Source organism: Oculina patagonica, chromosome 13 (assembly GCF_052425735.1).
Source record: "Oculina patagonica isolate OP01 chromosome 13, crgOcupat, whole genome shotgun sequence".
Lineage (NCBI taxonomy): Eukaryota > Metazoa > Cnidaria > Anthozoa > Scleractinia > Oculinidae > Oculina > Oculina patagonica.
In genome coordinates this window covers 2,812,836-2,873,783 of record NC_135770.1, presented here as the reverse complement: position 1 = coordinate 2,873,783, position 60,948 = coordinate 2,812,836, and the positions used below count along the sequence as shown (strand labels likewise).

The following is a 60,948-nucleotide window of genomic DNA, read 5'->3' as shown; positions in this document are numbered from 1 at the left end:
CCAGCCAAAGTAACTATGGAGCTACGACAAAAGGGCAAAATGTACTGGCTAATATTTCAACTACCAGAGCTAGCCTTCTTCAGCCGGGACAGTATTCAACCTTCGGGTTGCAAAGTTATATAAATAAAGCATCTATCTCTCTCTATATATATATAATGTCAGTAACATAAATTTTTAAAGAGCCATTATTTTCCTTACATTATAGTACTGGACAGTACTGGCCCTGAAAAGACTATTTCTTGGCCAATAAATTTTGTCCTTTTGCCGCAGAAGCCTTGCAATCAATTTGGTTTTCTTTTCGATTCTTTACACTTAGAATGACGTCTGGTATGAGCATTTCTTGAGCAAGACGGGTCCGGCAACAGACTAGCTAAGTTGTTTTATTCTTCGTTGCGCGGTTCTCTGCACCAAAACGTGTTTTGGAAAAAAAAAAAAAAAAAAAAAAAGAAAAGAAAAACCGGCATATCAAAGTCCCATTATGACAAACGCATTTTTCCAGTCCCTCAGTCGTGTGTTCAAGACTCAGACAAACAAACCTAAATGGTGGACGATTTTCCTAAAACACTTTCATAAAACGAAAAATTCGCCTAGATTCCTTCTATTTTCCTCAGAACACGCTGATGTTTTCTGAGCCTCGTGAAGGTTATATTCATTTGCATTCTACTTTTATCAAGTTCCACTGTTTTGCTCTCTATACATCGTTCGCGTTTCCGAAGCTTGGGAACTCCAGCGGATTTATAAGCGGCCGAACTCTGCAATCACCAATTGTTTATCCTCTAACTAAGAGGGCTTCCAACTTCTTTTTAAAAATACAAGACTGATCAGATAGCCGAAAACTTAAAATTGTTCTATAATTTAATATGCCCGATATTTCGGCTAGACAGACTAACCCTTCATCAGGGGCTAAGCACCTCCTCTCGCGTTCAGTTGTTGGAGATGTGCTATGAGAAAATGATTTGGGGGAGAGAAGTGAACAATAAATACAACAAAATAAAAATATTTAATGGAAGCATGAGCAAAGCTCTTTTCTTTTCTTTTCCTTTATATTTCTTGGTGTCCAAATTCCTTCCCAACCTTCTCCCGGCCGTACCAGTACGGTCTGGGTATCCAAGCGTGACTTCTGAAAAGCGTGACATACAGTATTTCGCAACTGGCCCGCCATTTGCACTAGAAGTAATCGTAGTAGAGTACAGTATGGCGCTTAAAAGCAAACACCCAGACATTTTTATCCCTGATAACGTGTCCTGGCCTCAGTATGTTTATCAGACCTTTGATAAATACGGCGACAAGACTGCAATTGTGAGTATACCATTCGATTTCGAATCACTGATCGGCGACAAATTGATTTTAAGTGGGCCACCGAAGTTCTATTCTTGTTTCTTCGCTTTAATGATCACAAGAAAGATTACCCACGTTAACAACGACACTGTAAGAAAATACATAAAAGAGTGTGAATATTTGGCTTTTTTCGGAAATAAGAGTGGATTTTATTTGCCGGAATCAGGGATATTATAAGCGACAATTAAATACGAGTGAAGTCAAACTTAAAATAATTTTAATACCGTTTTTAATATCATTCGACCTATTTCACGCTTGATTTTTTTTGTAGCAGTAGCTAAGGCTTCCAAAGTAATTTTCTATAACAATCTACGGGGTAACCAAAAGAAACAACCTCTTTTGCAAACCGAAAGACCATGTGTTCAAATTCAACTTGCATTATGCAAATTTGCGCAATCATGCCAACACAATTAGCATTTAACATCACACAAGTGAAAACCTTTTACTTTTCGCTTTCGATTCTTATTGTTTTTTTTTTTTCAACTGACATGCTTTTAACTAGTCGACTGTAGATTTTAGTATGTCATTATTAGCTATTATTTTTACTTCTTTTTTACTTGTCACGCAATTGCGAAATGCCGCGTGACGTCTAAGAAGAACATTGTCACTGCTGTTCTTAAAATCGATAGAAACTTGTTTGAAAATATTAAAAAAATAGTAGAAGAACGATAGATTTACTGAGCCATAGGCGTACGGATGGTCAAACGTGTTTCATGACTGTAAAAAAATTGTCCTAAAGCTCTTTATAGCTTTAGGTCCTTCACCCGGGGAACTTGTAGTCAAGCTCATTTGAAGGTGGAGGGGTGAATGGGGAAGGGGATGGCTTAAAAGTTTATTTTTGTCTGAAATTAAGGGAAGATCAGTTTATATCAGAACTTAGATATCGTAAGGTTATCTTTTACACTCAGTGTTGTTTGAGTTATATGCACATATGCGAAGTCACGGCGCCTATTGGCATGATGGCCATTTCCGTGACAGCCGGTACATGATTGCTATTTCCATTGTGGCATGCCCTTTTGCTTATTTTATTGCGTAACATCTATTTGCGCGGTGCTTTTTTGCATGATCGTATTTCGTATTGTGTGATGTGTTTTGTTCTTTCGTGTCATCAGTCCTATTGAGTGTTGCCAATTTTTGTTCCATGCCTAATGATGTTTTAAGCGTTTTTCTTTTCTTGCATGACTCCAAGATACTAGGCCGACTACAGATCGGAGTACAAGTACCAGGTTGAATTCGAGGACGACTTTTCAAACCTGACGCTTATGCTTTCGATTATCACATTACACCACAATACTAGTTTTACCTTCACAGCGGTCAAACGCAAAAATTGACGTCACATCCGGTCTTCGCCGCCTCGAACTTTTGACACGAAAATGGGCAAACTTTTGTAAGAAATTGTTAAAGAAATAGTGCGGTGAAAGAACATTTCAAGCTGGGACACTCAGTGAAGATGAATTATCAAATTTCCAATCCATAAGCGGAATATAAACCTTAACTTTCTAGGGGCGGCGTTAACTTTTGGGTTTAAAGCGAAAGTTTGCGGAAAATTTAAGACTTTGTATGGAGAATTTTGGCGGGAATTGCACAGAAACTGCGCACGCGCGCTGCGTTTGACCGCTGTGTGAGTTTTACCAATAGTCTGCACTGGTCAGCAGCAGGGAGGAGTGAGGGCTCTGGAAACGTAACTGAATTGAAAGTTGTGCTCGACTTTGTACTCGTACTCCGATCTGGAGGTCCTTATTATCACAAATTTTCCACAACAAATATTATAAATAAATGATTTACGATTTGCATGGAGAATAATACTTCGACCCTGTTGGAAATGACGAAGTTAATTCTCTCCACTTTTTATTTCTTTCTGTTTACAGGTCGACGCTATTACTGGCCGTTCCTACAGTTATAACCAGCTAATAAATCTGACGCAAAGATTTGGTTCAGCTTTGGTCAAACGAGGCTTCAAGAAAGATGACGTCCTTGCGATCTATCTCCCTAATGTCATCGAATACCCGATCATATTCTATGGCGTGGCATTTCTGGGTGGTACAGTGTCAACCGTCAATCCTTTGTACTCGTCCCAGGAACTGGCGCGTCAGCTGCAAATCTCAGGAGCAAAATACGTTGTCACCATTCCCCAACTCGCAGAAAACGCAAAAGACGCTGCCGCGTTAGCAGGAGTTCGCTCTGTGATTGTACTTGGGGAAGCGCGGGGCTGTGAGTCGCTGTCAGCGCTTCTATCAGACGATGGCACCGCGTTTCCCGAGCAAGCGCAGATTAATCCAAAGGAAGACGTGGTTGCGCTGCCGTTCTCGAGCGGAACTACAGGGCTGTCAAAAGGAGTTATGATGACTCATTACAATCTGATAGCAGGACTGGCCCTTCTTTTCGACAACAACATCGTCCCTGACGACGCAATCGTTTTAAATATACTGCCTTTTTACCACATCTATGCACTTCTTGTCATGATGGGAGGATGTCTACAGGCTGGTTCCAAGCTTGTGGTTTTGTCTCGCTTTGAGCCCGTCTCTTTTCTGAAAGCAATGCAGGACTACAAGGTTTGATTTTACTTAGGTTGCTAAAAACGCAGTACTGCGTAGCGACTAGATAAATATAGAGAAAATGTTTTATTGTTGTCTCCTGCGCTACATCGTCAGGAAAAGTACCGGCGATTCCGCAGTACTGCATTCTTTAGGGTTCAAATAAAGAGAACGAGCTTAAAACCCTAAATAAGGCAGTAATGCCTAAACGTCAGAATTTTTTTGGCAATATAGCGCCGAAAAAATATTTTCTCTACTTTTATCTTGATTTTAATTTATTTAGACTACATCATTGATGTAGGTTCGATTTCCAGCTGCTTTTTAGGAAAATGAGCCCGCGCTAAAGACCGGACTCGAGAAGGCGGTGGAAATCGAACCTAATGTTAGCTTGATGCTACAGAAACTATTGTTGCCTATTGTGCCATGGTTTGGGAAGTAATCACGCCATTCGCAACACCAAAACTCTCCTGGCCTCTTTCTCTCGATCATCTCTTCCCCCCTTCCGGGGAAACTCCCGAGATTCGCCCAGAGCTGAGTGCTGTAGTCATGACATAGAGAAAATTGTTTGATTTCAGTTTGGTTGTTTCTTCTCGAATTGCACTCAAAAAGTTTATAACCGTAAGCACGCCATTTGAGACACGGATCTGTTCAGACTGATCTACGTCAACAGGATATAAATGGCGTATTTACTTGCAACATACGCGTGAAGCCGTCGCATTTGCCCGTTGGACTTTTTGTATTGTTTTCGAGCTAAAAAACAAAAAATCCCATGAGCAAATACAACGGCTATACGCGTATGTTGCAAATAACTCCAACCAAAATGAGGACGCGAATATAAACGATTGTTTATTCGGGAAAAGGTTAGAGTACTTTTTCATCTATAGCAATCCATAAAACCTCTCTTATTACTGTGTATTTTATTTAATTGTAACAGGTCACGGACGCTCCACTCGTCCCTCCCCTGATTTTGTTTTTGGCAAAGCACCCCCTGGTGGACAAATTTGATTTGTCAAGCCTCATGCGTGTGAACTCGGGGGCCGCGCCACTTGGCAAGGAGTTGGAGACAGCAATGTTGAACCGGCTCACTCAAGTGGAGAGGATAAGACAAGGTGGGCAACATGACAAATTGGCCTAGTTTTGTTGTTGTTGTCGGTTTTGTTTTTTATCAGGCTGAAAAAGGAGCTCATACAAATGGCTTCCATGTATACGTTTTGCGTCATCTGTACTCCACGTGCGGGGAGTTCGAACTCACGGCATTGACCTGCTCTTAACGTATCAAGGCTTGATAGCTCCGTTGGTACAACAACGGACTGGTATCACAAAGGCATGGGTTCAAATCTCGTAGCCATGAAATTTAGTTTATATTATGTCTTTCATGAATATCATTCTTCAAAGTCATTAATGATTCATCTAGTTAAAACAAAGGAAATCAGAACTGTGCTGTTGGTTTGGAAATCCTATCCTAATAAGCATAGATTTTAACGATTTTTTTCTTCCTTTTTTCTTAGTTTTAGCTTCGATTGGGGAGATAAAACAATCACTCGAGAGATTGTTTCATCCCATTTCTAAACAACTCGAAGTTCGTCAAAAATATTCTGCTGCGCGTCGTATTTTTAACTCTCTCCTCAGTGTTTGGAATGTCATATAAAACACCCTCTCTCGCGTTTGACATATTACATCACGTTATGATAAACTGTGTTAGGTAAAGTTAAGTCGGTGGTCGAAATACGTAAAGAAAATGATACTGTTTCTGTTGTTGTTGTTATTGCAGGGTTGTAACCAGGTATATTTTTCATCGCTGATCCCAAATTTTAGCTCTAAATTTTGATTCCTGATCCCCCAAATTTGGCAACATTTGATCCCTGATTCCATTCTGATCCCATCTGATTGGCCGATCCGGATCCCATGACATGTCATGACTCGTGACCCATGATTCCAGGTCCATGATCCCGATCCCGAGGCTGTGATCCCTGATCCCATATACCTGGTTACGACCCTGTTATTGTTATTGTTGCTGTTGTTGTTATGTTTTCTGTGCGTTGTGGAGATGAACAGTATAAAATACAATTATTTAATTTCAAGTGTGTTCAATTCTCTCATTCAGGCTTCGGAATGACTGAGCTGTCTGGAGCATCTCATTGCACACCATTCGAAGGAAAAACAAAATTTGGCTCAGTTGGGCTTCTTCTACCAAACCTGGAATGTAAGGTAAGCTCGGCTGTCTGAAATGCATCGACATGTCGTTTGTGACGTTATGTGTGGATTAATGAGACCTTCACAATAGAGGTGTGACATAACCTATTTATTGCTGTAGGTTGTTAATACCGATACTGGAGAAATCCTCGGACCAAACCAGGACGGAGAAATCTGTGTGAAAGGACCGATTGTTATGAAGGGTGAGAGTATACCAATCATATACAGTTGATATTTATTTCATACTACAAATTCCCGAAAACTATTGGATCGTTTTGTATAATTGTACACATGTATTCTCTCCGTATGTCCCAACCCAGCACCCCAGCCTCCCTTCCTCCCCCTCCCCACGTGTGTACCTGCCTCTGTACGCGATTTATTGTGGTGGTTATTCTCTGCAGGTTACACAAACAACCCAGAAGCGACCGCTAAGACAATTGACAGTGATGGCTGGCTTCACACTGGAGACATTGGACATTATGATGAAGATGAATATTTCTTTATTGTTGATCGACTGAAAGAACTGATCAAGTATAAAGGATTTCAGGTACATTACAGGCATTATAAACGCAGGGTACTGTTGCCATTTGTTTCGCGTGTTTGTTTGTTAAATGCAAGGTGGCTAGAAATTTGACTCTTTCTTGCTTCTACACCTTAGGTTCCGCCGGCCGAGCTGGAAGCGTTATTGATTTCCCACCCGAACATCGACGACGTGGCAGTGATCGGCGTTCCCGATCTCGAAGCTGGCGAACTTCCGAAAGCTTTTGTGGTGCGTCGTGGAGATGTGACGTCAGAAGAGATTATGAAATTCGTGGCCAAGAAAGTTTTACCACAGAAAAAGCTGAGGGGTGGTGTGGAGTTCATTGACCAGATACCAAAATCACCAAGTGGAAAGATCTTGCGGCGTGAACTTAGAAATAGAGAGAAAGAACGGCTTAGAAAGGCGAAATTGTGAGGACGCGCTCGAATTTGTATGAACGTTGAATTTAAGAGCGTATTAAGACTTTGTCGACAGTCGTCTATCTTGTCGCCCTTAATTCTTTCCCCGCTTGAAAAGCGTGTGTGATTCGATATGAAAAATGCCATACTGATGATGGTGTCTCTGATTGGTTTGGTTTTGCTCTTGAGTTTTTCGCGCGATCAATCTCTTTTGAGCTACGTAATCAGAATGGAACTTTGGGGTCACATCATTCATACATCTCTCGAGTAAGGAAAAACTGAGCGCACGAGGAAAAGGCTGTTCATCGGTGACCAAAGCATGATTTCTCATCAATAAACTAATACGAAGTCAAGAATGTACTTCGTAAGATTAAATGAACTGATTTTGATAGAGAAATTCTCTTGATTTACAATTTAAATTCTCTTAGCTCGTTCTTAACAAAATGAAAAAAAAAAAAAAACAGCAAGGGGAATTTGCAGGGGAGGATATAAGGGGAGAGTGCAGGGGTGCGCAACCCTACTGAGATGACCTGCAGCTTTCTAATGCAACTGGTATTCGGTAAAAATAAAAATAAAAAAGTCATTTACACCATTCCTAGGTGGTGCACCCTCTTCTTAGAACAATTCTGGATTCGCCCCTAATTTGTATGTTAAACAAAACGCTTACACGATTAAAACAATAAACAGACGGATTCCGTCAAACATTCGCGTTTTTTCACTCCCTTGTTAGTTGTTAAAACTTCTTTTGGGGCCACAAGTAACTTGATCTGAGTAGTTAAAGTCTTAATTCTGACACGTTCAGTTGGGTTTAGTTGTCTTTATCGTCGTTATTCAACAATTTAAGCACCTTTCGCTAAATCAAACTTCTTTGTATCCGGCCGTCCAGTTCGTAGTTAAACAAGAACTTCAAGTAGTTTATAACCGGGCGGTTAATGTTGGACCACTTCTTTCAGCTTTTTGGCTAGAAAGGCACGGAGCCGCTTTGTAAAAAAAACTTTAGAAAAGCAGTCACTTGAGAAACACACAAGCCGTGTTTGCGTCAGTCACGGAGTGTGCGTGACATGAATTTTCTTTATCACGTCATCTCTTGTTTTAAACCACATGCCTTGCCGGATAAATTTCTGCTTACGCATGCAGTATTTATTTTGTTCCGGATGTTGAATAAAATTAACCCAAACCAGTTGAATGACATTAAAAAGAAGTCCATTTCACGCCAAAATAAAGACTAGACTAAGGCCATCCCGTTGTATTTCTTCGTTTAGCGTCGTCTGACGACTTAAGTCCGCGGTTTGCAAGAGTCACGGGGTTTGCGTGAACTGTAGCAGTGAGCGAAAATTCTCTTACTCACGTCCCGGCTCACGTCATCCCTTTTTGCATCAACAAATTCCTGCCTAGGCTTGCAAATTTTTATATTGTTCCGAATCTCAAACAAACTACACTCAAACCACTTGAATGGCATAAATTGATTTCGGTTAAAATTAAAGAAGCTTTAAAATCAAGTTTTTGAAGTTTAACTGCTATTTTCCCCCCAAAAAACAGCTTTCAGAAGCATTTGGGAAGTCGCGTGATTCGAAGCACGTAATTCTAACTGCGAGATTCGCTAGGTAATTCCCCTTTTCGTGATGACGTGTGTCCTGTGCCTTGACAAATTTTTGCTGGGTTTGCAATTTTCGTTTCGATTCCAAAAATAAACTCAAAAACACTTGCAAAACACACGAAAAATAATTCATATTTTCATTTAAAAATAGTTTGGACATGTCAAATCGCAACGTGAATGTTCAAGCCCTGAGCCAAACGCTTGAATATCAATTTAATGAACGATCGCCAGAAACATCAAAATTTGCGTGACCGTGACCTCCTTCTGGAACGATTTACCGACAAAAAAACGAAAACAAAACCCCAGGCAGATTATGAACCGGGCCCAGGCCCCGCCCGGTTAATAAATCGTTATACATGAATGGAATGGTATATTGAATGTATTGCCGAATACCTTGTTGCAACGGGTTTAAGGTGGCTCGTACCAGTTTTTCGTGCGTGGGAAGTCTGGTGACTAGCGCGCGCGGCACGCTTCATACTCACGAGTCACGCGCGAGATTTGAAAAGGAAAACAAACATGGCGGCCCAGCGCGAGGTTGCTTTTCTTCAATTTTAGAAAAAATTCCGCGTTCAACTGAAGTTGTTTCAACAAGAACATTTTAAGTAAACTTAATGTTCGTCGGTCAAAATGTTTTCGGATCTCACTGCTCGAGTTACAAAAGCAAATTCGCATGTGCTACGATCGATCTTGTCGGAGACCGGCGGAGATCGTGAGTCAATTCCACTTTTTCGTTTTAGCTTATTTGAGTTCGCTGTCAAACACATGATTATTCAGACAAAGAAATACTTAAAAGTAAGACCTAAGAGGCACAACTGGTGCCAACTGAAACGGGCTAAATCCCATGAAACTCCTAAGCCGAAAAGCTTCGCAGACAAAGCGAGGGGAAGTCCACGCGTGCTGCGCGCGTATGTGCCCGCAAAGATCAGCGGTAGTCAGAACTGAGCATAAGTAAATGCCAAACTTTTACAATCGAAATTTTGAAGTGCGCGGAAACGCGCGTGGGAATTATTGAGTTCGCGAAGGCTTTAGCAAGAAAACTAACCCGATGACCCCTGTTTTTTATTGCCCTAATATTTTCCTTTTATGTAAAGGAAACGTCAGAAAAAATTTAAAAAAATTCTACGAAAGGAATTTTTAATTACTTACAAATTGCCCTTTTTTGCATTTGCAAAAAATCCGCTTCGTAGAATTTTTTTAAAACAATTATACAGTTTCTTTATCAGATGCTAAAAGTTATCATGAGAAAAAAAATGGGGGTCATCGAGTTAGTTTTCAAGATATAAGCACCGGAAGCTGAAAAAGGGTCCGAAAAATCATTGGCTATCGTTGCCATGGGAACCTCTGATGACGTAATTATTGGTGTTTTGGATCAAAAACACAATGGGTAATGTAATCATACAAAAATTTTGTTACGATCTTTAATTGATTTTTTGGCCATTTTCTTCCAAACGTCGCACAGTTAAAAACCTGAAAACTGGTACGAGCCACCTTAAAGCACCTGGAGAAAAGTAATACACAAAATAAGATAGGAATATAAGACAGTAAAAAACAAAAGATTCCGTATCTTAAACTACTTGGGACAGGCCGAAAAACGCCTGGGGATCCTTCTAGGTCAGAATTATTTCGTAGCGCGCGCATGTTTCCCCAATGTTTGCCAGTTTTGCTCACGGAAAGCATTTTATATTGTTTCCAGCTTTTTTTTTGTCTCCTAAAAGCATGCAAATTTGCTTCTGCTTCACCGCAGGAACATTCCGTGTTTCCGCGCGGCATCGAACCATGACAAAACGAGAATTATGGAAACACCGTTTCCAGAAACATTCGTAGCGCGCGCATGTTTCCCCCAATGTCTCCCTGTTTTGTCACACGGAAAGCTTTGTTTCCAGCGTCAATGTTTGTCTCCAAGAAGCAAAATTTGCTTCTACTTCACCGCAGAAACAATTCCGTGTTTCCGCGCGGCATTGAACCATGGCAAAACGAGGAAACAATTATGGAAACATGTTTCCTCGTTTTGCCGGGCCGTTACAGTGGCGGATCCAGACCTTCTAGATAAGGAGGGGGGCATTGATCCAGACCCTAGAATAAGGGGGGGGGGGGGTGGGGGCTCTCGAAAAAATTTTCTCGGCCCCTTGGGCCTCTTTTTGCTCTAAAAATAAGGAGAGGCCGCCCCCCCCCCCCCGGGGGCCCCTCCCCTTAGCTCCGCCACTGCCTTAGGCATCATTTACAGGTTATTTGGAGGTCAAGATCGTTGCGCGTGATATCGCGTGACCTTTAATTTAATATGCAACAATCTGGAACAATCTGTAAAAATATTCAATCGTCACGAAAGCTGTTGTATGCTGTGCCGGCTTCGACTGAACACTGAACAACGACGTAAAACCTCGATTCCTTTTTACTTCGTTAAACCGAAATTTGGTTGGGGCTAAGAAGAATACTAAACGTCGTTAACTTAACTTGTCTGAATTGTGATTGTACAAGAGAGTTGGTGTTCCTTGTTCCAAAATGGCGATCTTACGAAGCAAGCATCCTGATGATGCCATCCCTGAGAATTTATCATGCACGGAGTTCATTTTCCAGAACTTTGGCAAATATGGAGACAGGACAGCTATTGTAAGATGCATTTTTTTCTTTTCTCTTACGGTACAGATTTAACTCTGTAGTTTTACTTCAAATATCGCGTGAGATAAATATTCTATTGAAAGTTGAATATTGAATATAAATATGGTAATTCTTGGGATGTTTCTGGCTTTTAAAAGTGGTAAGAGGAGTATTTCCTTCCGTCGAAATAAACAGAATCACACAATCTTTCGTTCTAGATTAATTCGGTTTAATATATTTACCCAAACACAGCCGACAAACCGTACGTATTAACATTTTCATGGAACATTTTCTCTGGGAAGGCAAGATTGCGTGACCATTGAAAAGAACATCTTCGTACCGTTTCTGTGGATGACTGAGCCAACACGGTGCCTCGTTCCCTGGATATCCGAAGCGTCGCGGGAGGGGGGGGGGGCGTGGATATAGTACTGTTTTGCACTCAGTTGCTGTGGAACGCAGTATTCGTCGATTTTCGCTAATATTAAAACGTGTATGATCTCAACAGAGATCTATGTGACGATTGTTTGACTACACAGAAGATTTATGCTAGGTTTTTCTCAAAATTGTAGTTTTTGAGACGATTTAAAAACTGGTGATATATTCTTATTATCTTTGAATTTAATTCTCGTAGACTTCTCGTATCGTATTGTGTTCTTTGATGAAACACTGCACTCTCATAGGACCCGACAACTTAGGTGTAAATTATTGGTACAACCTGACAAAATGCCCGAGGGGTAATACTTGCGTCCAGTCCAGGGGGTACTAGCTAGTCATCCCCCCGTTGATGATGCCCAAAAAACTAGCTTGTAATACAGTTTATACTCCCGGGTGAAAAGAGGCACTATGGAAATAAAGGTTCTTTCCCAAGAACACAACACAACGACCCAGCCAGGGGGGGGGGGGGGGGGGGGGGGGGGGGGGCCCCCCCGCAGTGCTCGAATCCGGTCTGCTTTTGATCGGAAAGCCAACGCACTGACTGTTACCTCACCAAACAGCAATACATAGTTTATTTGTTTATTTATTTGTTTTTCCCTTTACATCACAGATTGACGCCATTTCTGGACGATCGTTCTCTTTTAACCAAATAATAGACCTGACTCGTCGATTCAGTTCTGCCTTGAACAAAAGAGGATTTCAAAAGGGAGACGTCCTTGCCATGTATCTTCCAAATGTCATAGAATACCCGATCATTTTCCATGGCGTGGCATGTCTTGGTGGCGTCATCACCACTGTCAATCCACAATACTCGCCCCAGGACCTCGCACGTCAGCTAAGAACCTCGCGAGCAAAATATCTCGTCACCATTCCTTCTCTTGCAGTGCAGGCTTTCCGCGCTGGCGTGCTGAACGGAATTCGCTCCGTGTTTGTCTTTGGTGAGGCTAAAGGCTGCGAGTCTATTTCGTCTCTTCTATCAGACGATGGAATTGCATTTCCTAGAAATGTGAAAATCAACCCCAAAAATGATGTAGTAGCTTTACCTTTTTCAAGTGGAACGACGGGTGTTTCCAAAGGCGTTATGATTACACATTACAATTTTATAGCGCAAATACGTCTTCCCTTCAAAGATGGTCCTCCGCTAGAAGACATGACAACAGTTTTAAATGTGTTACCCTTCTACCATATCTATGGCTTGGCGATAATATTGGGGGGACGCCTTTATGTTGGAAGCAAGTTGGTCGTCCTCCAACGCTTTGAGCCGCACACTTTTCTTCAAGCCATTCAACACTACAAGGTTCGTCCATGCTCAAGTTTAAAACAGCAAGCGATTCGCTCCGGAAATTTCCAAAATCAACACGCGCTCACGAAATTTTACCGCTCTTGTATGCAAAACCGGGCTCCAGTAAGTAATTACGAGTTTTTGTTGTCCTTCCGATGATGATGATGATGATGATGATAATTATGATGACGACATTGATGATAATGATGATGATGATGATGATGATGATGATGATGATGATAATGATGATGACTAACTCTGGGATCGAGGTTGGATAAAACCTCCATTAAAGTGCCAAGGTATTTAGCCCGAGTGTAGGGTAATTGGGGACACTAGGACTTAGTTCATGTTTCATGTTTCTGTTTTTGACTTTGTGGTAATTGGATTCCATTAATTGATCGGTTTAACTTCATCTCCGGGGAGGGGGGAGGGGGCGGGATCTCCGAAGATTTCGGTGAAGGTGTGCGGCCTGCTTCTTGACACCCTTACTCTATTTCAGACCAAAATATGCAATTTTCCCTACCCTATTTCAGATCTAGCTGACCCAAACATCGAAGCTCTATTTAGGATCAGACCCTTCCCAGAAGATAGGCTTCAAACTCCCGACGTTATTAAACCGCACTTCTTTACGGATGAGTAATAATGATCACAATGTAGTATTTTCCCAAGAATCATACCTAATTTCTAACCAGAGTGCATAAATCATACCCTCTAATCTTCATCTCTCGCAACGCGCTTATTAAATTAAACGAAGGCGTCTCTCTTCACCAGCGCGCGCGCTGGTGACCAATCATATGCCAATGCATCTAAAATAGAATGACTCACCACGGTTGCACGTTTTCCCGCGCTGCTATCAGTTACACATTTTCCCGCGCATAGCAACGGTTACATGGTTTTCCCGCGATTGTCCGCGTTGGTTATAAGCTTTCCCGCGCTTACCACGGTTTCTACTTGACTTTCTGTGCTTTCCATTGGCTACATGTTTTCTACATTACGTCGCATTTTCCACAAGTACATATGTTCCTCCCGCTTTATACCGACGGTTACATGTCTTTTCTTATTGAATTTCAGTTGCAATTTTTGCAGTGGTTTTATTCTTTTTTTACTACAGGTGACAAACGCTCCTCTGGTCCCTCCCCTGGTGCTGTTTTTGGCCAAGCATCCCATGGTGGACAAATATGACTTGTCAAGTCTAAAGTCCCTCTCCTCAAGAGCTGCTGCTCTCGCTAAGGACCTGGAAATAGGTGTTTCAAAGAGGTTACCTTATTTGGAGTCTGTCCGTCAAGGTCTGTAATTCTTCTTTGATAAGTACTGACAAGCCAGAAATGTTTTTAAAGGCGTTTATCAAATTATAAATTCGAATTACATTCGACTGACTTGTAAAAAACGAAGTGCTTGCATTGGTTTTGTGTTTCCGCGTAATACCTCCTCGGAAACCAAAAAGACAAAGTGAACCTGGCAAAATCGACGCGACGATAGTTTACACACTCCGCCACCAGTCGCATAGGGATTTCATTGACTCAGTATAGCTTTTACACAATCTCCAGACTCCTTTTGACAGCCCGATGTTATAAACTCGTACGCGAAAGGATTATAAGCTGCTGCCAAAAATTAAAAAAAAATTGAAACGCATTAATCATAACAGTCGGCCTTGAACATAGCCTCCGGTATAGCTACCCTGATCACGCCACGAACCATTATGATGAGAATTAACGAATGTGGTTTAGTTTTTTTTATGACGAATTCATTTCAACATATACATTGTATATATATCTATAAATGTTTAATAGCTATAGTTCATAGTTTAATGCTTATTAAATGAAAACAGTACATGTTATTTGCTCTCGTAGGTTTTGGAATGACTGAATTGTGTGGTGCATCTCACAATATAGCACCTGATCGAAAAATGAAGCCTGGCTCTGTTGGAGTGCTGCTGCCAAACTTGGAGTGTAAGGTATAAAGCAATAGATGTCCAATTAATAAGATTCCCCTCCACGAATAAGCGGCCACACAAGCAGGAAATTGTAAATGTAAACACACTCTTATCCTAAAATGCAGTCAGATTGAATGTTTGAATAAAGAGAAGGCGGAAATTAATCCATGTTTTTCACCCAAAATAAAATTGTATAAAAATAAAGCCGGTTTATTCAAGGAGACTTACAAAGGGAAACTTCTACTGATTTGAAATAAATAAGTGACCTAGGCGCTGTCCTTAAGGCGGCGGTATACCCGAATTTGAATGGAATTTTAGGAGGTTTAGAGAAGGGGTTGAAGAAAGAAAAAAAAATTGAAACACCACCAGACAGTTGACCCCCACGCAAGAGCACTCGAGGTTGTCAGGGGGACTGTCTGGTATCCGTCTACCAATTTTTAACTTCAAATCCTAATTTTAAAATCACGTTAAATCTCCAATTTTTCTTATTTCTCTAAATTTTACTAATCCTTTGAGAAAATCTTTCTCCTCCCAAACATCTCCAAAAATCACCCAAAAATTTACAAAACATCGCAAAACATAGATTCGTGTTTTGAGCGTGGAGTTTTTGAATTGCTTGAAACGCGAACAAAATCTTCGCATAAAACCCAAGTCAAGCGGTGATTAAACGGCTTTCAGGTGTACCCTCACCTTAATCAACGAAATACGTACTGGTATCAGGCACAAGGTGAAAACACAAGCGTCGTCATTAGTAAAAGATGAAATGTTACACTAACAAAGCTACAATAGTTTTCCAGTTGACACAGCAAGTACGTTTTAAGGCCAGATCGCTATAAAGTTAAATGTATTTCGTAATTTTTGAGCAAAGCAAAAGAAGACAAAAATTGGTAATGACAGTGACATTACATGTTACATTTCCTTAGATCATTGATCCTGAGACTGGCAAGGTTCTTGGACCAAACCAGGACGGTGAGATGTGTATCAGGGGACCAATTGTCATGAAAGGTGAGAACGGCAAAGATAATAGTCCACGAAACATTGTCTTTTGTCGGCTGACGTTTCGTTTGGTTAGCACGCTGTCTCGGGATCGAGCGGTCTGGGTTCAAGCCGTGGCTGGGGTCATTTGGGCTGTGTTCTTGGGCAAGAGTAAATTGTAACTAAGTATTTTTATATTTTATTTATATATATATATTTTTTTTTTGTTATTTTTTACTCTTATAGTTGATGTGATGTCTTAAACGATGTTATCAACTCAATAAATGTTAATGTAGAAGAGACTTAAATAAAAATGTATGCTGGAGGCCTCTGTGATGGACTAGCATTCCATCCAGGGTGAAGTAGGAATACTCCTAGTTGCTTCATGCTACGGAAACCGGGATAAGCTCCCGCCTGATGGACCACAAGGCTCGAACGCAAACTCAACCTCACCTTACCTTATAATTTTATTAATTTCCAATCGTTGGTTGGTTGGCGGGAGAGGGGGGAAGGGGTTCAACGCGGAGAACGTCTAGTGAGAAAAATGGCCCGTTCAACCCTCGGCCTAACCCCATCCTTCCCCCCTTCCGTCCGCCGCCGCTTTGGCTTCCACTCGCCGTTCTTTGGGCTGCTCTACAACTAGCCGAACACCTAGAACAGGCTACGTGTGTTTTTTTCTTGTTGTTGTTGTTATTTTTCAGAGATCGAGCACTTTAGCGTGGGCATTAAAAAGTAACAAATATCAGACGTTTTTGGTTGACAACAAAACAATCACTTGCTCCTTTCCAGGTTACCTTGGCAACCCAGAAGCGACCGCGCGGACAATTGACAGTGATGGCTGGCTTCACACAGGAGACATTGGATATTATGATGAAGATGAATATTTCTTTATTGTTGATCGACTGAAGGAACTTATTAAATATAAAGGATATCAGGTAAACATTAATGCTGAAAGGACGCCTTAAATTCTTGGACGTCTTTAATTTTGCCACACTGTATAAAATTGTGCCCAGCATTGCATATCTTGTACTTTTTTTGCTAACTGTACGTATACGCGATACGTCGCTCGAATACGCCTTCTTCCTTTTTCTACATTTTCACATTCGGTCGTTCTTTCATTTTATCGTTCTTTCCGAGTGTGTCCAGCTTTAAGTAAAACATTTCCTTTCCCTATAAGTCGATATTTACTCGAGTTTCTTTCTCTCTTTTCCAGGTTCCTCCGGCCGAGCTCGAAGCGATATTGATTACCCATCCGAACATCGACGACGTAGCAGTTATCGGTGTTCCCGATCGTAAAGCCGGGGAGCTTCCGAAAGCTTTCGTGGTTCGTCAAGGCGACGTGACGTCAGAGGCAATCATGGAATTCGTGGCCGAGAGAGTTGCACCACAGAAAAAGCTGAGGGGTGGTGTGGAGTTTGTTGACAATATTCCAAAATCGTCCAGTGGAAAAATACTTCGCCGCTTGCTTAGAAAACAGGAAAAACAAAAAAGTCATCTTTGATAATAACCTATGATTTGTTGAATTAAAGTCGGTGATAAAAAAAAATATTGTAAACAAACCTAATTCTACGATTATCAACCAATGGTAGGGCCTAAAAGCAAGCTGACACAGCGGCGAAGCCGGCTGGCCCATTTTTCCCAAGCAGTCGACCGGTTAGTTCAGTTGGTAGAGCGCCGAAATACTGTGAGAGAGGTCTCGGGTTCGAGTCCCAGACCGGACCAACACTCAGGGTCTTAAAAATAACTGATATGCTGCCTTTGCAATGACATCTGCAAATGGTTAGATATTCCAATGGTTAGGCCCCGTCTCCTGCATCTTCAGCGTTATGGTCAGCAGGGGACGTAAAAGAACCCACACACTTATCGTAAAGACTAGGGCATGGAGTTCCCGGTGTTGTGGTCTGGTCTTTGACCATCGTGCTGTGTACTGTTGAAATGCTCGGAGATATTAGCTGTACAAGCAATTCTAAAAACCGAGGGTAAATAAACATGATGTGATGTGATCGATGTGATGTGATGTGAGGTGTATTCTCTTAAAGTGGGTCACGTAAAGACAAAAATAACAGCTCAGCAAAAATTCACCTGATAGCAGGTTATTTCTGTTACAACAGTCTCCCAAAGTATATTTATTCACTTTTTTCACCGAGTTGTAGAAATTAATCGGAGGGTAATTAAAGAAATAAACCCCTTTAGGTGGCTGGTATAATGGAGGATAAAGCATAATGCCTGAGGCTGAATGATTATGCGAAAAATGAACAGTTGGCTGAGAAGTGAAGCTTCGGGCAACTGTGAAATTTTAAGGACAATTTTTCCGCCAAGAGCATTATCCTCCACAAACACAGATAAACATACTAGCGAGGTCAAGTAACATCATTTTCCCCCAGAAAAAGTGTACATATTAAAGTGAAAGGCAGCGCTTAAAATATAAAATACGCTTTGAAAAACACAATAAAATTCTCAAGTTGCGTGATCAGACCTCCCGTTTGCGTGACGCGTTATATTGCATGATTTTTCTTGCCAACACACACGTCACGCGATCACTCAATCCGAATGTTCGGGCTCGCATCATTGAACGGCGAACTTTGGAATTTCGAACTCTCAAGTTCATTTTTCCTGAAACGTTCTGGACTTAGAAGTAGACCTTATAAGGTTGTTCTTAATTCGCCTGAACTGTTCTAGTACAAGAGCGTTTGTTTTGAGTTCTCCAATATGGCGATCATACGAAGTAAACGTCCCGATGTCGACATCCCTGAGAATTTATCATGGACGGAGTTCGTTTTCCAGAACTTTGACAAATATGGAGACAGGACAGCTATTGTAAGAAATGTTTCTTTTCTTAATTCTTTCTTCTTTAGTTAAAGTTTGTATAGTTTTGCTTCAAACTGCACCAATTAGTACTGAACGTCGAATATTTATCAGTAATTGCCATTGTGTACAGAGCTTACATTGCGAAATATCGTAACTAAAGACCTTTGAGAGGGCATATACAGCTGACACAAATGCCATTCTTAAATGTTGTGTACACTTGTGCAGTCTGAACCGTTTATGTGCCACCCTTCAAAGATTTCAAATTACATTTCACCTGCAATCGTGTCCTTTAATGTATTCAATCTATGCAAGTTTTGGTGCCTCCAGCTAGAGGAGAAACGAATACAACGGCAGGCTGAACATGTTTCTCAAATGAATTGTAACAAAGGCTTAATCATTAAGAAGTTAACCGGTAAATTAAAATTTTACTTTTAAGGCAAAATTTTGATGACTGCTTCATGATTACACTTCAATGCGCTTGCTGATGAATTCATGGGTTTTCAACCTCGCCGTGGTTATTCATCCTTGAAATTCCCAGTTTTTGAGGGGGGATTGAGGGCATATACTAAAACCGAACAGACGCACGGCACCGACCACCGCGGCCGCCCGGCGACCCCACCGCCGCCCACTGCCTCTCCCGCCACTCCCTCCACACTCGCCGCCGGCCCCCCGTCCGTCGTCCTCCCGTCCTCCCGCGTGTCGGCCGTGTCTCGGCGGTCGGGGTACGGATTGAGAGGGGGGGGGAGGAGGGGCGGACAGGGAGGGTGCCATTCAGTTCTTGAGTGGATGATGAAAAGGACTTTCTCAGCTCAGTAATTTTGTTTTCGATAAGTTATTGTCATCATCATTATCATAATCAGTATTAATTTTATTAATAATGTATTATTATTGTTATTATTATTATTATTATTATTATTGTTGCTATTATTATTATTATAATTATTTATTTATTTGTGGTTATTTCTGGTTTACACCTCCCTGTTTTCTTAAGCCTGTTTTCCACTATAGGGCCGTAGCTAGCAAGAGGCAAGAAGAGGCACTTGCCTCTTCTCAGTGCCGTAGCAAGGTAAAATAAGTGAGGGGGCAGGAGGTCTGGGGGCATGCCCCCCAGAAAATTTTGAAATCTAGAGGCTTGGAAATGCTATTTCCAGCGTTCTCCAAGAGCTATTTAGTTGTGATTTATGCATATCCCAAATTATTTACTTCCTATACACCGTCTCAGCAAACCAATGCACATTGAAGAGAGTATAACACTTGCAACGTCAATTACAAAATAGAAAACTGACTGTCTCTGTATCTTGAAACCAGCAAATGTTTCACCTTTCAGAGGCATCATAGTAAGTCTGTAGTTATTTTCGTAGTTTGTTTTAGTTTTTGGCTGTTTAATTATTGTTGTGCATCACCCTACGTACGTTAAAAAATGATAAGAAGTTATACAAATGTTATTGTTTCAAACCTCTCGGGAGATAAAATTTTATTTTCAACATTTTATACAGGTCTGTTTTTACTTTTTGGAAAAAAACTGGGGGGGGGGGGGGGAATGGGCCCCTCGGCCCCTCCTCTTGCTATGGCACTGCTTCTAGATTTTAACCCAATTAAAGAAAAAAAATACGTAAAGAGGTGGGAAAATAATCCCCAGTTGAACGTGATTGTTATCTCACAAAAAATTCTGAAAATAGTGTCTTAGAGCTTTTAGATTTCAAAATTGTCTTTCCAGACCCGTACTCCGCTAGCGGCTTGTGCCTTCCACACTCACAACTTTTGCCTCGTCTATGTCAAAAGTCTGGTTATGGCCCTGCACTAGCGACGCAAGCATAAACATAATCATAATTAGTGGCATAAGGTGCTAATTAATATGCACTAGTTATGTGCTAGTGGGGGCCGCCACAACACATGTACAAGCATAAGAATATCAAACCTTACGTTCTTCTTATGCTTGTGCTTATGTCACAATACAATACACAATACAGTAAACACCCGCATATAAGAACAAATGGATTTTAAGAACACCAGGCTGAAATTTGGCCAATAAAGCCCCATTTTTATAAGAACAAGATCAGCCTGAAATATTCAGCATGTTCTTATAAAATGGAAAAGGTGTCATAATTACATAAAAAACAAGTGATTTTATTCATCATTACCTATATTGAAGGACAGCCAGTCATCTCATCTATAGGCTCAATGATACAGTATTGATTGTGATCATTAAAATCAAAGAATATTTATTAATGTATGCTAATTTTACATCAAGGGGAATTTTTTGGGTAGTATTACCAATATAGAAATTTACGAACATTTTAAGAACACTTTGAGGCTGATTTGTCACTTAGCACCCATTAAATAAGAACCCGATCAGCCTGACCTCCAAAATCATGTGTTCTTATATTGCGGGTGTTTACTGTAATACAATAAACTTTATTTAAATTTGGACTTACCGAGTAGCAATAAAATACTAATTTTTTTTGAATGAAAACAAAAACAACAAGAAAAAAAAAATTAAAAAAGATATGCTAAAACTACTATTTACATCAATTATAATAATAATAAAAAAAATTAAAAACTATATATACATGAATCAGAAGTTATACAATTATTTAAAATAAATTACAATATTTACAATACAATATTGTAATATTTCCTAAGAATAAAATTAAAACTATTTACATTAAGGGCACTTCTGGCTTTGTTTGGGATAGAATTCCACTTATTTGAGGCAAAATAAGTAAACAAGTCAAGTCCATATATGGAGGTGCTTGGTTTCAGAAGGGCGAGCTTTCTGGCTCCCTTTAGAGCATATAGCTTGAACTTCTTTCAATAAGCCGCAAACCCAGGTAAGAGGGGCGCAAGTCATGGCCATCGATCCCCACTAGCACATAAGCACCATATGCCTCTTAATGCTTAACGTATTTACTCGAATAAGCGCCGCGGCGCTTATTACATTTTTCGCGCCTCAAGTGCGGCGCTTATTCGAGGGCGGCGCTTATTTGAGGGCGGCGCTTATTTAAAACTTGGACGCCACAAAGAATCTTATCTTTTACAGTAATCGGAAAGAGCGTCTTTTGATTGTCAGTATTCGTCATTTGTTGAGACAGAAGTGGCGCTAGCTGCCCTGGCAAAGTTTGCGGCGTTTACAACATTTACAGAACTACTACACAACATCGCTCTTGATGAAAAGAAATGTTCAAGCTTGTTTTAGAGTTGCTTTGTAGTGCCATTTTTAGTTAAACGAAATTCATCAAATAAGCGCCGCATCGGGACTGCGGCGCTTATTCGGGGGCGGCGCTTATTAACTTTTTTGTCCTAAATGCGGCGCTTATTCGAGGGCGGCGCTTATTCGGGGGCGGCGCTTATTCGAGTAAATACGGTATGCTCATACTTGCATCGCTTGTGGGGACCGGGGTTAAAGGACAAACCCTCTCCCAAGAGGGAGAGGGAGGAGCAGTGGCCTAATGGTTAGTACACTGGACTCCGGATAAAGCGGTCCGAGTTTGAGCCCTGGCCGGGGTCACTTGTGTTGTGTTCTTGGGCAAGACACTTTGCTCTCATAGTGCCTCTCTCCACCCAGGTGTATAAATGGGTAACGGCAAATTTAATGCTGGGGGTAACCCTGCAATGGACTAGCATCCCATCCAGGGAGGAGTAGAAATACTCCTAGTCGCTTTATTCTCTGAAAACTGGGATAAGCTCTGGCCTGATGGGCCACTAGCCCCGAGCGCTGACTATCACCTTCAAAGAGAGGGGTTAAAAGCTTTGGAGAGAGTGTCATAGAACTTATTTTTTATTTGTTTGTCTTTGACAGGTTGACGCCATTTCTGGACGATCCATTTCTTTCAATCAGATCAAAGACCAGACTCGTCGACTCAGTTCTGCCTTGAACAAAAGAGGATTTCAAAAGGGAGACGTCCTTGCCATGTATCTTCCAAATGTCATAGAATACCCGATCATTTTCCATGGCGTGGCATGTCTTGGTGGCGTCATCACCACTGTCAATCCACAATACTCCCCCCAGGACCTCGCTCGTCAGTTGAACACCTCTGGAGCAAAATATCTCGTCACCATCCCTTCCCTTGCAGTGCAAGCTTTCCGCGCTGGCGTGTTGAATGGAATTCGCTCGGTGTTTGTCTTTGGTGAAGCTCGAGGCTGTGAATCTATTTCATCTCTTCTATCAGATGATGGAACTGCATTTCCTAGACATGTGAAAATCAACCCAAAAGAAGACCTGGTTCTATTACCTTTCTCAAGTGGAACAACGGGTGTTTCCAAAGGCGTTATGCAAACTCATTATAATCTAATAGCGCAAACATGCCTTCTTGCTAGAGATGGTGTCCCTCCAGTGGAGCCGACAGTATTAAACGTGCTACCCTTCTATCATGCGTACGGCTTAACTTTAATAAGTGGAGCTAATCTTTATCTTGGATACAAGGTGGTTGTCCTCCAACGCTTTGAGCCGCACACTTTTCTCAAAGCCATTCAAGACTACAAGGTTTGTTTCGTGTTAAGTTAGAAAGTCAAACATTAAGACGTACAAATTCCACTGAGCGTTTTAGCATTGAGTGCAAAAATTAATTACCAAAAATTTACTAATAGCACGGTAACATTTTATATTCTAGTTGAAACATCTCACTGAAAGTCATTAGTCTTTTTTTACCCCGCGATTAAATTCTAAACCATTTCCGAGAAAGTTATACAGTCAACCCTCTCTAAGACGGACACCTTCGGGACCGGCCGCAACTGTCCGTCTTAGAGAGGTGTCCGCTTTGTAGAGAGTCGAGGTTACATGACACCAGTAATTCTGAGATAATTGAGCTACACCTTTGCATAATGCAACAAACATTTGTAAACTGCACAAGACTAAAATAATAAAACGAGCGTATTTGCTTGGTAACGCAAAAGTTAAGAGCTTCTACAAACTGTAGTACTGTATGTAGAAAGCGACCTCTTTAGTGACCATACACTTAAGCAGAGAAGTAATTCGTTTAAGCGTCATTGTTTTTGGTTAGTAAGCTTGGTATACACGTATCCATTCGCCTCTGACTAACTTTGCTTAAGGTCGATACGAAGTTTGGAAGTATTTTCGATAATAAAACATGATAAAAAAAACACTTCTCAAGTGTCCGTTAATAATTTCAAAGTGTCCGTTGTCCGTCTTAGAGAGGTGTCCTTCTTATAGAGAGTTTGGTTACAGTAAAATGACTGAAAAACGGCAGGGACCATCACCATTTTTTTAAAAAAAAAAAAAAAAAAAAAAAAAAAAAAAAAAAAAAAATTTTTTATATTAAAAAAAAAAAAAAAAAAAGGCCATATTTTTTTTTATCTTCTCCAAAATTTAAAATTTTTTTTTATAAAAAATTAAAAAAAAAAAAAAAAAAAAAAAAAAAAATTTTTACAGGAATAAAAAAAAAAAAAAAAATAAAAAAAAAAACCCTTTTCTTGGAGATATATCAAAAAATTGAAAAATATTTTATTAATAGTGATAAAAAGAGAAAATAAAAAACCCTCTCTCTTTGAGACGGACACCAGGTGTCCGTCTTATGGAGGTGTCCTTCCTATATAGGTGTCCGTTAAGAGAGAGTTGACAGTATGCGATTTTCATCGGTTACATGCATGTTTTCCCGGGCTCATCACTCGCTACATGTTTTTCTTACTAAATTTTAGATAAATCTATGTTTTTTTATTTTTCGTTTTTCGCGTTCCATCAAAACGCTTGTTTTCTTGTTACAATTTTAATTGTATGTTGTTTATTCCTCTTTTTTTATATTCTGCTCTCTCTACAGGTGATGATGGCTCCCTTGGTCCCTCCCCTGGTGCTGTTTTTGGCCAAACATCCCATGGTAGACAAATATGACTTGTCAAGTCTGATGATCCTCTCCTCTGGTGCTGCTCCTCTCGCTCGGGACCTGGAAATAGGTGTTGGCAAGAGGCTACCAAGTTTGGTCTTAGTTCGTCAAGGTCTTTGTCATTTTACCTTCGATTCATTACTCCAAATTTATCTGTTTGTCTATTTTTGGCGTTTGATGTGTTTTCTGATATAAAGCTCCGTTTTGCAAATAAACTTATGGCATGGTGCTCTATCCAATCAGAGCCAGCGTGCTGTTTTTTTCAACCAATCAGGACTTGGCTCACACTGCTTTCGCACTGCTCGGTGCCGGTTGCACGTTTTCCCGCGCTTGTCACTGGTTGCATGTTTTCCCGCGCTTGGCACTGGTTATCTGTTTTCCCGCGCTTGGCGCTGGTTATCTGTTTTCCCGCGCTTGGCACCGATTATCTGTTTTCCTGCGCTTGGCGCCGGTTATCTGTTTTCCCGCGCTTGGCGCCAGTTATCTGTTTTCCCGCGCTTGGGGCCGGTTATCTGTTTTCCCGCGCTTGGCGCCAGTTATCTGTTTTCCCGCGCTTGGCGCCGGTTGTCTGTTTTGCAGCTTTGGGCACCGGTTGCATATTTTTGCTTCAAGTTCTATTAAGTTTGGTAATACGTGAGCATTACGTGTGATCACTTTTGGTTGTAAATTTCTGGCGGTCGTTAGAATATTAAATATTCGATCGCGGCGGCAAAAAAAAGTCTTTCATATTGTCATAAAATGCTGTGAGACGTTTTGGCGGTACACGAACTATTTTGGAAAGTATATCACTTACCTTTGCTCGTCTTCATTGCTTTTTAGCTTATATCAGGAGTCGACTGACTTCTGCATACAGAATTTGACGGCAAACTGATCCTGACGGCGTAAGCGGTAAACAATAAACAAAATGGATAAAACAACTGGTTTATCCATTTTTTCAATACATTTTAGAAAATGTATTGGAAAAACTTGGCCTTATATTTCGGTTTGCAATACAAACCTTCCTCAGGGGCTTATGACCGCTTATACAGTCAGGATCAGTTTGCGTCTATATTTTCCGTTTTAACTAATTTACTGATCAAGAGATCCGGCACCACTCATGATGTCATCGGTTTCAGTGTCGCTGTGATATTGCAGATTTTTATTATATTTGTTTCTGCATACACTTTCTTTTGGTATAGGTTATGGGATGACTGAAATGACTATTTCATCTCACGGATTTGGAATGTCGGACAAAGTGAAACCTGGGTCCGTTGGATTACTGCTCCCAAATTTGGAGTGTAAGGTAAGTGGCGATTGTAAAGTACAGCGCATGGCAGAATATAAAAGAACTGGTGATTGGTGAAAATTATGCGAAGTGGGTATTGATCGGCATAATGTAAGCTGATTGGTTAATCAGCAACGCAGCTATAAAAGTTGGATGATTTTTGGATATTTGTTTTCTGCATTACTAGAGCGGTTTTATCTTGACTGTTTAAAATAAGTCACGTTTGCTTTGGTTTTGCATTACTATGCTTTTGATTGGTTTATAAAACTCGCGCCACTTTTTCAGCCAACCTAAAGTAAAACCACAACCAATTGTGAGTTGCTCACGTTGGTTTTCCCTCGCTTCGTGACGACAACATGTCTTTACTTCGAGTTTTGACAAAGTTCATTGGATTGTCTATTTTGTTTGTGATGGCCAGAGTGATTACTTTGGTTTTGGTTTTACGACACTCAATTGAAAACTGCTCTATTATTTACATTAACGTAATATTACATTGAAACAGATCATTGATCCTGACACTGGTAAAATTCTTGGACCAAACCAGGATGGCGAGGTTTGTGTCAGGGGACCAATTGTAATGAAAGGTAAGGCGATAGAGGTAACGGATTGTTTTATTCCACTACCAGAAACAAGCCCTTAGAAACGAGAGTATATTATGTTTTTCTCTTAGCAATCACGACTCAAGGAATTTTGAAGGTCTTTAAGCTCTTTCACCCCCAGTGTCAAACCTTCAGTCAGTAAACCCTTTTAAGAGGCCCTGCCAGGGTAAATTGCGACAAGCGACACGGCCCAAAAAGTAGTGACAGCACATAAATAAAATCGCGACAAACGACAACCCTTATGAAAAGAAATAAATTTCGACAAGGACAAGCAATTTTCCTTCAATTTAATTACCGACAGCGACACGAAGATCAATAAAACAGCGACATGGGCCATTTTTAAATAGACAAGCGACACAGGAACCCCCCTGGCAGGGCCTCTTTTAATCTTTTTTTCAGGTGGTCCCTGATAAAACCCTTTGTTCGTTTTCATAAGATTCAATTCCTCTGTCACTTCTTAAATATACTTCCGTCCACGTTCATTTATTTTACAGAATTTTGATTTCTTAGTTTCAACTAACCTTAATAAAAACGCTTTGATACAAAATGAATGAAATTGCTCAGCGAGTCTTGAAGTGAAATAACCGCGAAATTGTTTTCTTACACGCAGTGATCACAGGGGGCCCATACAAGCGGCGTGACTGTTTGTATGTTCGAAATATAAAGAAATGTATGGGGATTTTGAAAGCGTCTTATTATCGTTAACTTATTTCGAATAATGTATATGTTTAAGTTCAAAATAAACGTAAACCTACCTCAACTGTTGTATTTTGTTGTTTCTGCGGCTCAAAATGGCGAATTTGGGCGATTTGGAGGGTTTTGCATTGACTGTTGCTTCACGTAATAAGAAAATCCCCATACATTTCTTTATATTTCGAACATACAAACAGTCACGCCGCTTGTATGGGCGCCCTGTGCAGTGATTTGGACAGAACCGACTGTCTTTTAATTAAAAAGTCGACGTTTTCAATTAAAACATTCAGCGTTTTTTTTTCATCGTTTCGGTATGAAAAAGACAGGCCAAAACGCAGCACGAAAAAAGTAAGCGTTTTCAAACAAAACTTCATTTTCTTTCCATTTTTTACTTTATTTTCTCATTACCTTGTCTGCTTGACTTTGTATTGATATATAATCGCTGTTGGAAATTCCAGGTTACATAAACAACCCAGAAGCCACCGCGCAGACAATTGACAGTGATGGCTGGCTTCACACAGGAGACATTGGACATTATGATGAAGATGAATATTTCTTTATTGTTGATCGACTGAAAGAACTAATCAAGTATAAAGGATTTCAGGTAGTAAATAGAAGAAAGATTTTTTAAACGGAACTGTTGATGAAACATGTCTTCCTTAGACTTTTCCCATTTTCAGGATCGGCCAGGGTGGTAAGTGGTATACCAATATACATAAAAAACGTACCCAGAATACCCAAACTTTCCCCTCGAAATCATGCAAATACCAAAATTTTGAAAAAAAAAACCTGTATACTTTATACCCATGAAAGGCCAAATTTTCGAGTCAAAATACTGGCTACTCTACTGAAAATCCCCCTGTACACCGTATATCTAAAAACCCTGGCCGACCCTGCATTTTGACAGTGTTACAGTGTGTACGACTTCACTCGATTTTCTTCCACCCTTTTTAGGTTCCGCCGGCCGAGCTCGAAGCGATATTGATTTCCCACCCGAACATTGACGACGTGGCAGTGATCGGCGTCCCCGATCGTAAAGCCGGCGAGCTTCCGAAAGCTTTCGTGGTTCGTCGTGGCAACGTGACGTCAGAAGCAATCATGGAATTCGTGGCCAAGAGAGTCGCACCACAGAAAAAGCTGAGGGGTGGTGTGGAGTTTGTTGACAAGATACCAAAATCGGCCAGCGGGAAAATACTTCGCCGATTCCTTAGAAAAAAGGAAAAACAAAAACAAAAAAGTCATCTGTGATAATGATTGTTGTTCAGGAAAATTAGGAAAAGTGGGTTGGTGGAGTAGACCAGATAACCATGAAACATGAGTTTAAGACGGAATCCGCCAGGGCTTCGAGTATTAATTGGACAAAATTATGTACTAAAATTATTTACATCTTATTACAAACTTCTGTGTCACTGTTTCAAATGTCTTATCAAAAGAAATGATTTCTAACAACACAAAACATCGAAAACAAATTTCGAATTATGTTCCACTGAATTCTACCGAATCGCTTAAAGGACAATTTTACAAAATAGCTTCACGTGAGATATTAGGGGATAAAAATATGCCTATATCTACCGTTTAAATACTAAAATACGTTCAACGGTGCTATCTTTAAGTGGTTTTGAACTATATTCTCGATGGGTGCCGCTGATTCGTACTGTCGTTATTCCAGGCTGTCCAAGGTTAATGTCATTAAAGTTAGAATATTCAATAGTCCTACAATTTAATGTCAGTATTACCATTTAAGCCAGTATCCAATATTATCACACGACAAGGTAGTGAGGGGGCCAGTAAATAAAATCAACCGATCAGTTGGCTCCATTTCCAGTCCAATATTTTCTAAGTAGATTGGGCGTAAGTAAACAATAAACTTGACTCGTACGAAAATCCCTCTCTTTATTGGTTTGAAAACAACATTAGGGAATTCTGCAGTCGCTTTCCGTCTTGAAGGTTCCAGACAGACCTTCACGGACCCCCCCCCCCCCCCCACCTCGGCTCCCTCTTCACGCTACCCTAGCGTTCCCCTACTTTGGAGCGTTGTCCAGGATACACCAGGACATGGAGTTGGAGTTTGCACCCCTACTGTACTACAAGCTATACAACCGTAATTTATGTTGCCGTTAAAAGCCTTTTCGCGCGAGATTTTTTAAACCAATCACCGACCTTAGAAAAGCAAAGCCGGATTACTTTCGACATCAAACTACATGAAAACCACTCTATTTTTCAACATTTTTACAGTAAAGCGTCAAGCCAGGAGTAATTAACAAGCACTTCCCGTTATTTATCTAGTCTTTACTTCGAGAATCAATTACCCCAACCCTTTTGATTTTACTGTGCAACAAAAGCTCCCTTGACTCTCTCTTCGCCCTCTAACGCCATGCCAACGCTCTTTCAGTTGAGTTAGTCACGCAATCTCGCAGATTGCATGACGAGAGCTGGAAAGGGACTGGAAACTACGAGCAAGTCGGCCATCTTTGCAGGTCTTTTCGGGTTTCTTGTGGCGTGGATTTTTCTTGCTAGCTTGCGTTGCAGTTAGGTGATGGCTTTCAGAAGCAAGTACTATGTTCCAATACCAGATAACATTTCGTGGCCACAGTATGTGTTTCAGAACTTTGATAAATACGGAGACAGCAAGGCAGTGGTAAGCTACAAAATTTGCATAACACAACACGCCATCGCCCCCTTAATTATTTTGTGTCTTGTGTTGATGACTTTAATAATAGCAACAATCAAAGTTCCCTCGTGTCTCATTCGGTCTTATATTTTGCCTTGTTCCGTAAATATAATTACAGTGTAAGGCTGCTTTTTCAGAGGCTTTGAACTAAATTGCTCTAGACAGTGGTCATTTGATGATGAATTATACCACACAGTATGACCATGATTGTAGTTTAGCCTATATAACCTAAATAGTACTCCTGTTAGCCTAAGATAGCTTAGGTAACTTGCATTTGGAGTTCGGGGCTGGCATTGGTTATCTACTGAGAATTATTCCAATGTGAACTCTCCTGGGTTATTTTCAGGGGTCTCCCAGCCTCGTTCCCAGGCCAATTATTATTTTTGCACTATGCCACAGGCAGCCCAAGCGCACTATGTGAATTATTCATAAAGTATAAGCGAACGTGACCCTTACCTTTGAGCACTGGCTGGTGGTGTTCCACTTCGTTTATAGTGGAACACCACCAGCCAGCGCTAACTCACCGAAAACGCTTCAAAATGGCCTAAGAAGCGGGCGAACGACAAAGAATACAACAAGGCAATAAGGTTAGTCGATTTTATTAGCAGAACATTACATATTATTCCTTTTAAAACAAAATCGTTGAGTTCCCATACAAACCCTTATAAATCGCATCTTTGTAACACAACACCGCTCAAAGGTAAGGGTCACGTTCGCTTATACTTTATGAATAATTCACATAGTGCGCTTGGGCCGCCTGTGACTATGCTAGTAAGTCAGTAAGTAAGTAAGTAGGACTTTATTTAACGAGGGTGACACCTGACAGTAATCAAACTGATAAACTTGTGGCCCTCACAAAAATATAACAATAACGGAAATATAACAATGTTAAAAACTTTAAAAATAGATTGAGATGAAACTATGTACAACATTAAATACATTAAGACAATTAAGAATTTAAATTACATGAATGATTGCATATGGATTTGATTATTTAAAATTTGTTTAAAAAGAGAACGCTTAAAATAATTAACACTTGGGCTCCGTTTTAAGTCCGCGCTAAGTGAGTTCCATTCTTTGATTGTCCTTACACTAAATGTCTTGCCACCTTCAGTATTCCTCTTATATCCTCCGCTAGTGAGCGGAGGAGGCTTGAAACTGACTACGATAGTGCTCAGATCCAAGCAAATGAGTTCTATTCAGGGGACCTCGTTCTATTGAACTCAAGCTCAAGCAAACTCGAGTTCTAGGCGAATACTCCCGACAAGCTTGGGTGGGTAACGTCATATCCAAACCTCCCAGGGACAGCTAGGGATGAGACTGGGGGGTCTCCCAGATGTAGATCGAAACTCCTAGTCTCCTGTATGGTTTACTGAATCTCCCGGGTATAAAGGAAAGTGCTTGAAATACATTTTTTTCAGAATTTTTTTGGCCAATTTTGGGAAAATCTGTTGACACTTTTTTGTGGTTGAATAGGTGAAGGCTGTGAAGCTCTTTTTTTTTTTACTCCAGTTTTTGGGGCCAAGGAGAGGCATGTTGTCATTAAATTTCCTGTCATCTGCCAGATATCAAATTTTTTAGGCTTGCATCTCTGTAATGGGTTGAACCAGGTTGACTTTTCTATAAAAAGGGTACCTCTCAAACAGGAAAACCCAATGTAACCTTTTCTGATCAGTCTGATATTCTGCAAATTTATTTTGTGTTTTTCAGAGTGACCCATCTACTGGAAGTTTTTACTCCTTTAAACAGCTCAAAATACTGACCAGAAACTTTGCTTCTGCCTTGGTCAAACAAGGATTAAGGAAAGGTGATGTTCTAGCTATCTATCTTCCTAATGGTATCCAATATCCTGTTGTATACTACGGAGCCTTGTTTCTTGGAATTACCATCACGACAATCAACCCTCAGTATGGAGTAGAAGAGCTTGCATATCAGCTTCGGGATGCTGGGGCTAAGTACTTGATCACAGACAGGGAACATCTTGCTAATGCACAAAGGGCAGCGTTACAAGTTGGTATTGTTGCTACATTCACTGTTGGAAAAGTGAAAGGTTTTGTGTCAGTTGAGGAGTTGGTTCAAGATGATGGTTCAAGATTTCCAAATGATGCGAATATCAGTCCCAAGGAAGACGTTGCTGTTTTGCTTTATTCCAGTGGTACGACAGGGTTACCTAAGGGTTGTATGCTCACACACTACAACCTGATTGCACTGGCGTGTATTATCGGACATGACAGTTTCTTTAATTTGAGTTTGCACTCTGTAGTATTAACAGTTTTACCACTATTTCATGGCTATGGGCAAACTGTTATGATGGGGATGGCTTTGTGCAAGGGTGCAGAACTTGTCATTTTACGGCAATTTGAGCCAAACATATTTCTACAAACATTGGAAGATTACAAGGTATATCTTTGTCAATAGTTAAGGGGGTTATATGTAAATTTAAAGCCAGTCAAACTTAATGTGACTTATCCTAGGGATTGCACCTAAACCAAGGGACCTAAACCAAGGGAGGAGGGGGGAGTCTCCTATGTAAAGCTTTTGGTGATCATCAGAAATTTAAGAGGCTGAAATGCCTAAATGGGGCCTAAAATGCTTATATCAGTTCAAGTCTACCAGGTGCATTGTTCTGCTTGGTTTCTGCAGCATATTACAGTAAGAAGTAAACCTATGTAAGTATAATATTTATTGTTTGCAGTTTTTAAGTTAACCTTGTTCTGCCATGGCTTTTTGTTTGGAGCTTGCAGTTTAAGTGAGGGGAGGTGGTGGTGGGCCATTATCCCCCCCCCCCCACACCCCCGTACTTACACACTCATCACTGCCACAACTGCTGCCGTAATCTTCAAAAGTATTTATGCTGTGGCAGTGAAACTTGCATGGTCATTTATCCAAAGTTGTTTATTTTTAGTGGCGATCACATGCCCTTTATGGCACATTACAACGAAGGTTGTTTTGAATTTCATTCAGGTGACAGTTGCCCCAGTTGTTCCTCCAGTAATTCTGTTCCTGGCAAAGCACCCAATGGTCAATGATTATAAATTAAGCTCCTTGATGGATGTGATTACTGGCGGAGCCCCAGTAGGAGAAGAGCTACTGACAGCTTTGAAAAAACGGTTACCTCACATCAAATATGTCAGGCAAGGTAATGCAGAGCTAATGGTCTTTAGAGAATCTTATGTCATGTTGAAAATTTAATTTCCCAGTTTGTTGTTTTCCTGATTTTTCAAATCCCATTCTCCCAATTTTATTGTTTATGTGTTTGTGATTCCCAGTCCCAGTGACCCGATTCCCATTCTCCCAGTAAAAACTTGCCCAAATCCAAGTCCTCATTTTACTCATTCAGGACCCTCCTCAGAATAATAATTCTTTAAGGTAAATTGGGTATTAATGGAAGAAAAATAAACAAGGATGGCAAGCCTGGGGAAGTTTAAGACAGTTTGCAAACGACAACCTTGAAAAATTGGAAATGATCCTGGGTTCTTTTGCATGAAGCGACTAGGAGTATCTCACTGGATGGGATGCTAGTCCATGCCAGTCCTTTGTTGGGTTACCCTCCCCCATCATTACTTTGCTTGTACGCATTTATACACCTGGGTGGAGAGAGGCTCTATGAGAGTAAAGTGTTTTGCCCAAGAACACAACAAAGGGCTTGAGCCCGGACGGCTCACTGAATCCGGAGTCCAGTGCGCTTACCATTAGGCCACATTAATGTCTCCCATAACCTCACATAAAACATAAACATAAAAACTTTATTTATCCTCGAATGTTCCATTTCCTCATTGTTGTCCACTTATTACCAGTTTGACTGAATGCTGTTTCCTTTAAAATTTGCAGGATATGGTTTGACAGAGTGTGTGTCTGGAGCCCATGTGACTCCACTTGATGGAAACAAACCAAACTCTTGTGGTGTCCTTCTTCCAAATTTGGAATGCAAGGTATTTCATTGATGCAAAAGGTACTTCATTCTTGACTAATGAAACAGTTTATCTGTCTTCTGTCACTATCTGATACCTCTAACATATCCATTAATCCTCTACACATTATTATCCATGATGGGAATCGTAAATGTCTGATTGGCAGGTTGTCCATCAAGAGACCTTGGTACCATTAGGACCGCATGAAGACGGAGAGATCTGCATCCGAGGACCCACGGTCATGAAAGGTATCGTGTGTGTGTTGTGTGGGTGGTGGGGGGGGGGGGAGCTGCGTAGAAGGGGCAGGAACTTGGAAGTAAAGTGGTCAGGAATTGTATGGAAGTCAGGAGAAGAGAAGGCAGTAAGCGAGTTTCCTATTTTGGGGGGAACTAGGAGGAAGGGGCAGGGAGCTGGAAGTTAGGACCCCCGCCCCCCTGTAAAGGGACTTGCGGGGGAATTGAGAGTAACCACTACGAGAATGAACTGTAAACACAACTTTATACACACTTTAACTGTAAATGAGGAAATGCTGACAAAAACTGAAGAAGAAGGAAGACTCTCGTTCGCTCGACTGTTGCTCGCTCCATGTGCTGTCACGTGACTAATGTTTATCAGTCCCATAATTCCACTACACCCCTCATATTATTAACAATCATTTAGCAATTGGAGGTCAGTGATCATAAAATTATTGTACAAACATTAACTTTAATTACCTGAGCCTGCAGTTTTGGTCAGTGGTGTTGCTAAGCAACATGGCTTATCATATAGACTCTTGGTTTTTGTGTTTGTGTTATATTTTTAAACATGGCTTATACTCATGACGTCACACTGACTTGACATCTTTATTTTGATAGGAGAAACGTCTACAAGGGTTTCCAGAAAAATGCAGTAGACATGCTAAAAATCCTCCCATAACAAATTGCAATTCATCAACTGAGCTTGTTCACATTTATCATCAGACTTGGTCAAGTAACACGTTTTTCAACAAGCACACAGTCGAACCTCTACGTAGGGACACCTCTCTATTACGGACAATCTCTGATGTCCCAACAAAATTCTCATATATTTTCATTAGAAAAAATCTCCGTAATATGGACAACGGACACTACACTTCTGCCCTAAAAAAGCTTATAACGGAAACTTAAAACTTATTACGGACACTCCGGTGATCAGGCGACGATATTTTGTGTTCATAATTCAAAACCAACAACGTAACGCTTTATTCATCTTAGACGTTTTAAGATTTGTGCGTGGTGTTAATTTTCTACCTGCAGCATTACATTCCAGAACATTTCAAGTTACTAAATACTTTAAGCTGTCAATGAAGTCAAAAGTGATGTTATAGTGGTGACCTCTATAATACGGACACCTCTCTATTGCGGAAACTTTGCTCTGTCCCTTTAGTGTCAGTATTAGAGAGGATCAAGGATCAACTGTACTTTGAATCTCATATTTGATGGATATTTTCCTTTCCGATTTCATGCACGCAGGTTATCTAAACAATCCCAAGGCGACAGCTCAAACGATTGACCAGGAAGGCTGGGTACACACGGGAGACGCTGGACATTATGATGAAGAGGGATATCTTTACATTGTGGATCGCATAAAAGAGTTGATCAAATACAAAGGATTTCAGGTGGAAATAGCACTTAGCTTCTTACAGTGAAATACAAATGCAGGGCTGCAAATAATTTTTTTTCACTTGAAAGGACATACCGGTATGTCCCACAAAGACACCATCTTGGTTGGACAAAACAAAATTTTGGTTGGACATCACCAAAAACAGAAGGTTGAATTTTATTCATTGTTTCCGAAAAATGGTCTAGGATCAAAAAATTGTCCGGAGTGGACAACATGTCTGACCACACTTGGGATTTCGTCGGACATGAGCAAATTTTGGTCGGCCAATGTCCGATGACCTACTGTTATTTGCAGCCCTGCAGTTGTTAGCGATTTTGTACAGTGACCTCTCTCTAACGGACACCTATGTAAATGGTCCCTGTCGTTTTTTAGCCATTTTACTGTACTAAGGGACCGGTCATTATTTATGTAGAGGGGGGAGGGAAAAAAAGAAGGGGGGGTCAAGGCTATTTCAGAGTGGCAAGAGGGGGGGCTAAAATTTTTTATAAAGAAGTTTAGGGGGGGATAAGCAGTTTGAGGTGGGTAAAACAGTTAAATAGAACAGTGCAAACACCATATGTGAAACAGTGAGATGCTAAATTGTACAATTTTATGCTATTTCTATTGTTTTCTTTTGTTTAAACTCCACTATTATGTACAACTTTAGTGATTTGTATTTTACAGAAATACTGTTTTCACTCTAAACTCCATTGTTATCTTAAAATTAATTTTAGTTAATAAAGAAACCAGACCTTTATAATCTGCTTTAATATCTGGTTTGACTGAAATTATTTTCTTTTTACAAAATGATTATCACTGCAATAGCCCAAGAAGTAATAAAACATGATATTTATGACAACAAGAATTCAAAGTAATCCCTTTACAACTTTAGGAAAATCATTGGAAAGGAATTATATTTTGCATGGATATTACATTTGTGTTCACCATGAGAGCATAATTTGTAAAAACTACCACTTTTCCAAAGTTAAGGAGTTAATAATAGAGGTATGTTTACTATACACATAACTCATCCAAAAATTTGCCGTATTGCTGGACAAGTATCCATAGCAAAGAAGCCTTGTATTGGTTGACTAAGTGTTGATCCAGCCTTTTTGCATTAGAACAAGTGTACGTGCAATTAAGATTGTATGTAACATGCATTTAATAATAAATTACTTGAGGCATATAAAGGGAGATATGAGGTGGGGGGGGGGGTCATCACGTAAATATTGAATAAAGAAGGGGGGGTCACTTGCTACTTACATGGCCTGGAGGGGGGCCTTAGAGAAATTTTGATCTTTCCAACATATTTTTCCCTCCCCCCTCTACATAAATAATGACCGGTCCCTAAACTTCCTAGAAGACGGAGAACTCTCTAAGATGGAAAGCTGGGGAGAGAGTTGACTGTGTTGCATTGTAAATGTAAGATTGGGACCCATCAGTTTCTCTTCATCTTTTATAAGAAATTTTGTGTTGTGAATCAACACAAAATCATCCACAGAAGCTAGAATAATTTACTGAACATGATGAAAACAGGGGGGGGGGGGTCCAAATCCACTAAGGAGGGGGGTGGGGTCCAAATCCGAGGTGAAATCGGTGCTGATGTCGGGTTTTCGTAGCATGAAGGGACTAGAAGTATCTCTTTTCCCCTGGATGGGATGCTAGTCCATCGCAGGGTTACCCCAGCATTAATTTCCTCGATACCCATTTATACCCATTTATTTTGGAAGAAGGGCACTATGAAACTAAAGTGCCTTCACGAAGAACATGCACAACACAATGACTGGAAATGAACAGAAACAGTTGTATTTATCATGCGTTCTTTATTTTCTTACCAATAACCATCTCTGACAATAGCCGACTTATCATCGGTTCTTCGTACTTTTCAGGTTCCTCCGGCCGAGCTTGAAGCGCTATTGATTACCCACCCGAACATCGATGACGTGGCGGTGATCGGCGTCCCCGATCTTAAAGCCGGAGAACTGCCGAAGGCTTTCGTGGTAAGTCGTGGAGACGTTACACCCGACGATATCATTAAATTCGTGGCTGGACGAGTTGCTCCTCACAAAAGGCTCAGGGGTGGTGTGGAGTTTATTGACCAGATTCCAAAGTCACCCAGCGGGAAAATCTTACGACGCCATCTTCGAAACAGAGAGAAAGAAAGTCAGATGCGATCCAAGTTATGAGTGATCTACTGAACTCGTTTTCTTCTTTTGAAGGAAATAACTACTTCATTATCATCATCATCATTATAATCATCATCACCATCATCATCATCATCTTTTAGACTGAAATATTACAGCAATAATTATGATAAGGCGAGGAGACCTCCAAGAAACCACCAGGGTTATAGAGAAGGCCACCTCGGTTAGCAATATGTTAGTAATTTAATTGTGGATGTGCGGCTAAGTCAATTTAAACTCAATTCATTATTAATTCAGTCATTTTTTGTGTTTTGCTGCAGCCGCAATGGCTGCAAGCAAAACACATTGAGAGCTGAAGTTTGTGCCGTAAGTGCCGTAAGGTGTAAGTGCCGTAACAGAGGAGAAATCTGAACTACCGATGTCAATCAAATCCATGAACAAACAAAATCGAAACCAATGAACCGTAGCGCTGATCGCATTCGAAGTTACGGGCCAAAGTATTCGAACGCAAACCACGTTGGACACGTTGGAAAACAGAAAACCGATTTAAAAGTATATCGCATTGGGAAAGAAAACAAACTGTGGCGCGACCACTCCAGTTTTATGAGAAAATTATTCTGCAGTTTTCATCATTTACGAAAAGAGCGAAGACTTGGAACCTCGCCGAAGGTCATAAATATTTTCTCCAAAGGACCGGTTAGTGCACAGTTTGTAAACTTTCGCTTTGAAAATAAACTTTATACCCTCACCTTGTCTACACCGTCTACAGCATACTAGTACTGTATTAACTCTGAACTTCATATTTTAAAATAAAATGTATAAACGTGTAACTTGTCACGCAAAGACAGCTGGAAAGGAATATACCATGCTGGTAGGCTGCACCGCTAATTGTAGCTGTATTCGAGCTATATAAAAGACAGCTAGAAACGAATTAATACTAGTAACCAGGGGCGTAGCCAGCTTTCTGAAGAGTTGTAGGCCTGGCCGCTTCTAAAGGGAGGGCCGTAGGAGGGAGGGTTCGGGATTATGCTCCAGATAAAGGCCCTCAAAAGTGCAATTCGGCAGCACCTAAATTTTGGCATTTCATCGCCGAGAATAGGCCGGAAATTTTCATTCATTGTTAAATATATATAATGTTAAATATATATAAACGCACTTAATTAACGTCACTTACCTATCACTTGGCGAAATAAAGTTCTCGTGTTCGAGTATTAAGAGCACAGGTTTCCTACGGTCAAACATGTGTCGGTAAGAGTCCTTAAATGGATTTCGCTCATACTCTTACCATGGGTAGGCCTTAATATAAAATAAATCACAGTATACTTTGTTTGGCTAAATATCGATTTGTTTTCGAGAAAATCGATAATTCTAAAATCCAGCAAAATTGACGCTTTCGGAGCTCAAAATTTATGCCGAGTTTGTTAGCTTCGCGTCGAAAAATAAAGCACTCTGGAAGAAAAGTACCTATTTAATATCGAAGAATAACATCAAATTAGTACGTCGAAAGCAATTTCTGCTCTTAAAGTCCTTTTATTTACAAAATATAATTAAGTTTATTCGACACACTTTTGATTTAATTCAAAATAGGTCAAACTTATCGCTTTATTTAAGTATGAGCGAAGCGAAATAAATGGCCGAAAATTTGGTATTAGACAGATAAATGATTGTTCTTTTCGATACTAAAAGGATTTCCTGGAGAAATGATTTAGTGCGATGCTTTCAGATCTCAAAGTTGCTTAAAATTCGTTAATTTAACCGACCGTGACATTGTTGATCTTATCAACATTATGTAAACATTCCACGCAAAGGTTAATTTTCCCCATGTGAACTTCAACTGAGTAAAATAAAAACATAGACTTGCTTACCGTGGTGTTCGCTGATATGTTGTAAATCCTGTTTTCCTCATTTACGACAAAACCTAAGCCCTCGGCGAAGCTGTTATCCAATTTTCTTGACGCGCCATTTGTAACTGATTTCCACGTATTGAAGTGACAGTTCTTTTCCATGCATTCTTGAAAACAGTCCTGAGTCTTAACTGATCAGTGTAAACAGGAATACGAAGTACTTTGCTTTAAATCAACTTAAAGCTTAGCAGCAGTGGTAGATAAATCGATACGGTCGGCGAATCTTCGTTTCGAAAACCGCCATTTGAGATTTGTCACCCCTTTGTCCTGCGGTATGCAGATAATTAATTCACACTTGAGTAACTTCCGGCACATGAAATTGACAACCACCGTGACCAGATAGCACCCTCCTTTTCGAAATATTGGTCGAGGCACTATTTTTATCATTTTAACATAAGCTCTCAATGAAGAACTTTTGGGCTGAACTTGTAATAAAGTTCCACTTCAGTTAGCCACCGTTCGAGAGAGTTGTTAAATGGTTGCATGAAATCCGGGTGGAAAGTTCTTCTGCTGCGTTGCTTCGCTTTGTTTCATATTTTTTATCCAGTTCTTACCCTTGTTCAAATTCTTGTCCCTTCTTCAGTGGAAAATTTGAAACGACGTTAAAATCCCTATAAGACGGAGATCTCTTTTAGACGAACTGAGTTGGAGCCGGTCCCGAAGGTACCCGTTTCAGAGAGAGTTGGCTGTACACAAAGCCTTAGATGGCGTCGTTGGATCCGTCTCCCGTGAATGTCAGTTAAAAATATATATTCCGCTGTGTAGTCTAGCCTGTAAACAAGCTCTCCTTCTTTCTCCTGTGGAGGATTGGGCGAAATAAAAGCGGGAAGGAAAGGTGGGGAAGGGGTGGGGAAAAAAGGGACCATATATCATGTATATGCAGTTGTAATACCAGTCACGGTAAACAATTTATAATAAAACGCTGAACATTTATGACTGTATAAAAAATTATTGGTGTAAAAATTAAGGAAAGGGTGCTTTTCACTTCATTAGATTAAGCTAGGTGAAGAAAAGTACACGTAATCAGAAGTTTGTTATGGACTTCTGACGTGATGCCATATTTTGTATTTATTTCTGCAAAGTACAACAAAGCATTTATACCAAAGTAGCATTATTAAAAAAAAATGAGCATAATTACAGTTGAGCATTATATCGGACAAAAACCAAGCATTGTTAGAAGCATATATAACATTCCCTTTTTACCAGCGTAATTGGAAGGGCCTCTGGTATTCAGTTAGAAAGAACTTGCATTCAAAAGATACCGCGTTCTAGAAACAAGTCACCCCGTTTTGGCTGCTGATATTTTGGAACTTTTGTGTGTTCAAAATACCATATCTCGTTCTAGATATCGTCTGATATTGAAAATCCCGTTCTAGATCGGGAACCCAAAACCACGACCTCATTGGACGGCATAGAGCCGTTTTTGGGGAATACCCCAGCTTCGACAACTCCTTCCTAATAAAGTTCGCCTATTGAATTGAGAATTAAGGTGATTATAAAGTTATTACTTTATATCTCTTGTTGTTTGGAAACTTGAGTCGTATTATAATTATAACCGTCTTATTGCGGGCCCAAGAGAGGCCCGCAACCCTAATCTTGACAGTGACCAGCGGATTGCGTTTTACGCGTGCGCGCCACGTTAATAAAAAGCGAACAGAAAACGGAAGTTGAAAATTTTGTTCTTCCACTAAGAACGATCGGAATGCGAAAAATGTGTCAATCACGACAGTTTGTCGTAACACCGGAAGAGAAAATCTGTTCTCCAAAAACGATTGTCACATAAGATCTAGGCTTCTGTTACATGGAAGATTGCAAACATTACGGGTGTTGCTTTTGCGAAAATTTGCTCTGATTGTATCACGCATAAACCACGGCAAAGCGAATGATTCCAACAACGGTTATTCTCGAGAAATTCGTTATAACACTGAAAACATAGCGAGTTTATCGACCGAGGAAAATCACATCTCAATTCACACCGCGTGCTCGACTACAGTTCACTAAACTGTCAATCCGACAAAAAACAACTCTGACTGGTTCGCGGCCGGTTAGCGGCAATTAAGCGTGATTTATCATTAATCGCGCCACGTTAATAAAAGGCGAGCACAACATAGCGAGTTTACCGACTGAGAAAAATCACATCTCAATTCACACCGCGTGCTCGATTACACTTCCGCCAAAACGATAAAAACATGCATTCCTTGCGTGACGCGTTACTCGGGATAATTGTCTTTTGTCCATTTACGCACTCTCGTACCAGTACCTTTTCTAAGTGCGTCAAGGCCCGCACTTTCTAACCTGTGGTTACCACTAGTTTATGAAGGAATAGACTGCGGATAATATTTGAAACTTAAACCGTTTTCCCCTAATAGCTTCCAAATCAACTCAAAAACACACCGGAAAACAGGTTTAAAAACAAAATATTTATATAATGACTATGATATTTTTAAAACATTTGGGTTCCCTGACGGCGAGGCGCTTGTCCCTCCCCGCAAGCTCTGGCGGGGGGCACCTTCCCTTGTTTACGCCGGACCCCAACAGAATATATACATGGTCATATTTTTTAACATTCACGGAAGACGGATCCAACGATAACATCTTAGATTTTGCTTTCACCTGTTTTGCCTTGACCTAATCAGGAACTTGGACAAAGGTAAGAACAAAAAAAAACTATAAAGCGAAGCAACGCAACAGAAGAACCTTAGACCCGGGAGTTAAAAGCGCTGTCATGCAACTATTTAGCAACTTTCACAAACGGTAGCTACCTAAAGTGAAACTTAATTACATGTTCAGCCCAAAAGTTTTTCATTTAGAGCTTATATTAATATAGCAATAATATGGTGCCTCAACCAATACTATACCAAAACGCAGGGTGCTATCTGGGATCTGGTCACGGCGGTTGTCGATTTCATGTGCCGGAAGTTACGCAAGTGTGAAATACATTATCTGCACACCGCATGACAAAGGGCCGACAAATCTCAGTTTGCGAAAAGAAGATTTGCCGGCCGAATCGATTTATCAACCACTGCTACTGTCCGGAACGTTTCGGTCCGATTTTCGGATAGGATATGCCTTCTAATTACACGGATAGGATAGGCCTTCTGTTTACACGGGGCCGTTCTGGAACCGGTGCGGGACGGAACCAAAACTGGACCTGCTATTTTGCAGGTCAAGTTATGGAACCGTTCCGGACCGGTTCCAGAACCGTCCTGTGTAAACACATGGATCGGTGCCAAACGCTTCCGTGTAAACAGAGGCCGATCCGGTCCGGTCCAGTTCGGAACGGCTCCGGTCCGGTCCCGTGTAAACGTGGCCTAGCTGGTTAGAGTATAAAAATGACTGAAAAAAGGCAAGGACAGGACTAACACCAGGTGTCCGTCTTATAGAGATCTTCAATAAGGGAGAGTTGACTCTACAACTGTTTTGCCTTAGCCTAATCAAGAATTTGAACAAGGGTAAGAACTGGATAAAAAATATGCAGCAAAGCGAAGCAACGCAACAGAAGAACTTTCGACCCGGAAGTTAAAAGCGCTTTCATGCAACCATTTAACAACCATTTAACAACTCTCTCAGCCCAAAAGTTTTTCATTGAGAGCTTATGTTAAAATGATAAAAATAGTGCCTCAACCAATCACCAAAAAGCAGGGTGCTTTCTGGTCACGGTGGTTGTCGATTTCATGTGCCGGAAGTTACTCAAGTGTGAATTAATTATCTGCATACCGCAGGACAAAGGGCCGACAAATCTCAAATGGCGGTTTTCGAAACGAAGATTCGCCGGCCGTATCGATTTATCTACCACTGCTGCTAAGCTTTAAGTTGATTTAAAGCAAAGTACTTCGTATCCCTGTTTACACTGATCAGTTAAGACTTAGGACTGTTTTCAAGAATGCATGGAAAAGAACTGTCACTTCAAGACGTGGAAATCAGTTACAAATGGCGCGTCAAGAAAATTGGATAACAGCTTCGCCGAGGGCTTAGGTTTTGTCGTAAATGAGGAAAACAGGATTTACAATGTATCAGCGAACACCACGGTAAGCAAGTCTATGTTTTTATTTTACTCAGTTGAAGTTCACATGGGGAAAATTAACCTTTGCGTGGAATGTTTACATAATGTTGATAAGATCAACAATGTCACGGTCGGTTAAATTAACGAATTTTAAGCAACTTTGAGATCTGAAAGCATCGCACTAAATCATTTCTCCAGGAAATCCTTTTAGTATCGAAAAGAACAATCATTTATCTGTCTAATACCAAATTTTCGGCCATTTATTTCGCTTCGCTCATACTTAAATAAAGCGATAAGTTTGACCTATTTTGAATTAAATCAAAAGTGTGTCGAATAAACTTAATTATATTTTGTAAATAAAAGGACTTTAAGAGCAGAAATTGCTTTCGACGTACTAATTTGATGTTATTCTTCGATATTAAATAGGTATTTTTCTTCCAGAGTGCTTTATTTTTCGACGCGAAGCTAACAAACTCGGCATAAATTTTGAGCTCCGAAAGCGTCAATTTTGCTGGATTTTAGAATTATCGATTTTCTCGAAAACAAATCGATATTTAGCCAAACAAAGTATACTGTGATTTATTTTATATTAAGGCCTACCCATGGTAAGAGAATGAGCGAAATCCATTACAGGGCTCTTGCCAAGAATTTTCATTTTTGTTTGAAATTTGTGCATATGTCCTCTTAAGTGCCAATTTAACAATATGTCGTTCCAGACGTTTCGTTGAGAGCTGCTGCTGCTGTCGTTGAGAGCTGATGCTGGTGCACGCGCAATGAGCGCGCGGCGACTTTCATGTAGTCGCTTTTCCTGACGTTTTCGTTGTTTGTTCCCATCGCAGAACATGATGGGCGCGATCCATTGGACCAAATTTTTCGGAAATTCCGGTACAAAATCAAATGGAACAGAAAGTTTCCGGAAACTCGTTTCGAAAATTTTGGTCAACTTCTGGAGGTTGTCCTCAAATTCCGGAAAATCGGAATTCTCGGAAAATCCTGTTCCATTCGCCAATTTATGCTCGGGCCCAGTTTTTCCCAACCCGGAAATCGACAAAATTCGACATGGCGGTCATTCCAGCTGCTCGACACTGATCAGTGTTCGTCTTGTCTTCTTGCGGCAGACAGCTTATAAACTGCGTTATTGGAACACGTGTGCTTAGCAAGCTTTGGTAAGCAGTTTGAAAATACGTGCACACCACGTATAATTGTCTTAAACGAATGCGATAAGAGCACATCTTGTGCATCCAAATGTTTCCGTAGATGTCATAAAAGCAGACGTATGTGTTTCCAGTGTAAACTTTTCGCATTCTTTACGTTTAAAAAAGCGTGGAGCTACGTTTTTGAGCAAAGTGAAAGGATAGATGGCTTCAGAATTTATCAAGAGGGAGTAATATCTTCAGTTTTCTTTACTGTGTGCGGGAATGGAACTAGCCTGGCCGATTCAAGTGGAAAATACCGTTCCATTTGACAGATGAAAATTTCGAAAATTCAAACCGAAAATTTTGGTCCAATGGATCGCGCCCGATGACACGGACTTGTGCATCTTGAATAGCGTGGCCATTTGTATTGCTCAATGCTGCGGAGGTGCGAAGCGTTGCCGTCGTATGTTTCGGCGATGTAGATCGCAGAAAAACGGAGGCAAGAGATGCCATACACTGAGCCGGTTGTTTCTTAGGTGAAAGCATCCTTGATAACCATAAGGCATTTGAGATCCTGCAGGGCGAGGTCAAGAGAACGCGATCACAAGTGCGGCAGCGAGCGTGCGTGCATGGAAAAGTTCCAACGTGAAGACCAGGCTATTAAAAAAAGCCCAAAACGTCTGGAATGCTATTTTGTTAAATTGGCACTTTATACTCGAACACATGAAGTTTTTTATCTTTTTATGCTTTAAAGTACAAGTGTCACGCAGCCAAGGAATTGTACTTGCTAGAGTCTTGATCAATTGAGAAAGGGAAGTTGCGATATTTATAACGCATATTGCTTTCTATTTCGTCTGGAAAGTGCTTCAGCCACAATTACTCTCTTGATAGCACATTTTAAAAATACGAGTGGGCTAAAAAAATTTGTAGGCCCGGGCCTACGGGCCTATAGGCTAGATACGCCCCTGGTAACATCACAATGGGAAAGAACCTTATTCAGTGGTGCACACCGTCGAAAACAAAGAAATATTAAAGGAAGTTCTCATTCACCAGATTCACTGCATCAGATGCAACATTCGTCAGTTCGTGTTTAAATGCGTGGCGACCACAGGGCACAGAGGAGTCAAGTTGTCCGCAATTCAAAATCTCTACCGTGCAAAACGACCTTCAAAAGCTTTTCAAAGTAAGCCGTACGTGATACAACGCCGTCATGCTATACTTGTTTACAGATCGTCTGGTCTGGTGATATCGTATTCGTACCGTCATGCGACATCCGCAGACAGCAATGTTTGTGGGCGTTACCAGAGAGACCAGCAGTAAGGTCAGTAAGGTCTTCTCGGCACTTCGTGCCTCGTCGGAAAGCTTCGCTTTCCGAAAAAAATCGTCGCCCTTCGGGCGACGATTTTTTCGCCCCAGGCGACCATTGTCAGAATACGATATCACCAGAAGATCTGCAAACAAGTATCGCATGACGGCGCTGCATCACGTACGCTTACACGATCGCTTTGAAGGTCGTTTTGCACGGTAGAGATTTTGAATTGCGGACAAACTTGACTCCTCTGTGCCCTGTGTGGCGACCAGTTTGTTTACTAGTTATTAAAAAATAATACGGTCTTCATTTAATAAACAGTTCATCCTTAAATTTCAGCTTTTCTACGACTGACAGGTAGGTACTATAGTATAAGCCCCGCTAAAATAGCTGGAAAGGGAAAGTTTTTTGAAAAATGAATTTTTGACTGCCAGACGCGCTGGCGCCACATGTTTATTTTGTGAAGATTAATTAAACGCCGTGAAAAATAGAATTTGATGTCCAGCGAGCCACTGCATCTTCGGCTACGCAGTCCTCAGTGAATCCTCCAACTTCACAAATTTCTAAAACTTTAAGAAAACGAACTTTCGCAGAATCAAAAATTGGTCCTTATCGATCTTCCGATCTTGTTGTGAAGACACTGAAATTCGACGAGTGTTCATGCGTGAAGGGATGACTGACGAATGATAATAATTATTTGTAAACTTTCGCTTTCAAAATGAACTTTGCGTTACGTTCAATGCCGTCTTTCTGTTGTTGTACGCCGGTGCGCGTGCGATTATTTATAATTTCTGAATTTTGCATATTTAACTCAGGGTGACACAACAAGTTTGTTAAGAGTCAGTTGTTCCAGTGTTTAATTTGGGTGAAAGTGGTTAAAGAACCACTGTCTTGTCACTAATAAATATATCACATTGAGTTCTTATAAGGTCAATAGATTCTGTCTTTTTCGTTGTTGTTAAAACGCTACCATTGTGACAATGATTCCAAATACAACTAACGGTAACCAGTGAGATAACGCCACTAAAAGAATCACATTGAGTTCATTGAGATTTTTTTATAAGGTTAAGAGTTACTGTTTTTTATCAAAGAGACAATCATGTCAGACATTACGTTAACTTACTAGTAATTAAATTATGTTTGCTGTCTTTGATTTCAACATAACATTGATCAGTAAAATTATCAGGATTGAATTAACACAAAGTGACTACAATATAGTGCAATTATTAACCTGCACACAAGTGACAGACAATAAAAGACGTTGGATTTCAATCTCGACTCACTTGTCTTTCATCAACATGTTCCCTAAGACTTTGCTCTAGCAGCAAAACACACACAGTAATTTTCAGAGAGTTGTTTCAACTCCAAAAGTGGAGTTAAAATTTTAGGTTAAAAATAACTCCTTTTTAAGGGTTATTTTAACTCCTTCATTTAACTCCCATTTTGGTGTTAAAATTACTCTACTAGAGGAGTTTTTTGAACTCTACAAAAGGAGTTATTTAAACTCTATATGGGAGTTAATGTAACTCTAAAAGTGGAGTTAAAAATAACTCATTTTTGGGGTTATTTTAACTCCAATTTTGGGGTTAAATTAACTCTAGTGGGGAGTCACTTTAACTCTACAAAAAGAGTTATTTGAACTCTATATGGGAGTTACTGTAACTCCAAAAGTGGAGTTAAACATTTAGGTTAAAAATAACTCCTTTTTTAGGGTCATTTTAACTCCCAAATTTTACTCCAATTTTGGAGTTGTAATAGCTCCAACAAGGGAGTCACTTCAACTCTACTTCATCAAAGAAAAGAGTTATTTTGACTCCATAATCAGGGTTACAGTTACTCTGTTACCAGAGTTAAAGTAACTCAGGTGCATTCGCCCTATTTAGTAAAGCAACATCACACAAATTGACTGTTAACTTTTACATCTTTAATTCAGTCATAGTCCATTTTCTTATTTGGACATGAGTTTAATACACTGTACATAATTTGTATTAAAAATGACAATAATGTAAATTTCTACTATTGATATCAATAAATTTATTGATATCAATAGTATAAAGAATCTACAAGTATGTATGTATAATTAAAACATTTTATTAAATACTAACAATTCTATTAAAATTTGAGCTCATACAACATGTATGATAATACATCAAAATTCAATCTGTTCATTTGAACTGCCACAGGTTTACAATTTAATTTTCATGAACAGGAACAAGATTGCATAAACCACGGTTAACAGGAAAATATTATATGCATTTATTTTTCAGGAAGCAAACTCTTCCATCTAAATCAGACCCACTGGCAATCAAAATCTAAAGTATACCTTAAAAACACAATCAATAAAAAGTATAAAATTGGCATAACATAAAATTATCATTCCTAACTTATTTATCTGCAGCTTTTCCCTTTTTGGCCAGCTTGTGTTGGTATTTTTCTGTAAAGATAAAACAGAACTTTTAGAGTTGTAGAAACTTAACATAAATTGCAGTTATGTACCAGCCATCAAGGTCTGACAGAACAGAAGCCTAAGTAATGAAGTCCATAATATTTAAACATTTAAAACAATGTGATCACTCATTTGGACACAAGCTTTAAGATCTGGCAAAAATGCCACCACTCGCTTAGTGTACCAAATATCAAGATCTCACATCGTGGAGCCCGGAATAAATTCTAATATACATGTCATCTCACCCACTGTAAGTGTGGATTTTTAATGTTACATTGCATAGTCAAAATGGCTGAAGGCCCTCTAGTTAAAAAGTGAATGCTGCTTTCATTAAAACAGAGCAGCTTCCAGTCTGAAAAGATTTGAATGTTAAAAAAAGCTTCATTCATTCATCCATACCTGTAGCTACCATTTTAAAACCAAACTGTTAATTAATTTTTAGATAAGAGTTGAAACTTACCCTAACAGGTAAATAAATACGAGGATTGCTTGCATTACCCTCCAATACAATGAGTATCTGAAAAAAGATTTAAAATAAAGTTTTTGGGTTACAGAACAATATTATTGATGGTCCACTCAGGCCCCACTGACATGGAAAGAGGATGATCCTAGCACTAGGATCATCAGAGTGGATGTTTGAAGTGCTAGGATCATCCTACCTCTCAGACAGGTTGATACGTGTGCAAGGATGATCCTAGCACCAGGGCCAAATGCAACCTTTTACCGGTATTTGTAAACTAAAAGCTAAAAACACATTGCATAATATTGTGCTCAGATGATTCGAGTCCATGTACTAGGATAATCTTATTTTTACATAGCGAGAGGACGGTTCTGGTGCTACCTTCATGTAGTAACATCCTCTTTTAAATTAAAATGGGGTCTCAGTTCTGTGAGCTACTATTCACATAAAGAAACTTAATATTACAGCTCAAGTGGTGCAAGGTGTTTACATGTATGCACATGAAACTGCAAATGATGGAAGAGAAGCTATCCAAATTTTGTGTTGGGATTCAGAGATACATGTATCAATGCAAAACATAAAATTGCAAACTATTTATCAGTGCCACCAAAAAACTATTTATTAGTGCAACAGTCAATGTAGATGATAAGTCATTTCAATTCGCATACTCAGCTAACATGTAAGGTTTATATGTTTTCCATCCAGTGATTTCTTTGATTTTTCTATTAGCCCTTAAATTTAGTCAGTAACAAATCCTTTGCATATCTTCAGTTTACAATTTACTAAATATGCAAACTGACAAAAATTATTGCATATCAGATAATCAGAATCAGCAGAATCCATCACTCTAAATTTTGCCATGTACAACTAACGCACATGCAGTTTGTTTTCGTCTGTATACAACTGTAGTTAGATTTTGGTCCGTAGCATACAATCCCGATTTCTTGAACCCTCGGTTTATCGAAATTCCCGACTTTCCGAACCTATTTTCTTTCCCTTGTATAGTACATCTCTGTTATTTAACCCTCGATTATTTAACGCAATTTTAGTTCCTTCGGGAGGTTCGAGTAAGGGATTCTACTGGATTGACTTGATAATACAACCGCCTCGTTTTAGATCTTTTAAGCGCCAAAATCAATTAAGCTTACCTTTCACGAAGTTATCAATCCATAAGGCTGTAAAATGCATCTTTTTGAAGGTGACTTATCGATTAAAAACTACTTTACGATGACTCAACCGTGCGTCGATGAAACGTTACCTAAAAAATGGCGGCCGAATATTTCAAATCCGTTGCCGAGTAGGCCCGGAACGATCATGTGGTCTGTAAAAATTAATAATTGAAAGGAAATTGAAAGCAGACTTCCGGTCGCGCCAGGTCGCGCCCGACTTTCTGCAATTCTATCGTGTTTCGCTTATGAACGAAGCATTCCCACGGTTGAAAAATTCTTGGATTGCAAGCAAAAGGTTCCTTTAGACAAAACACTGGGATTCCAAACAGAAGGCTCTTTAGATTCCATTAAATTTATGCGCGGAGCGCGCGACTCGCCGGGCATGTTCTAAGCTTGTTCAGGACTCGTGTGGAGTTAGGTATACCGACGACATTTGCGTGTCAGTGATGCAACTAAATGAGTAGAGGCTTTGGGGTTTATAAATAAAGTCTCCCTGCAAGCGGAGTTGAAGTAACTCCACGAAAATAATTCTTAAACTAGAGTTTTAACTCCTCCTAGAGAGTTAAAATCACTCCACAATTACTCCCTAAGGGGAGTTATAATAACACCTTAAAAATGACTCCAAAAGAGGAGTTCATTTAACTCCTCTTGCAGAGTTAAATTGGAATTTAACTCCATGAAGGAGTTACATTTAACTCCGGAATCAGAGTTGTAATAACTCCCCACAGTGTAACTCCAATTTAGGAGTTAATTAACTCCCCTATTGGGGCGAATTACTCTTTTTTTGGAGTTAAAATTACTCCTTTAGGAGTTAAAATAACTCCATAAAAAATAACTCCACCTTGAGGAGTTAGTTTAACCCCTTTACAGGAGTTAAAATAACTCTTTGAAAATTACTGTGCATGGACCCATTGGGGCCCTATTTTTTCTTATAGAAGTAGAAAAGCTAGTCGAACCAGTGATCGATATTGGGAAAGAATTCTAAATTTTAGGACCCTGGTTAAGTATTGTAAACGGCAGTGATGTGGTCGATAACACTTGGCCTTTATCCTTGTGTCATAACTGTGTATTTGAATAACTGTAGAAAACAAACTATAAAGAAACATCGAACTAGTGCGGACTAGCAGAAACACAGATAACCATGAAATATGGGATACATACCAGTGTTTTTTTGGTTTTATGTGTCAAGTTAAAAAATAGCTTATGGTTCTTTCACCACAAACATTCTATATAATTTATTCCAGTCATAGTAGAAACTATGTCCCAGTAAGAGCTGGCGGGGAATATGCTCTAATCACAGTTAACCAAAGCGTACTTTGAGAGTTTGTATGGATGTACTATAAGAGCTTGTATGTATTTGAAATAAAGTTGGAAAAAATATCTCTTACTATCATTGAAAAGCTATAATAAAACTTAAAACCTTACCTGGTGTCACTTTTTTTGTCTTTCCAGTGCTTTAGAAAGCTTTGCGCGCGATTTTCGTTTCAACGGGCTCTAATCTGTCAACAAACTAACATACTAAATTAAGCATAGCAATAAATAAGCCCGGCCCAGGTGTCATTCCAGCTAGCGAGATGCAAACCCACCTTTGAAATTGGCATAGACTGTCCACAGCCCTCTATTTTTTCGTGTTTTTTTCGACTGATGAGCGCGCGGCGAGAATGGCGAGAGAACTGGACTGAACGGAAGAAGCTTTGCGCTTTGCCCTTTTGCGTCTTTTGCGCTCGCTTCGTTTGCTTTTTTGCGTTGAAAAATCGAGAGGCTGTGGACAGTTGAAAATTGACATTCTTCAATTCCCCGCACCCAAAAAACTGACAAACAGAATGCGGTTCGGGATAAGCAGACAATTCTTAGCCTATTTATTGAACTAAACAACTAACTGTAAAACAAAACCACATATCCTTGCATACAACAAACAGCAGCAAACAAACAATAACAATAGTTTACACTTGGACAATAAAAAACCAAACTGTATACATCTGACCCGGCCAAGGAAAATGAGTAAACAAAAACAAATAAACAAACTGAACTAAGTCACACAAGCCGATAATCAGGAAAAATAAAAGACTGAAATCGTATAAACGGAGACAAAATTTAACAAAATTAAACTGTCCGCTAAGGTTGAAAATCCACAATGAAACTTGTTTACTGTTCAGCCAGTGACGGCGGAGCATTTTTCCAACTGGGGGGGCTGACTAGTGACCTACATTACGTTCATTTCGCACGAAATGAGTGAGCTCTACAACTGGATTTCGTGGATTCAAAACTCCGACCAAGATCCCTCAAATATCTACAACCTGGGGGACATTGATGCGTTCTTTCCTTCACCAGACAAACTGATCCTGGCCGAGAAGCGTGTTTTGGGACAGCTCGAACAAATTCGCGCTCTCTGATTGGCTAACTTGTCAAAAAAGTTTGTTGGGTGGCCACGGTAAGGCGCGTCGCGCTGTAAAGTGAGTAAGTCTTTATTTTTCGGAAATTCTGGGGGGGCTAAAAGCCCCCCCAGCCCCCCGACTCCGCCGTCCATGTCAGCGTATTTATACTAGCTACTTTACATTCCACACTTTCTTCGCATTATCACGTACCGGCGCTTACAACATACTTCTGTCAAATGCACATGTGCTTGGGAATTCAAAGAAACCATTTATCTTTTGTTTCATTACGCTTCGCTTCATTCAGACAAAGATAAATGAACAATTGAATGCTTAAAAAGGTGTGGAAACTTATGCTCTGTTGATGAAATGATGAAATTCCGACAGCGACATTTAAAATGCCGACAAAAATGTCCAAGAAACTCCTGCTCTGTTAACCTTAGTTTTAAATTGGTCGAGAAATAAAAAAAAAATAAAAATAAAAATAGCTGAGAAACTTCTGATTTGCATGTAGATAAAATGACGAAATTCCGACAGCAACATGCGGGCCATGGACAGACGGGAGACATTCATACCTACCCTAACCTCACTTCTCATTTTTTATCCAGTCTTTATTTCGAAACTCAACTACCCTACCCGTTTTGGCCGTGCAACGAAAGCTCTCTGAGCTCACCTACCGCAACGCTCTTTGGGCTCGTCACACAATATTTTAAAGATTGCATGACGAGAGACGAGAAATGAACGGGAGCTCGAGAAGGAGACTGGAATCAACGAGCAAGTCGGCCATCTTTACAGGCTTGTTTCTACAGCCTGTTTCTACCTTTTCTTGTGGACTGCGAGCAGAAAATGCGTATGCGAGCGAGAAGCAATTGCGAAATCGCGAAAAGCGCGGGGGCGAAAAAAAGGAAAAAGAAAGGCTTTTCCCTGCCCCTTATTTGCATATAAATCAACTCTTCCGGTCTCGGAACAAAAACCGACTGCTCGCCACTACTGCTCGCAGACTGTCTAGCGTTGTCAGCGTTGGTTGGCGTTGGTTTCTCTTCTTGCTAGCTGGCGGTGCGGTTAAGTGATGGCTTTCAGAAGCAAGTACTATGTTCCTATACCAGACAACATTTCGTGGCCACAGTATGTGTTTCAGAACTTTGATAAATACGGAGACAGCAAGGCAGTGGTAAGCTACAAAATTTGCACAACACAACACGAAAAGGGAACAGCCAAAGTTCCCTCGTGTCTGTATTAGCGATTGTCTTTTATTTTGCTTGGGTCCGCTAAAATAGATTATAAGAGCTGGTTTTTCAGAGTGTTAGCAGGGCCGTACTCAAAGCCGTGGCCGCTTAGAGGCAAACCGAGGCACTTGGCAAACGAGGTTGCTTGGCAGTGACTTGGCCCAGTCATTTTATATTTTGTGATTTTTTTTTTTTTTTTTTTGGGGGGGGGGGGGGGGGAGTAGTTTAGGTAACTGGCATTTTAAGACCTGAAAGGAGAGGCACGTTTATGGAAAATTTCCTGATCCGGCTCCCCAGAGAATTCAGATTTTTAAGATAATCTCTGTAATGGGCTATTATATTGCATTTAAAATATGCACCCCCTCTCCCCCCCAGTTGAAGAACAGTGGAATTCTTTAGGGGTAAGGGCAAAAATTCGTGGATTTGCTCCGGGGTAAGATAAGAAATACAGGAATATTCTTAAGGGGGGTGGTGAAAAGTTGTGGAACTCTTTTGGGTTGGAATTCTTGAGGAACAAACGCGTTTCTAATGGGATTCTTGAGGGCTTAGCACATTTTCAAAGGATTTCATTGGGGGGGTTAAGGAACTTTCAGTGGATTGCTTTAAAGGTGTAGACGTTTTCAAAGGATTTCTTTTGGGGTAAGAAGATGAAAAGACCTGTCCTCAACAGTCTTCTTGGAGTAAGGCTTAAGTCTTGCACAACCTCCAGTAGCCTAAGATATAACTTTTTGTGATCAGTCTGATACACTACGATTAAACATTTCATTTTGTGTTTTTCAGAGCGACCCATCTACTGGGAGCTTTTACACTTTTAAACAGCTTAAAATACTGACCAGAAATTTTGCTTCTGCCTTGGTCAAACAAGGATTAAAGAAAGATGATGCTCTAGCTATCTATCTTCCTAATGGTATCCAATACCCTGTTGTATACTATGGAGCCTTGTTTCTTGGAATTACCATCATGACAATCAACCCTCAGTATGGGGTAGAAGAGCTTGCATATCAGCTACGGGATGCTGGGGCTAAGTACTTGATCACAGACAGGGAACGTCTTGCTAATGCACAAAGGGCAGCATTACAAGTCGGTATTGTTGCTACATTCACTGTTGGAAAAGTTAAAGGTTTTGTGTCAGTTGACGAGTTGGTTCAAGATGATGGTTCAAGATTTCCAAGTGATGTGAATATAAGTCCCAAGGAAGACGTTGCCGTTTTGCTTTATTCCAGTGGTACGACAGGCTTACCTAAGGGTTGTATGCTTACGCACTACAACCTGATTGCACTGGCATGTATTATCGGACATGACAGTTTCTTGAATTTGAGTTTGCAGTCTGTGGTCTTGGCAGTTTTACCACTATTCCATGGCTATGGGCAATTTGTTATTATGGGGATGGCTTTGTCTAGGGGTGCCAAACTTGTCATTTTGCGGCAATTTGAGCCACAGATATTTCTACAAACTTTGGAAGATCACAGGGTAAAGTATTTAATTAATCATATATCTTAAGTTTTCAACATTTAAGGTGGTTACATATTTAAATAATCTCTTTTTATTTCCCATTAGCCAGCTTTTCAAAAAAATCAAATCAAAACTTTTTCCACTGATGAAGGGCTAAGCCCAAAAATCTGAAACATTATTCATAGCACTTAGTACTCTTATGAGAAATTTGTTTAACTTTGTTATTGCTGGGTTGCAGCTGACGTCATGGCAGCCATACTGGTGGACAAGGACTTAGTGTTTCCCCCCACTGCAAATTCTGCGAAAAAAATTTTTATTGTCACATGATTGCAAACCAAGAATAGTTATTGTACACTGCTCTTAAATATTAACCTTGTTCTGTTAGTTGGTTTTGGAGCTCGTCAGTTAAGAGAAGGGGTTGGTGGTGGGCCATAACCCCCTCCCCCACCCCCACACTTACACATACATTACCACCACTGCTGCCGTAATGTGCAGTTCCAGAAAATATCCATACCCACCCTGTGGAAGGCAACTGGAAATTCCGAGGGGGTGAGGGTATCAAAAGCCAAAATTTTTAAAGGAAAGTATGGGGCTTGACTGGAATTTCCAGAGGGGTGGGGGGAATTCAAACTAAAAAACATTCCGTACGAGGGGTACGGATATTTTCTGAAACAACACAATCTTTAAAAGTATACCTGCTGTGGCAATGAAACCTACATGGTCATTTATGTCCGGTATTTCAAGGTCATTTGTGAAAGGTATTTATGTAGGGTTTATTTTAGTGATGAAATCAATGAAATGATCCGCAGTTCACATAATTATATGTCTTTCATATATTCACTTTGTCATCTACTCCACATGTGGGACCTAATTGGACCCACAATTGACCTGCTTCCAACGTATCAAGGCTTCTTCACTCAGTTGGTAGAGCAATGCACTGGTATCGCAGAAGTCATGGGTTCAAATCCTGTTGTAGCCTTGAATTTTTTTTCATGCTAAAAAATGCAATTGCTTAAATTGCTTGCACACTGTGAGGATCATTTCGTTCATTTTATCATTTATTTTAGTATTAATGAGTGCCCATTATAACATATCACAATGCAGGTTGTTTTGAATTTCATTCAGGTGACAGTTGCCCCAATTGTTCCTCCACTAATTCTGTTCCTGGCACAGCACTCGATGGTTGATAATTACAAATTAAGCTCCTTGATGGAGGTGATTTCTGCAGGAGCCCCAGTAGGAGAAGAGCTACTGACAGCTTTAAAAAAACGCTTACCTCACGTCAAATATGTCAGACAAGGTAATGCAAGCTAGTGGTTTTAAAAAGAATCTATGAACAAAGGAACAAAGACCAGATATGCGTAAGCAGCATAAATCTAGCTTATGTCGACATTCAAGTCATGAATGAAAGAATGAATGAAATACTTTATTATAGTGTCAAGGTATTTAGCTTTAAAAAAAAAATAATTGGGGACACTATTTACATTAAAATCTACTAAGCTACATAAAGTTTAAAATATTTGTAAACACTTAAATTCTAAGAAAAAAAGAACCGTACTACATTGATGAATAGATAAATAAATGAATCAATAAATAAATGAGAATAAAATATAAAATTTTATAATAAAAGTAGGTGTAAGATAAAAATTGCAGTTAAGAATTAAAAATTTAACATTTAAAAATTTAAATCGGCCTAGCTGCATATGTCACATTTACACTCAGTTTGTATAAGATGGGTGAGGTCTTTTCTCCCAATACTGTTTTTAAAGCTCGTGACATTTGGTTTTTCTCTCAAGTTATTTTTCTAATGAACAAACTTACTTAAATTTCAAAGTTAAGGAAACCTCCAAATAGAAAAATTAAGGTTGGAAAGTATCAAAAAGGTTATTAATATTAAAAGGAAAATATTTTTCAAGATCGAAGTGTACAGTCCCTTATTAGGAGGGTGCATTTTTCTTGTAAGACGATTGGACAATTTTCTCTTCTGTGCATTTCACTATTAATAGCACCAGTCTTGTACCATTGTCCTGTAAATTTCACCCATGGGGTTTGGGGGGGGGGGGTGGAGCGGTGGGGAAAGGGAGGTTAATTTTTGCACTTTGGGTCTTAAACTTTAAGGATTTGGGGTAGGGGAGGCTCTCCCTCCTCAGTTTCAGGACTCTCTTAGATCTGCTGCTGGATTATTGCACTAACCACATCTAGGAATGTTCCATTACCTTATCACAAGTTTGATTTTAAAAATTCTGTTTCCTTTAAAATGCAGCATATGGTTTGACAGAGGGTGGGTTATGCAGTATGACTCCACTTGATGGAAACAAAGCAAGTTCCTGTGGTGTCCTTTTCCCAAATCTGGAATGCAAGGTATTTAATTGTTGCAAAAGGTGCTTCATTCCAACAAAATAGTTTCTGTCTTATGTCACATTCCGATACCAGCTTTTACTTATCCATTGTAAATGTCTGATTGACAGGTTGTCCATCAAGAGACATTGGTACCATTAGGACCATATAAAGAAGGGGAGATCTGCATTCGAGGACCCACCGTCATGAAAGGTATCATGTTGGGGCAGAGCTGGGGGGGAACAGCTAGGTGGTAGAAACTTGGGAGTAAAATGGTCAGGAATTTTATGGAAGTCAGGAGAAGAAACAGCACAAATTGATGGGAACACCTAAGGAAGGGGCAGGAAGCTGAGCGTTTAGACCCGTCCCCTGATATTATTAACAATCATTTAGTGATAGGTCAGAGGTCATGAACTAATTGTACAAACACACAAACATTACCTTAAAAAGGTTAGAATCCAGTCTCTGAAAATCGACTGAGCCTGCAATATTTGTCAGAGGTGTTATATTGATAGGAGAAACTTCAACAAGGGTTTCCAAAACAAAATGCAATAATTTATACTGGGCGATTTAAGCAGTGGACATGCTCAAGTTCTCCGGCTCCCATTACTTATTGTGATTTATGAAGCATGCACATGCAAATTTAAAGATATCAGACTTACATAAAGTTACATTCGTTCTAGAAACATGCTTCAAATCTCATACCGGTATCTGGCAGATATCTTACGGAATTTTAAGCTCTATTAACCCCCCATGCCAGGGGGGAGGGGCTTATTTCTTTTCAAAACCTTTTCACAGAGGTTTAATAAAGAGGGGCTTATTTCAAACAACTTTAGTGAGAGCACATATAAAAAAAACAAAGTGGATTTTTTTAATGTCTTACGCTGTTTTGTAACACACTGATTTTCACAAGGTATAATTATAAAATGTTAAATGTGATAAACGTTAAATGTCATACCACGCTTTTAGCCAGGTGGGAGTCCAGGAGTCCTATGGACGGCCACTTTTCAGAGAAAATTAATATGACTAACTGTATACAGTGTTTTTGTTAGCAAATTTGGAAATCTCTAGATACCTTTGCACTCATAACTGCAGAAAAACATCTTGCATACTCCTCAGGCCCTCCTATGGGGACAAATTCAGGCCTGATAAAAATTTTGGACACCCACTTTTAAAATTCTGGCTAAAAGCCTGTGTCATACCTTATTATAGGAAATTAACGCTGCATGAAATTAACGCAAATTTCAAAAAATCCGTATTAATTTAAGTCGCGTTAACTTTTGTTAACGTTAAGTTCCGCGCTGTTAATTTAGTGGAGCGTTACTTTCTATGACCTTAATTTTCAAATATTTTGGCCCCAATTTCTCGATACAGTCCAGCCGTTCTTGACTCCTTAGGAAAAGGCATTATTGCATCAGGGTGGAAGTCTGCCGGTATCACTGAAACTGTGAAGAACGCTCGAGGCGATCAGATTCCTTCACTTAACCCCTACGTTTGGGGATTATACGCCTAGTGTTGAAATAGACTTGTTCCTGTTGTCTCAACAAGTGTTTTTCTTTGTGTACGTCGCGTTAATTTTCTTCATTTTGAAATATTACCTCCTCTTTCGCGTTAATTTCCTTTACTGGGAAGTAATTTTTCCTTCAATTCGCGTTAATTTTAAATAACCTAATTAACACAAGTGTTAGTTTCCTATTATAAGGTATATCGACTCGTCGTCATTGACCAACTTGGGAAGGGGGGGGGGTGCTTATATTATTGAAAACAATTTTAAACTTCCAGAGGGGAGCTTTTAAGGTATATTTTCCTTTCTGAATGCATGTACACAGGTTATCTAAACAATCCCAAGGCGACCACTCAAACGATTGACCAGGAAGGCTGGGTACACACGGGAGATGCTGGACATTATGACGAGGAGGGATATCTTTGCATTGTGGATCGAATAAAAGAGTTGATCAAATATAAAGGATTTCAGGTAGAAATAACACTTAGCTTCTTACAGTAAAATACAATTGTAAGCGATTTTGTACAGTGACCTCTCCCCAACGGACACCTATGTAAATTGGACACCTGGTGTTGCCGTGTTGGTCCCTGCCGTTTTTCCGTCATGTTACTGTACTAAACTCGCTATAAGATGGAGACCTCTCTAAGACGGAAAGGTGGGGAGAGAGTTGACTGTGTTGCATTGCAAATGTAACATAGTGACCCATCAGTTTCTCTTCATCTTTAGTAAAATCAATTGTTTTGTAAATCAAAGGAACATCCACAAGAAGCTTGCAAAAGATATAATTTACTGAACATGACGGAAACAAAGCTTGAAATAAAAATTCTGTAGGGGGTTCCAAATCCACTAAGGAGGGGGTGGGGTCCAAATCCGCTATGACATAGGTGCTGATGTCGAGTTATACATCTGGCCCCGGCTCGGTTCAAAGGGTGGATAACGCTATCCACCTGATAAATCACTATCCAGTGGATAAGTGCTGTCAAAACCTACTACGCTATCCACTGGATAGTGATTTATCCGGTGGATAGCGTTATTCACCCTTTGAACAACTGGGGCCAGGTGGGAAAGGAGGCACTGTGAAAGTAAAGTATCTTGCCGAAGAACACAACAAAATGACTCCGGCAATGGGCTAATGGATATGCGTTTAACAGTTGTATTTAATAAACGTTCTTTATTTTCTATCAATAACCATTTCCGACAATAGACGACTCATCTTCGGTTCTTTGTATTTTTCAGGTTCCTCCAGCCGAGCTCGAAGCGTTATTAATTACCCACCCGAACATCGACGACGTGGCAGTAATCGGCGTCCCCGATCTTAAAGCCGGAGAGCTGCCGAAAGCTTTCGTGGTTCGTCGTGGAGACGTTACACCCGACGAGATCATTAAATTCGTGGCTGAACGAGTAGCTCCTCACAAAAAGCTCAGGGGTGGTGTGGAGTTTATTGACCAGATTCTAAAGTCGCCCAGCGGAAAAATCTTACGACGCCATCTTCGAAACAGGGAGAAAGAAAGTCAGATGCGATCCAAGTTATAAGTGATATCGATCTACTGAACTTGTTTTCTTCTTTTAGCTTTCTTTTGAAGAATAAAACTTCTTAATGCGGACTAGCAGAAACTCTTTTACTTTGCCTCTGAGCGGCAGATTGAGAGGAATCTGTGTATTCGTTTAAGATCATTGCCCCGAAATAAAACTGAACATAGATTTTCAACCAAACTTTGCCGACTTGTTGACTGGGGACTTAGGGTGGACTTACAAACTTATCCTTCTTTTTGAGTGCCAAGTTAAAAAAAATTCTATCGAGCGCTTTTTATTTTGCGCTGATTTTAGTAACCGAAGGCCCTTTTTTCGATAAAAGAGCGAAGTAACACTTCATTCCAGTTCTTATTTAGGTCGATGTTTCAAGAAATCAAATGAAACGATTTCTCTGAGATTGTCGCCCAAGGTAATTACATTCACTTAAGGCCAAAATGTTTCTTGATCGGGCCTTGTGAACGTTTTCTCAATAATGTTTTACTGAGACTGCTTTGTTTTTGCTGTATTTTAGCACCTGAAAACTTCATCCGAAATTTTCTCGAAACGCTCTCAGAAATTCTTCAAATTTCGCAGTCCTTGAGAAAACTATGTCAAGTCCAAGATCTAGAAGCCTTTTTTCCAAAATAATCCCCCTATTAATAAGGGTTTTTTAAAACATTTCACAATAAAAGTTAACGGTAAAAATAAGCGACGTTTCGACCGATCTTCGGTCATTATCAAGCTAAGTGT

At 40.0% G+C, this 60,948-nt stretch overlaps 5 protein-coding genes and 1 long non-coding RNA gene across 6 annotated transcripts; 5 read left to right on the top strand and 1 right to left on the bottom strand.

Moving 5' to 3' along the window:
- Positions 1-1,151: 1,151 nt before the first annotated feature.
- LOC144634190 (uncharacterized) lies at positions 1,152-7,676 on the top strand. Its single transcript, XM_078493090.1, has 7 exons — positions 1,152-1,299; positions 3,207-3,890; positions 4,807-4,981; positions 5,977-6,080; positions 6,187-6,268; positions 6,467-6,612; positions 6,724-7,676. The coding sequence occupies exons 1-7, from the start codon at positions 1,195-1,197 to the stop codon at positions 7,018-7,020; spliced, it is 1,593 nt and encodes a 530-aa protein (XP_078349216.1). The 5' UTR covers positions 1,152-1,194; the 3' UTR covers positions 7,021-7,676.
- Positions 7,677-10,908: 3,232 nt separating this feature from the next.
- On the top strand, positions 10,909-17,826 carry LOC144634193 (uncharacterized). Its single transcript, XM_078493092.1, has 7 exons — positions 10,909-11,208; positions 12,242-12,928; positions 14,025-14,199; positions 14,764-14,867; positions 15,770-15,851; positions 16,611-16,756; positions 17,035-17,826. Exons 1-7 carry the CDS (start codon positions 11,101-11,103, stop codon positions 17,320-17,322), a joined length of 1,590 nt encoding a protein of 529 aa, XP_078349218.1. The 5' UTR covers positions 10,909-11,100; the 3' UTR covers positions 17,323-17,826.
- A 517-nt stretch (positions 17,827-18,343) lies between these two features.
- Positions 18,344-28,906, top strand: LOC144634188 (uncharacterized). Its single transcript, XM_078493088.1, has 7 exons — positions 18,344-18,638; positions 22,429-23,112; positions 24,404-24,578; positions 25,645-25,748; positions 26,233-26,314; positions 27,481-27,626; positions 27,977-28,906. Exons 1-7 carry the CDS (start codon positions 18,531-18,533, stop codon positions 28,268-28,270), a joined length of 1,593 nt encoding a protein of 530 aa, XP_078349214.1. The 5' UTR covers positions 18,344-18,530; the 3' UTR covers positions 28,271-28,906.
- A 316-nt stretch (positions 28,907-29,222) lies between these two features.
- LOC144634189 (uncharacterized) lies at positions 29,223-38,101 on the top strand. The gene is made up of 7 exons (XM_078493089.1): positions 29,223-29,660; positions 31,404-32,093; positions 32,658-32,832; positions 33,525-33,625; positions 33,771-33,852; positions 35,095-35,240; positions 37,114-38,101. Exons 1-7 carry the CDS (start codon positions 29,559-29,561, stop codon positions 37,408-37,410), a joined length of 1,593 nt encoding a protein of 530 aa, XP_078349215.1. The 5' UTR covers positions 29,223-29,558; the 3' UTR covers positions 37,411-38,101.
- A 9,917-nt stretch (positions 38,102-48,018) lies between these two features.
- LOC144634210 (uncharacterized) lies at positions 48,019-49,886 on the bottom strand. The gene is made up of 3 exons (XR_013567163.1): positions 49,775-49,886; positions 48,627-48,683; positions 48,019-48,154 (listed from the first exon to the last, which is right to left on the bottom strand). It is a non-coding gene; the product is annotated as an uncharacterized LOC144634210 (long non-coding RNA).
- Positions 49,887-53,178: 3,292 nt separating this feature from the next.
- Positions 53,179-60,347, top strand: LOC144634194 (uncharacterized). Its single transcript, XM_078493093.1, has 7 exons — positions 53,179-53,338; positions 54,174-54,863; positions 55,971-56,145; positions 57,109-57,206; positions 57,314-57,395; positions 59,012-59,157; positions 59,923-60,347. Exons 1-7 carry the CDS (start codon positions 53,237-53,239, stop codon positions 60,217-60,219), a joined length of 1,590 nt encoding a protein of 529 aa, XP_078349219.1. The 5' UTR covers positions 53,179-53,236; the 3' UTR covers positions 60,220-60,347.
- The last annotated feature ends 601 nt before the right edge of the window (positions 60,348-60,948 follow it).

Bases quoted from the DNA above. Each gene is read 5' to 3' on its own strand.
- LOC144634190 (XM_078493090.1), top strand. From the start codon at position 1,195: ATGGCGCTTAAAAGCAAACACCCAGACATTTTTATCCCTGATAACGTG. The intron at 1,300-3,206 runs GTGAGTATACCA...TTCTGTTTACAG, and splicing joins ACGGCGACAAGACTGCAATT to GTCGACGCTATTACTGGCCG. The intron at 4,982-5,976 runs GTGGGCAACATG...TCTCTCATTCAG, and splicing joins AGTGGAGAGGATAAGACAAG to GCTTCGGAATGACTGAGCTG.
- LOC144634194 (XM_078493093.1), top strand. From the start codon at position 53,237: ATGGCTTTCAGAAGCAAGTACTATGTTCCTATACCAGACAACATTTCG. The intron at 56,146-57,108 runs GTAATGCAAGCT...TTTAAAATGCAG, and splicing joins CGTCAAATATGTCAGACAAG to CATATGGTTTGACAGAGGGT. The intron at 57,396-59,011 runs GTATCATGTTGG...GCATGTACACAG, and splicing joins AGGACCCACCGTCATGAAAG to GTTATCTAAACAATCCCAAG.
- LOC144634193 (XM_078493092.1), top strand. From the start codon at position 11,101: ATGGCGATCTTACGAAGCAAGCATCCTGATGATGCCATCCCTGAGAAT. The intron at 14,200-14,763 runs GTCTGTAATTCT...TTGCTCTCGTAG, and splicing joins TTTGGAGTCTGTCCGTCAAG to GTTTTGGAATGACTGAATTG. The intron at 16,757-17,034 runs GTAAACATTAAT...TCTCTTTTCCAG, and splicing joins TTAAATATAAAGGATATCAG to GTTCCTCCGGCCGAGCTCGA.
- LOC144634189 (XM_078493089.1), top strand. From the start codon at position 29,559: ATGGCTTTCAGAAGCAAGTACTATGTTCCAATACCAGATAACATTTCG. The intron at 29,661-31,403 runs GTAAGCTACAAA...TGTGTTTTTCAG, and splicing joins ACGGAGACAGCAAGGCAGTG to AGTGACCCATCTACTGGAAG. The intron at 33,853-35,094 runs GTATCGTGTGTG...TCATGCACGCAG, and splicing joins AGGACCCACGGTCATGAAAG to GTTATCTAAACAATCCCAAG.
- LOC144634188 (XM_078493088.1), top strand. From the start codon at position 18,531: ATGGCGATCATACGAAGTAAACGTCCCGATGTCGACATCCCTGAGAAT. The intron at 23,113-24,403 runs GTTTGTTTCGTG...CTCTCTCTACAG, and splicing joins AAGCCATTCAAGACTACAAG to GTGATGATGGCTCCCTTGGT. The intron at 24,579-25,644 runs GTCTTTGTCATT...CTTTTGGTATAG, and splicing joins TTTGGTCTTAGTTCGTCAAG to GTTATGGGATGACTGAAATG.